The 56,725-nt window shown below is 43.1% G+C and overlaps 3 protein-coding genes and 1 non-coding gene across 6 annotated transcripts in view; 3 read left to right on the top strand and 1 right to left on the bottom strand.

Moving 5' to 3' along the window:
• Positions 1–2,869: 2,869 nt before the first annotated feature.
• Positions 2,870–22,276, bottom strand: alpk3a (alpha-kinase 3a). The gene is made up of 15 exons (XM_036535543.1): positions 22,140–22,276; positions 19,853–19,891; positions 19,106–19,227; positions 17,727–17,844; positions 16,156–17,299; positions 8,534–8,860; positions 6,580–7,891; positions 6,206–6,353; positions 5,508–5,635; positions 5,351–5,386; positions 4,964–5,238; positions 4,196–4,284; positions 3,557–3,774; positions 3,372–3,420; positions 2,870–3,194 (listed from the first exon to the last, which is right to left on the bottom strand). Exons 1-15 carry the CDS (start codon positions 22,274–22,276, stop codon positions 2,870–2,872), a joined length of 4,467 nt encoding a protein of 1,488 aa, XP_036391436.1.
• A 3,280-nt stretch (positions 22,277–25,556) lies between these two features.
• Positions 25,557–46,247, top strand: malt3 (MALT paracaspase 3). 3 transcript variants are annotated; one of them, XM_036535677.1, is made up of 16 exons: positions 25,557–25,734; positions 26,717–26,784; positions 27,289–27,393; positions 27,512–27,633; positions 28,032–28,176; positions 29,616–29,791; positions 30,516–30,612; positions 32,197–32,232; positions 32,949–33,152; positions 37,702–37,879; positions 38,540–38,614; positions 39,012–39,139; positions 41,306–41,455; positions 43,087–43,241; positions 44,425–44,541; positions 44,996–46,247. In XM_036535677.1, exons 3-16 carry the CDS (start codon positions 27,384–27,386, stop codon positions 45,335–45,337), a joined length of 1,935 nt encoding a protein of 644 aa, XP_036391570.1. In that variant the 5' UTR covers positions 25,557–25,734; positions 26,717–26,784; positions 27,289–27,383; the 3' UTR covers positions 45,338–46,247. The 3 variants fall into 3 exon arrangements, with proteins under 3 accessions (XP_036391570.1, XP_036391571.1, XP_036391572.1); XM_036535678.1 differs by lacking the exon at positions 26,717–26,784; XM_036535679.1 differs by lacking the exons at positions 25,557–25,734; positions 26,717–26,784 and adding an exon at positions 26,847–26,869.
• Positions 46,248–46,894: 647 nt separating this feature from the next.
• Positions 46,895–46,966, top strand: trnah-gug. The gene has a single exon. It is a non-coding gene; the product is annotated as a tRNA-His (tRNA).
• Positions 46,967–50,267: 3,301 nt separating this feature from the next.
• Positions 50,268–56,725, top strand: part of LOC118782143 (FERM domain-containing protein 5-like) — a 107,215-nt gene continuing 100,757 nt past the window's right edge. The window contains exons 1-2 of the mRNA XM_036535415.1: positions 50,268–50,302; positions 50,425–50,556. Of these exons, the coding sequence (XP_036391308.1) occupies positions 50,455–50,556 (102 nt within the window). The 5' untranslated portion in view covers positions 50,268–50,302; positions 50,425–50,454. The remainder of the gene's footprint in view (positions 50,303–50,424; positions 50,557–56,725) is intronic.

Below are 56,725 nucleotides of genomic sequence, written 5' to 3'. Positions count from 1 at the left end.
ATGGAATAAGTTTGGTTTCATTTTTAAGCAAGGTAAAAAAAAAAAAAAATCAATCGTAACAATGCTTCCTTTACACTTCATTACTGTGAGGATCCACCAAACTAGTCCCAGCTGCGGTTTGTATTGCAGAACATTGCTCCAAGAACACGGCAAAGGAAATGACGTTTTATAAAGCCCTGACGTAATTGCTCAGAATTTGCATTGTATGTGTATTTACATTATGTGTTATATTTGACGTTAAATCTGATGAAGGTGATAAGTGGGTACTGGTCATGTATATACGAAGAAGTGACGACTAGTTTTAGAAGTTTTAGTAGAACAATAAGCTCTGCATCTAAATTCTATTTTCACAAAGAAAGTGAAAGAAACTCGGTTTCCATTTCAAAAATAACAATTATCACTAAGGTGCAAAAAATCATGAAAAGGATACCATCACGCACATGTATCAAACAATGCACACTCAGATAGCAGTCATTCTGAGAGGATCAGTTGTGATTTGTTATAATTTAATATTCTATCATTCATTGAATTGATAGGCAAAATTTTCTATAATTTAACATTACATAATCATTAGATAAGCTGATATGTACATTTATTTATATGTTACAGAGCTAGTACAATATCCCGAACAACTGTATAACAGTGTAAAGGACCAGAGGGACCCCCCCCCCCCCCCAAAAAAAAAAAAAAACAACAACAAAACACCCCAAATACACATACACGCTGTTATTTTATACATATAAATACCTAGAAAAACTCAGAAAGATTCAAACTAAAGAGCTGCAAACTGACCAGCAAACCAAACTATTTGAATTGACACAGACAAGAATCTCACTGACCTTTTAGACATAACTGAGCGACTTTGAGAGGTTAGCCATTACTTTAAAACCTCTCTGCTATCTGTTGCTGGTCCAATCACTTGGTGCAATGTACAGTACAGAGCCGTTCCTACAGAGAGTAGTTGTATCAGGTGCTGTGTTGCAATACCGAACCATTTATACTGTTCAGCTGGTCCATATGCTAGGAGAACTTCTCAGAGCCATTTCGGCCTTTTATGAGACAGACCCCAGCGGGCCAGGGCAGCTCTGAATGCCCATGTGTCTCGCAAGAAGGACAATCAAACCTGCAGTGCGTGTCTCAGCCAGATAAGGCTCTTGCTCCAAGTACAGGCTGTGCCCTCCAGCCTGGGTTCGAGACCAGTAGCTACATCAGCCGACAGTCATCTGGAGCCCGCAGAGACTGTATACATTGGCTTTGCTGTGCAGGGTTAGGGTTGGGTTTGCTGGTGGGGTTTCCTCGTCTCGGTGCTCTCTGGTGCCCTGTGACTCGCTGTACACCTAGGAGCTCCTCGGATGACATCAGTGGAAACGTGTCTATACTCCAATCAGCATGTGCTTCACAGCTGTGCACTGTGGGACTTGTAGTGTGAAGAATACTCATTGTATAGTGTTGTGAGAAGGAACTGCACTGGATGTGCCCAGCACTCCTAAGCGACTAGAGATGAGTGCAGTTGCGGTGAATTGAGCCTGACATTCAGCTGGTGATTCCAAAGTGGGGGTGCAAAAAGACGGAAAACATAAAAAAAATAAAAAATAAAATAACAACATGCAATAATGCCTTTTACATGGTAAGGAATACTGAGATGGTTGAATACTGGCACATATTTTTACTGCACAAGTGACATCCCCTGAAAATTTAAGGAGGTTGAAGAACAAATCTAGGAAAATGCTCATTAAATGATATTTATGAAATGAACAGCCAACTGCAACACAAAGAGGTTGTGAAAAGGCCTTTTTCACATTTGAAAAAGGTGCAGGAAAGGGGAATTAGACAGCACTAACACCTGACTCCAAGAAAGCTCCTTGGAATGGCTGTCCCTTGTATTTGGAAGATCCTAAACAATCCAGCACAATGTACAGATCAAAAGCAAAAACGTCACGATGGCAGGAAAAGCACAGAGCAATCTGCTGCAGGACTGAGTAGGGCCGGCCTTCTGCTGAATCATAAAATAGATGTGTTATTTATATTTTCAAAAGCCCCTTACTTGCAGAAGTGAGACAGACACACATCCCTCTTAATCTTCAGCTCTGTCTCCTTGCTCTGAGCAGTCGTCAGGGCGGAGCATGTAACAGTGAGGTCATGCTTGTACGACAGCCTGAGCAGACTCTTGTCTTTATGGTCTTTAGTCCATATGTATCCCTTCGCTTCAGTATGAACGAAGCGACAAAGTTCTATGGGCATCTCTTACTCAGCCTCCCACAGCGTCCCTGTGGCTGCTATACCAGATGCTGAAAAACATGTTTTGTCAGCTCCATTGTTCCATCCCATGTACTTCCCTTTTCTGGGAGGTTGTGGTTCATAAAGGCAGCTCCTACTTATTTCCGGTCCCAAAGACAAATGCTGGCTCATCATATGAAGTAATGTCTCACACTCTGGCCTCTGTGGCTAAGGGGTGAAGGGTCGAAGTCCTGGGGAGTAGCTGCTTATACCCTTGTCAAAGTTTTATTACTTCAAACGTTTCAATATAAAAATTCCACTGGGTAAATAGCATACAGAAAGTGTATGACTGTGAGCAGTTTTTTTTTGAGGTGTGCATCTGTTAAGCACATGAATGATAATATATTGCACTGTAACCACTGATGATACAATCAGTCATCCAGTCTCCTTTAGTTCTAAAATACTAAAACCAGAATATCTCCAGGCACTCCTGTGACCTCTGATGGGACTTCAGTCTCTCCATCAAAAAAATTGGCATCAGCTCAGAAAGAAAGGTCCATAATTAGTGGTAGTATAAGTATTATTAACTTCTTTGACTATGAAGAGGTAATAATCATTCGTTTCCATGTCCTCCTTTGAAAGCCTTTTTAACTCATTTTGTCACTGTTTTGGTGGCCTCTGCCGTCTTGTTCTTGGTTGCCTCTGACTTCCTGGCCAGCTTGGGGCTGGGGTTGGTCTTCCTCGGGGACTGGGGGCTCTGTAGCCCTTTCTTCTGCAGCTGCGGGCTGGAGGATCCCGGGCCAGCCCTGCGGCTGAGCAGGGGGCTTCTGGAGGCCTTCAGCTTGCCAGGCTGTTGGAGGGAGTCCGTGGATTTGAGCGTTCGCAGGCCCAGGAGGCCACAGTAGTAGTTGCACTGGTGCTGCGACACAAACTGTTCAAACACCTTGGGCGTGGCACTGTCCGAGAGACCCTGGTACCTGCAACAGACGAAGGAACTTTTTTTATCATACAGGGAGTTAATATACAGGGAGTGCTTTGCCAGATGCTTTTTGTAGAATAAACCTTTTTGTGGAAATTGACTACGTAAATCCTGGACTTCCACAAATATACGTGTGAACACAAGAATGGATGTAATGTTGTGAAGATTTACACACCCCTTTGACTTTGTGGCGACTCCTACGTTGGTGATCTTCATATCAACACCTGCAATGAAAAAAAAAATGAAGATTGGGTTTATTCTTTTTTTTCCAGCAGTTATTCATACAGTGCAGTGCCTTAAGAAACACTCTCTGTGTTCTGTTCATTGACCACAAGATGGTGCTGTAACACAAGGTTGTACCTTCTAGCTGAGTGACCAGTAAGTTTCCATTGGTCCACTGGTGGATCCAGTGCTGGAAGGTGCAACACTTCTGCTCCACCTCAGACCCAGTCCTCATGACCAGCCTGCCAGTGGCGTCCACCAGGCTGTACTTCAGAAAGACCCCCTTCAAGTCAGACTCCACGGTGGCGTACGGGATGGTGTTGGCAGGCCGGTACATTAGATAGAGGGGAATCACTCTGCATTTTCCAGGAGAGAGAGAGAGAGAGAGAGAGAGAGAGAGAGAAGGAGAGAGAGCATTCATTTTCATTTCAGCGGGTGGACTGGACAGAAATGTCTCAGCTGTGGTCTTAACATACAGCATATTTCATCACTGAAACCTACATTTAATAGGGTAGAATATTACAAGAGAATATTACAAAACAAAACTAATAAAAACTTATAGCTGATCCCACAATCAAGCTGTAGCTACAGCAAGAACAACGACAACAATAATGATGATGATCATTGCAAATATGGCCATTATGAATGTAACTACTTGACCTGTAAACAGCGTAAACAATAAACCGCAGTTCTTCAGCAGGTCAGACTGTATGCTGTGTTGGTTCTGTTTTAATTCGCTATAGTAAAATTAGCATGTGGATCACACTGTGCACTCACTCCAGCGCTGGGCCGAAGTTATCCACCACTCTCGTCTCTGCTGCAAAGACTTTGCAGTACTCTCGAATCATGTTCTGCACTTTACAATCCTGTAAGAGAGAAGGATTACAACACCAAAGCCTTTATGGTTCACAACTGGCCAGCTGGTATTTTCATACGCCCAAACCGTGAATGGGGTGAATGCATTCAGAATCATATTCCCCGCATTGTAAAGGGAGTGACTCCTCTGACTCAAATTACATTAGCAACATGAGTATGACTGTTACTACACAGTTGCCATTGACTAAAAGTTAAATATCCACTTTTTATATTATTAATAACACTGTGTCACAGACACTCTCCAGAGCAACTTGCATTTTATTTCATACAGGTGAGTATCTCCGGAATGTATTTTGGGTAAGTATCTCACACAAGGCGCAACAGCAGAATCAAACCAATCACCTTTGAAATAACAGCCCTGCTCCTTACCACTACATCTGCATGCAATTGCTTAAATTAAATGGACAATATTGGTTGTTTACTCTCATTTTACCCATATCTAGGGTGTACTGAGACTGAAAATGTTTTTCAAAGTGCTGAAAACTGGGGGCTGTTTGAGCCTGGACTTTGAGATTTTGACAGTGGCAACTGTGACACAACTTTCTGCCTTCTCCTTTATTTTCCCCGAGCCAAACCAAAGCCTCCTACAGTGTCTGTGGCACTTCCATGGGAAGGCACAGAGAGTCTTTCCCCTCAGGTTGGAGACGAGAGCGAAGAGATGGCACCTACCTGCTTGGTGATCTCCTGGTTTCTCTCCACGAGGTTATTCTCGTCTTTCTTCCCGTACGCGATGGGGTTTCGCACCTTGATGATGCAGGTGCTTCCGGACTCGAATATGGGCTCCAGGCCGTAGATCACCTTCACCCTGCTGGCCTTGTGAGCACAACCCTCCCCTACATGCGACTCCTCAATCATGATCCGCCCAAAAAGTTTGTTTCCCCAGTTCCCCTGGTCTGCCAGGCCTTTGGTGAAGAGCATCGGAGTCATTTCAATCTCCTCTCCCACTGTGCAGGACACAAGACCCGGAGAAATGTCCATCATTATTCACACCAACTTTCCCTGAAAATGCGATCTGTATCAAAACCTGTCAAAATTAGCAAGACAGTTAGCTCTTACCTTCTAATTCTTCTCTCAACAGGAACTCAGAAAGTACTAAAGAAAAAAGAAGAAACGAAAAAAAATTAATCTCTTACATATACATATTACATATATGTCTGAAAGTGTAGCTTTACAAATTTAGTTTTAACCACCAAACAGAGTGGTTAAAACTTACTATCTGCGCTAAGCAGGAAGTCAGTTGAGTCTGTCCCATATTCATTCTTGATTGAGCAACCATAAACACCACAGTCCCTGCTTGATGTCTGGATGATGGCCAGCGATACTTGACTCTCATCTCCCGCACTGGAAAATAAATACGAATTAAGACAATAAGTCACATAATGTGTCATAGCAACATTCTTCCACAAGGGAGCTCCCTAACGCAGACATGTACTCCGGAGAATTCAGCTGACGCAGCAACTTTGGGAACGGATATAGACTGTATTGAGAAGGGCTCGCCTATGATGGTGAAATTAAGAACCATGACTTTACACGGCCCCTGCTTGCACAAAGCTTCACCTCGTCAGGGTCACAGCTGCGGTCTCCATGAGCAAATGGGCCACATAGCTTTGGGGTGAAAAGGCGAGAATGACAGGCCTGGATAATACCCTCTGAGGCAGAATTAAAGCTGTTCATCTCTGACACATTTTCCTTTTATACATAGCGTGCTGTGTCACTTATGTAGTCATGTTGAAAATTAATACATAACGCTTTCATAAATCATATAATAGTACACGGACCTAGAAATAAATAGTATGGAAGTAATAAATAAATCTGAAGGAATATTATATAAATATTATCATGGTTGGCTGCTGTTTTTCTATTGTCAGTTTGGGCCCTTTGGTTTGGTTGGGGGTTACTTCAGGGATTCACCTTCTGTGGACCTCGGCAATCTCAACCTCATCTCTATGCCACTTGATTGTTGAGTCACTGAGCACGTTGAAGAACTGGCACCACAGCTTCAAGTGTCCCGAGGCGTCGGAGAAGGGCTCTCCTCTAATCTTGCGGATAACCCGGGGAGCTGGTCAGAGACAGAGAGGCGCCCGACAGGAACAGCATGTTGAGGACGTACTGTGCACTGTCTGATCTTTCCACTTCCTGTTCAATGTCAATACCTCACCTCAAGCTCTCCGTAATCAGGTCTGGCAAACACGCCTACTTCCTCAACAGCGCAAACGGCAAACCGTCAGTGGAGGATTTTAGATTTAGATAAACATAAATTCAATGAGAGATTTTTTTTGTTTTACCTTTGAAAGGGTCTAGCTTGTCCTTCTCTGGTTTGGATTCAGTCTTGGCGGACTCAACCTCCTCAAGCGTCTTCTCCTGAATTTTGGGTACCTCCAGCGTGCTCTTCTTGCGGCTGAGAAGGGGCGAGCGTCTCTCAGTGGGCGGAGTCTGTTGACCGGTGGGGGGCTGGAGGAAAGACGACCTTCGGGCCTGGCTGGGGGACAGGAAGGGCGCCTCCTGGCTCTGAGAGAGACTCCTCCTCCTCGGCGTCTCCTCTTTCTTTGCCTGGGCTTCCAGCGCTCCCGCCTCCCCTTCCGCTTCTTCTCCTTTTGTTTTGGGGATGAAAATTTTGCGTCTCGCCCCAGAGGCCAGCTCCTCGGGCGTGGCAGAGGGGATGAGGGTCAGGCTGTCGCGTCTCTTCAACTTAGGGCTGCTCTCACGGGACAGGCTGGCCAGCGGGGTGTCCCTCCCGGTCCCCTCCTCGGCCACCTTGTCCTCTCCAGTTGGGGAACTGTCCACTCGAATGGAAGGCACCACCAGCAGTCCCGGTGCCTCCAACCCAGGGACGCCCCTGGGACCAAACCTCTGCATGGCTGTAGGACTCATCGCTGGCATTTCAGGATGAGTCATGCTGAAACTTTCAAGCCCGGCGTTGTCCTTCTGGAGTCGATTGACAAAAGTATCAGTGGTATCTGCCCGAGACTCTTTTAGCCTTTTTTCATCAACTGGTTCAGTGGCAGTGGTAGGTGGGGGAGCTTTTCCCAGCGGGGGATCAGAAATTATTAAAGTCGTTTTCGGTGTTTCCACTGGTTTGGGTATCATGATTTCCACTGGTACATCTATGGCGTTCTCTTTACTGCCAGACAGCTTGCCATCCTTACGATTCTCAGTATCTGGAAGGTTTGAGCTGGTCTCTCTTTCCTTTGCCAAAGAAGAAGAAACACAGCTGCTTTCAAGCTCAATGTCATTCTTGACCCCTCGCAGCAGAGAGACCAATGACTCCACCCCTTTCACCTCATCTTTAGAGGGCTGTACATGCTCAGGTGTGCTTTCTGTGCAGGTGACAGAAATGGGAGGGATCACAAAAGTGGGCACTTTGGGTAAAGCTGCTGATGCTTTCATAGGTCCGGCTGTCAGCCGCACGCTGTTGAGCTCGGGTTCAGGTTTACAAAACTCCCCTTCATCTCCAAATGACACGCTTATTACTGGAGTGGAACTAGCAACCGACTGCCTGTACCTCTCATTGCTGATTTTCTTGCTTTCTGTTTCATTGCTTGTTTTCGCTTGATCTTGTTGCATAACTGTCTGCAATTCTTCATCACTCCTGGAAACCTGTTGGATTGGCATCACTGGAATAAGCTCTGCCCTGCTCTCTGACATCACTAACGCTGTGACTTCCTTTGAATCTTTCTGCACAGAGCCAGGCATATCATTTGTCAAACATGCTGTTGGTGCTACAATGTCCTGAGTTTGAGAATCAAAAATGATTACCTGTGGAACACTTATCCTTTCCTCAATTTGTGGCATTTTGGGAAGACTTAGTTCAAGATTGGGAAGAGCTGGTTTTTGTGTAAGAGTTTCTGTAGAATTTGTGTGTCTGGGTTCCTGAAGTCCAGCCTCAAGAGCATTTTTCAGTGCTTCTCCCTGCTGTGGTACACCTGGATGTTTGATTTGCTTAACTGGCAATGGGTCAACTGACATATCATTGATGGCATTCTCTGAAAGGGCCCCCATTTCATCCATTGGGATTTCTTTTTCTTCTACCTTCGCTTTCTCCTTCACAACAACTGGCATATTGATGACACCTTTGTCTCCCTGTGTCTGTGAAAGGTCCTGGGTCTCGTTTCTCTGAACCATATTCACTGAAGACCCATTTTCCCCTTTCTCATCCTGCCTCTCTGTCATAACAGCACTGTTCTGCTGTTGTCTTAAGTTACCATCCATACTTTCCCCTATATTCACATTACCGCCCACCTCCTTCTCCTCCACAATATCCACGGACACATCAGCCTGGATTAGGTTGACCATAGGCGTAATATGATACTCAGAGGTGTTCAAGGAATCTGACTTCTGGGGATCGGTCTGGCTTTCATCCAGTTCCTCGGTGTGAGACCTGTTCTGTGCAGCTTTGCCGGGGGCAGAGTGGCGGTGATTGTGCAAAGTAACCATTTCAGCAGCATCTGCTGTGACATGCTCCCCTGTTGGCACCAACAGATGTACATCCTGCTTGTGCTGGGCGCGGGCCACGTCCTGAATGACAGTTGCATCGTTCGCCTCCGTCTGCATGCACTCCTCTGCAACCTGCAAGCACAAACACAAACACAGGTTGTCTGTGTCACGCTTCACCAGGTGCCGTGTGTTGAGATCTTCATGACTGCTTTTGATGATGCACGCTTAGCTCCAAACCACAAACCTGTATCACCTGTGCTACCTGTGTTTATTTTCATGTGTCATCACGGTGTTTAGAAATCGCACCCAAGGCACAGGGGAACAGAAAGTCGCTAATACCAACTAAGTGACTGCGTGGCTTTGAATGATTTGTGATGTATTTTGTTATGCAGCACCATGTGACTCTGGGTATTCAGCACGTCAGCCTTTGACAGCACATTCCATGCCTCTTTTAGACGGGAGAAGGTTTTCACCCACTGCAATAAATCAATTCACAACGATACAATATAGAGTACATAATCAGGTCAAACATACATGAACATATGCATCCGTTTTGCCAGATGGCAGCAAAAATGCCTGCTAAGCCGAAACATTTCCCGATATAGAATATCTACCAGGATAGACACTATGTAAGAGGGGATATACACCAACATATATACAGTACCACCAACTGTAATTTGAACCTGAGAGTTGCTTGTGAGAACATAGCTTTCAACAATGTTCCTATATTCCTGACTGCCTCCATGGAAGATGGGGGTCCCAAACCCTTTTTTAAAAACAAAACAAAATTTAAATAACGAAGATGGACAGCTTAGCTTCAGCAAATGTATGTGAAATTTTGATAATGTCATAAACATTGGTTATATGACTTACATTCATCGCCCACATTGAAAGTACTGTAACTGTCAACTCATTAGCATCACAAAAGACAAAGATGAAAAATGAAACCAGCAACATACTAATACACTATTCATTCACGGGTATATTTCAACATTTCACTTTTTCTGTAGCGCTTATAGAGTGTTTAACACCAGAAGTGATTGCAAGATTCTCTGTTCTTAACCCTCAGTGACCAGCTTAGGCTGTTCTTTTGTTTTATACTTACATGCTGTTACGCAGCATGAATCTGATGGTGGTAGAAATTATTTGAAAATGAGCTTGAAAACACAGAGAGGGATACTTGCTTAAATTCCTTTTGTAAGTTAAGGAGAATTTACATTGCAGGTGAATGAATGGAGGCCAGTTTGCTTCTCAAAGGAAGTTGTCAGTTCTGCAGTTATGTGAACTTGACACATCTTTTTTTTTTTTATTGACATTTACGTACTACTGTACTTTGTATGAATGAAAGTGGTTGAGGAACTAGACAGTCGTTCACTAGAAGCAGACAATCCCCGGTGGGACTTTTGTACTCTTGATCAAGATAAGCAAACTGAATTGCTTCAGGAAATGCACAATGAAAAAGTAATACACTTGCCCTAGATGCACATATATAACAACGATGGATGAGATTAAATCTGAAATGCATCGTCTTATCACCACCAATGAGTGATTATTTTATATATCATTATATGATATTATTTAATGAGTCATGACTTCATATTGCAGTTGGGTGGTGCTCATAAATAGCCTCTCACCATGTGTAATTCTGTGCTGTCTGTACTGGTGTAATGGCTAATATTAGCGGATTTGATCATCAACTACTGTATTCTCAGCCTCAAGCGTACAGTTGGGCTGTGGTAAATGAGAGAGAAATGGAACGAGGCAAGAGAAGATGACTATGCACAGTGGGTGGTGTGACTCTCTTTTTCCATCTCAGTCTGTTGAGCACTCGGTGCGCAATCTGACTTGCAGATGATCTCTCAACGCGGTGTGTCTGACGGATTTTTTCCCCCACTTAACGCCTGAGGTGTTTATTGTTCACTGGTATAACCAAATAGCTGTCAGTTGTTTTGGGTTTTTCCCCATTCATCCCAGGGCCTCCTGCTCATCCTGTCCCCTCCCTGTTGCTCAAGCCCCTCCCCTATATCCTCTTCCTCCAATAGCCTCTGTCTCTCTTCCTAGCTCCTCCTCCCATCTCAAAGCCTGTTTCCTTGTATGGTCTTCCTGTCCTACAATGTGACCCAGCCAGCACCACATGATCAAAAGCAGTTTTACAGACCAAAACATCCAGGCGGTTGCGAAATAACTGTTGCCAGCTCAAACATTAGCTTGCACTGTTTTCACTTTCTGTGAGTGATTGTAACTAATGGAGGTGCTGTTGTTGAATTAACACAGGTGACTTTAAAATGCTCATAATTATTAGTATACCACTTAGTATACAAGCTACTGTACCTTTTAATAGCAGCTAACTAGCATGCTAGCATAGCTAATGTAACATTTGCTGTTGATAATTTCAACTAGACAGCTGGGCTAGGTTACCTCCTTAGCATAAAAGTACAGTGGACATGTCATAAGGACATGTTAAATGTGCACAAAGAAAGTAAGAAAGTAAGTAAAGAAAGTAGAAAGTAGTAAAGTAAAGTGTCTATGATTCACAGGGTTGTGAATGGATGCATGGACGCATACAGAGACAAACCCTTAGGAGCACAGGATAATCCTCTCACCTGTATCATGTGCTTCAGACAGCACCTGTGAACATTTTGACCTAAGCGCAACTGACCCGAGGAGGCGTGCCATTAGCAGGACATCACAGCAGTCACGCTATTTAAAGACTGAGGCCAGCTAGACCTCTCGCTTCCCAGTTGAAATAGCATCCCACACTTGCACAAAAGATACAGGCTTGTTCCTGTTTCCCCCGCCATATTAATCTGCCATTCCCCCTTTAGAAAGAGCAGTCAGATATAGCCAGTAGTTGCTACAGAAGCAGACTCTCGGTGGTTGGAGGGGTGTATATATAGCAAAAAGGCCCGACAATTGAAACTACAGGGAGCGTGTTGACAAGCACAGAGGAACGAAAACGCAACAAGGATTTCAACATAATGCACACATGACCGTCAGCTGAGGTGCTCTCCACCGCAAAAACCTTGCAAGAGGACTGTGGTAGCTATAAGCATAACCAGTTAGCAAATTACTCCCAGCTCCATGAAAACACCTCACAGATGCCCTCTCTTGAGCTGTTTGTGTGAACGTTTTCTGCAAAGTGCCTCGTTGCAGGCAGCAATGTGATGTGACTCATTGCGACCGACCAGGCAAAGCTTTTCAACACATTTCTGTGTTGTAATGTAGCCCTCATCCTCAGCTCTCATAAAGACTTAAATGCTGAAACTAGAAATTGAAAAAAATATGTATATATTTAGGAACTTACTTTATGAGAATGAGAATAAAATGAGAATAAAATGAGAATAAAAATCCAGAAATGCAAATGGTTATTATCTTTTTTAGGTGCTTTCTGATTAAGCCAGCTGTACATTGACAATTCACATGGACACTCAGTGTCCAAACTAACATATTTCATGTAACTGTTTTTTCACTTGACTCTCAGGCAGAAATGAAACAGGCACATTTTGCTCAACACCCAGCCCTAGAGCTTGTACAGAGAAAAGAAGAAACAGTTCACAGCTCACTTTCAATATAAGGAAACTGTAACTGCTTTCATTCTAAAAAAAGATACAAGACCTTGCAAAGGCTTCATCCATTTTCATTTTACAGAAGTCAGAAACTCACGTGCAAACTCACGTACTTAAGGACACGTGTTTTGTGTTCCTCCCACAGAAAGGCCACAAGGGCCTAACGTTAACAACCTACAAAAGGGAGACAAGTTGCACTTCCATATTATAGAGAAAAAGAAAAAGAAAAAACACAATTCTGGCCCGGTGCAAAATGTGTGTGAATCTGTTCTAAAGACGTTACTGCAAACGCTTTGATCATTCATGCATGAACACAAACGGCAGCTAGCTGGAGCTAATATGGAATGAACACCGTGCGGGGCTAGCAGAATCACAAAGCATGTGTCATATGCCACTCCAACATTGCAAGAGAGGGGGGAGGCCACGTGTTGCATTACTTAGAACATCCCTGCTTCCTTTCCCTGGGAAAGGAAGTGACTGTATGCGCTGTGAAGCGGCGCATGTGAACGCACAAATATAGACCACAGGGATGATGAACATCCTCCACCCTCACCTAGAGCAACATTTAAAAAAAAAAAAAAACACAAAACTTTGATGTTGCATTCAATGTACTGTGACATCACTTCCAGATTTATTTACCCCTTTTCTGATAAAGAGCGATCTTATTGATATGCCAGGGTTACAGTAAGATTCACACGGGAAAAGGAACTCATTAGAATTAATACCGTGTTGTTCTGCAGTTTGAAGCAGTGCACTTCCTCGTGTGCAGATAGGTGCTGCTAAGTGGGGATTTGTCCTTTGGCCTGGGGTTTGTTCAGCCAGTCAGCCTGACAGAAACTGTACGTGGCTGCAGCCTTGGCTGGGTACAGACCAGCAGGAGGGAGGGCTTTATTTTAAGGCTTTGTGGGGCGTGTGGAATGTGAGCAATGTAAAGAGGTGCTGCAAAGCTCTTTGGGGGCTGTACATTCCCCTGTGCGATCCCTGTGTTCTCCCCACCGCGCCCACAGTGCGGATTTCCACCCACAGATGTCACTGTGTGTTTCCCCCTCTCGCAGAGATCACTCTGTGTCTCCAGCGTGGATTTTCCCCTCGCAGAGATCACTGTGCGAGCATGGTGGATTTCTACTCAGTGAGATCATTCAGTCCCTAGCGTGGATCTCTGCCCACAGAGATTGGTGTCTGCTGTGCAGACCTCGCCTCTGAGAGATCTCAGCATTTTATGTTTGTGCAGCATGAATTTATCACGCCTCTCAGTAATGATGTGTTGGGCCAGAGGGTCCATAAGGTGGCAAATGGATATCAAACGCTGGTGTTTCAGTGCTGCTTCATGGCTCATTGTCTCTCTCACAGAGACATAAAATTACACCACTGTCCTTACTTGCTTGGTATATACACCTATCCAGCAATTTAAACACCTTACGTTTTAAATACTATCTTGTTAAACAATGGTGAAATTTACTTAAGCAATTCTGGTTAACAGGGCTCCCCGGCAGCACGGAATGTCAGTCAGTCAGTCAGTCAGTCAGTCAGCACTGACCTGCTACAGCGCATTTTTATGAGTGAAATTCAAAGTCCTGCACAGAGTGTACTTTCCCGACGGAATTAAAAACAACAACAACAACAACAACCAGAAAACTCAGGACGAACAGGGGGAAAAACGGGAACCATATCCCTAACCCCAGGAAAAGGCAGCTGAGGCTCCTGCCAACACATGAAGGCTGGTGGGTGGGAATATCCACTGCCTGGTGCAGAGGCTGTTGAGGGGCTGGGGGGGATGACTTGGGGGGGATGACTCGGGTGGGCTGTGGGTGGGGGCCTCCCCTTCAGTGGCAGCTGGCTGGAGAAAGCTGAAGGTGCTACTCTAGTTCTGTGCTCAAGTTTCTGTTAGTTTAGTCACACATTATTAACAGTAACATTATTGCAATGTTTTGGACTGAAGGTCTCCAGAAAAAAGACATTATGATGCATTTATCCATTTGGTGTAACTTCCAATTTTTCTACCTACAGTGTCAGATATCAGATTTTTTTCCTATTGCTTAATTGTTCAAATAAGAAACAGCAAAACTGAGGTAAGCTTTCTTTCTAAACGCAGTAGGGGATTTTCCGGGACAGCTAGCACCCGGGAGTTAATTGCTTGGGGTTTGACAAAAATGTGTAAGTTGAAATAACCAATAGGTATTTAAACCTACAACCATCATGTTCCACTTCCACTCCACTTCCCTGACCACTGCGACCAGCCAAAACTACCAACAACACCTCTCCACTGAAAGCCTTGCTCTACCCTGACCACTGTGACCAGCAGAAACTACCAACGACACCTCTCCACTGAAAGCCAAAAACCTGCCCTGCCTCATGCAGTTCCTCGGATTTTATTTTCAGAGCAACGGAACGCCATGTTGTGGTTACGTCATTCAGGCTTTTTTTGTTTAACCCTTTACTGTCTCATTTGCATCATGTGTGAGAGTCCATGACGAGTGTCATCACTGTCTGTATCTGTAACTCCCGATTCTGTTCTGTGGTATGCTTCTTTGTTTCATAGCACTATTGTCAAGTGTGGGTGATGCAATGAAACTCAAGCTCAGGCGAAAGGTCTGTTGAAATGAGAAATGACTCAACGGCTGGCCTCTAGCATCTGTTTGCTGTCTCTGGTCCAAGGGTTTCAACTAATCAATCTTTGCTCTCTCAGAAACAACAAGCTGCAGATGATATTGCACACTCGAAAATAAGTTTCTGGTTGTTTTAAATTTCTTGAGTTTGGTTCATTTGGTATTGCCACATTTGCCAGGTCAAAGTACACGCTGTGGGAAGAGATGTGTGTTCTCTCGGCCATGCCGTGTGTCTCTGAACTCACGTCTCGTCACACAAAAGCATGTCTGTACCCTCTATAAATAGCCCCAAAGCTCCATAGGCCCTTCTGTGTTACACGCCTGGCTGGTGTTCAGAGATGAGAAGCGACCAAAGACTCAAATAGTGTGAGGTACTCACCACAGTCTCTGGCTGTAACTGAGGCAGCGCAGTCTCTGGCAGTAATTGAGTCACAGCAGTCTCTGGCAGCAACTGAGTCACTGCAGTCTCTGGCAGTAATTGAGGCAGTGCAGTCTCTGGCAGTAACTGAGTCACTGTGCTCTCTGGCAGTAATTGAGTCACTGCGCTCTCTGGCAGTAATTGAGGCAGTGCAGTCTCTGGCAGTAATTGAGTTACAGCAGTCTCTGGCAGTAACTGAGTCACTGCGCTCTCTGGCAGTAATTGAGGCAGTGCAGTCTCTGGCAGTAACTGAGTCACAGCAGTATCTGGCAGTAATTGAGGCAGTGCAGTCTCTGGCAGTAACTGAGGCAGTGCATTCTCTGGCAGTAACTGAGTCACTGCGCTCTCTGGCAGTAATTGAGGCAGTGCAGTCTCTGGCAGTAACTGAGTTACAGCAGTCTCTGGCAGTAACTGAGTCACTGTGCTCTCTGGCAGTAATTGAGGCAGTGCAGTCTCTGGCAGTAATTGAGGCAGTGCAGTCTCTGGCAGTAACTGAGTCACAGCAGTCTCTGGCAGTAACTGAGTCACTGTGCTCTCTGGCAGTAATTGAGGCAGTGCAGTCTCTGGCAGTAATTGAGGCAGTGCAGTCTCTGGCAGTAACTGAGTCACTGCGCTCTCTGGCAGTAATTGAGGTAGTGCAGTCTCTGGCAGTAACTGAGGTAAGGAGACAGTGTCCAGGCTAGAATCCACCACAGGCGCGGGAGCCCACCCTAATTCATGCAATTGCTGTGATAAGGCAACCTGGCCTTTCCATGGTTCACCTTCTCCTGGAGCTAAAGACCCCAAATTCATTGTAACTTCCGGTACGAGGCCTTCTGAATCTAGCCTTTCCCTGACCGTGGAGTCCTCTCCACATTCTGGAGGTTGTGTGTTGGGGGAGGGTGTCATTTTCGCCTGGACGTCCACAGAGGGAGGCACATTGTCCACGTCCATGAGCTCTGTGATGGGTGAAGGGGTCCTCTGCTGGACAGGCACCTCTGCTGCGCCACTCGTGTCCTGTTGGAGGGTTTGTGATGGGTCTGGATGTGGCACTGGCTGGACGATAGGAAGTTCCTTCTCCTCCAAATTCGCGGCAATATTGTGCACAACGTCTCTTGAGTTTGCTGCCACGTCCTCGTTCTTATTCTTATTTCGAAAGAACATGTCCCTCAGGGAAAAGAACATGGATGTCAGGGCGTTGGGCGGCTCCGATTCCTTGCGTGGAGCTTCCTGCGTCTGTGACCTTTCCAGCTCCCTGGTTTGCTCCTCACTCTCTGTGGCCGCACGACGGGCGCTGGCGGGTCCCGTCTCCTCTGATGGCGCAGGGCTCCGCTGGTCACTGGATGTTGGCGAATGCAGCGATTCAGTGAGGTACCGGGTGAGGCTCATTGCTCCGTCACTCCCATCCTTCTCTTTCCCGGGCACCGGCCCTGCGCCACTGCTGCCCGGCTCGCTCTCCACCATGCTGGTGATCTTTATCATCTTTTTGGCCAGGCTGTCCTTCGTGGCGGGCTTGGTGGTGACGATCTCCACCGTCTCGCGGATATACATGCGGTCCGGTTTGCTCTTCTCCTTCTCGGCTTCCTGGTGCACCTCCGCGTTGGTCGCCCTGCTGGTTTCAGTGGGGAGCCCGTTGGGGATGTTGGCTGCAGCGGCTGGCTGCTCCGGCGGGTTTAGCCTGGTCTCGGCCTCTGGCAGCTGGGCGTGCGGACTCTGTTCGCCTCTTCCCTCCTGCGAGGAGGGGGTGCTGAGGACGGGCTCACCAAGGGACCTCCGCTTCCGCTGCTGTTCCGGGCTGGCCCTCGCGTTCTCCTTCCCTCTCTTGCGGCTCTGCTCCAGGTCCTTCCGCTTGCTGTCGGCCTTCAGCTTCAGCTTGGCGAAGAAGCGCTGGTGGATCTTGTACTCATTCATGGCGCCCACTTCCAGCACCCCCGAGCAGGAGACGATGCCCTTGCTGTTGCGGGCGGAGGCCTGGTAGATGGCTGCATCCTCCACAGTGCAGCTGTAAAGACAGAGGGACAGTAATGAGTGTGTGTGTGTGTGTGTGTGTCTGTAGGAATGTTTGTATGTTTGTGTGCTTGTGTGTGTGTGTGTGTGGGTGCTTGTGTGTGTGTGTGTGTGTGTGTGGGTATGTTTTTATATTTCTGTGCTTGATTGTGTTTCTGTGTGCATGTGTGTGTATGTGTGTTTATGTGTTCAGATGCCAGTTCAATACATTTTAAGAAACCCCACAAAAGCCTTGGAATTACGATGTCCAAAACTTCACGCTGATCAGTGGAAAGATCTAAAGCCATACAATCCTGGATCAACTTTACAAATACTGTGAGAGAACATCTGAGTGTACAAAAAGCCGCCCAAAAATGTAACAAACCGTGCAATAAAAACCTGAATCAAACATGTCTGATGAGCATGCTATGTGTGTTTCATACTTGTAAATATGAAGCGTGTGGGTTTTTCCATTCCGGAATATTTCATATTTGGGAAGGCCACAGTATCGATCCATCTCCACATCATCTTTGTACCAGGTCAGCTCAGGGGCGGGATTCCCTGTAGGAAGACAGCTATGCTGATTACAACACATATACTTATACTTACACACACACACACCTATAGACATGTATGCATACACATAAACACACACTTACACATGCAGACACAATTTGAATGCAGGGCGCACACAACATTAGCCAGTACCTAAAACATATACTTGTACCTACACAGACACTTACAGCTATGCATACACAGACACTTACATGTACTCATACACATACACATACATATGTATTCATAAGGGATAAGCTTCACTGTGTTTTATTCAGAAAGTTGATTCAATTCGTTATGGGAAAGTTTTAAAAACCTCTGTACTTGTCCTGGTAATTATCTCTTTTTCCAGTAACACACTAGCTCAGCAGAAGATTGTGAGGAACAGTAAGTCCACAGGAATGTGCAAAGGTGAGGCTTGGTCTACCAGCGGGCTCAAAGCATTGTTGTTACAAGATGTTGCATCGCCATATGACGTTCCAGCCAATCAGATTACTTCCAGCCCGCAAAGAATGAGGTGTTAAATTCCAGTGGTCACAAAGGGCTCTTGTACAGTTACAGCTTTGACTTTCCATTGCCATCGTCCTTCATCACCCACGAGTAACTTCACCAACCTGTTTCGTTACCTCTATTTTTCTTTTAATTCGTTAGGTGATTTTTTTGAACCACAACATCATATTGTTTTGCGCTTACTAACTGAATTTGTTGACATTGTCCAGATAAGCAGTATTCTGTATTTTTTGGAAAGGAGACCAGTCAAATTAAAGAATTTTGTTTTCCACATTGCCCTTTGTGTACCGTTTTGTACCCTCTGTTCGCAACGTTAAGTACTGTGATTTTACATTATATCAGCTCTGTAATTATTTATTTTGTAGCCTTCGATTAGCTGCAAGGCATAGTATGTTAGCTGATAAAAAAAGAATAATCGTGATATTTTACCCATTACTGTTTACTCAGATTTATATTCAAATGTAATACAGAGTAATTTCTTAAACTGCCCTGAAGATGGGATGCTAACTCTAGCATGTTTTGCTAACTTTACATGCTTTGTAACTTATATGATATGTACTATAAATTGCTACATGAGTAAAAAGTGAATAATTTGCTATATACAATAAAGATTTTGGTCATTATGAAATATTTCTTCACATATGGCAAACCATATCATAATATGTACAGAGGATTATTGTTTGAAAAGGAATACACACACACACACACACACACACACACATTCAATGCAGAGAAAACACACACCAGCAGCCTGTACCTGAAACCACACAGGTGAACTTCACATTGGAGGATTCTGACACAGCCTTAGATTTTAAGGTTGTCTCAAATGATGGCTGGGTCTCCTCTGCCAGGTGAGACATAACACTACAGAAGGCACTCCTGAAAAACATGTAGGCCACCTTAAAATCTCTCCAGAAGAAAAGGCTCTCACCTGTCAGCTCCCAAACACCTACGTTTCCTGTAAAATATCTGAGTCAGAATATTTGGTCCTTTTCCATATCAATGAACCAATAAAATGTTATCAAGAGCAACATCGACATAGTTGTGCAATCACACGAACAAAAGGATATATTATCATTGTTACTATTTCATTCACGGTCAAATTAGTTCTTCTTCCTGGGAGGGGTGAAGGGTGGTGTTAATTCACTAATTATTTTTTTAGGAAAAGACAAAAATTGACATGACTTTGAAAACCTACCTTCTAAAATGTGGACTGACAAGCTTAAATCTATAAAGTGTCTCCAGCCTCTCTCATCAAAATGGAAAACATGTCAAACAACTGTCTCATTTCAGTGAAATGTCCTACTTACCTTTTATTTCAGTTGACACCATTTGCCAAAAATGGTGTCAACTGGCAAAACATGTTTAAGTTTGTGTTTACTTTTTCAGTTATATCACAGAATTAAAAAGGCTGTCAGTGTGGGGAGGAAACCAAACATTACAGTTGATAGTTTAGTGTGGATCAGAGGTTAGTTTGAACGGATGTTTTAAAAGTTTGGATTACCTCGCTGGCTTGTAATGAGAGAGTCTGACACTCGAGTAGCTATGTGGGGAGAAGGCAGATAGAAGCAGCTTATCAGGCATGGACACACGGAAGCTTTCAACTCAATGAACCTGCATCTTATGAGCCCTAGGGCTCAATGTAATGCTTTATACAAAGCACCTAAATCAGCTGTGTTTCCAAACCAAAGCTGAGAGAAACGCAGGTGACCAGCATTTTGATTTGAACTTAGTGACCATGTAAGACATGAGTGTGGTTGCTTTACAACTTGGTACAATATTAACACAATCTTAAATGTAAAAGCTTTAATGTTACATATGCCTGGGACACTCTTTATTTGGCTATAGACTTTCCATGCTTGTGTGGTCCAAATTTTGATTTTGATTTAAGGGCACACAGGAAGCAATGGAAGTTTTTTTAGAAGTAACACTTTCAGGGTCTTGTATTTATGTGACACATCTTGAAGTACTCTGCAATACATTTCAGGCTTGCAACATTAGTTTTGTATAAGCCAAACAGGACCAAAGAGTATTATATCAGAACGCTTATACTTTTCTACTGCTTTCCAGTCTAATACTGGTATCAATTTTCTGGTATATTAAAAAGAAGGATGGGGTTTCAATTCATAAATTATGTTTATATTAAAGTAATATTTTATCCCATGATAGTTTGAATGATTAACAACCACCAGCAGGGTTTTATGCCACTTGCAGAGAAAAAAAATCAAATCAAGAATTTATTTATTATTACTCATTATTATTATTATTTTATCCCTAGAATTTCCAGGTCATAATGTTCTAAATTAGATGTGCACAGCCGCACCGTTAATCCACACCCTATGAATCATATCATAATCAAATGCAAAATTGCGTGGGCATGTTTGAAGAGACAAGACAATCTTTTAAACCATATGAGGAAATTGCCACTTTACTCCTGCTGTCTGTCCAACCATAATTGCTTTTTACTGAGGGAACATAACCGGCTCAGATTTTAGTTAGGCGTTTATCCGTGAAATACATGATAACCACCGGATATGTGATATAATTACATTGTATGTATACAGTATGTCTATGTCGTCTTACAGTTAAATTATATGGAGTGAAAATTTGTGGTTTTGTGTATTGATAAAGATTTTCTTTAGTAACCCTTTCCTCCTGCCTACTGCTGACCATAATCCAACTTTAGATCTTCCTCTAACCTTAGCTCAAAACCCTTACCCTAACCCAAACCACAAATCAATCACAGCCCTTTATGCAACAATGTGGTTATGCAAGACCATGAAACTGGCACAACAGCACTTGTTGTAGTCAGACAGTACTGACATATTTAACTACATTTCAATTACACTAAAGTTTTAAAACTGCGTTGCAAGTGAATTATTATGTTATACTTTATTTGCTTTGCAGCTGTTCTTTTCCAAAACAGCTTGTATAGATTAAATTTTTGTTATCCATTTATACATTTGGATATTTAGTGAGACAATTCAGGTTAAACACCTTGCCTACATTATATAGCAATGCTCCACTGGGGAACTGAACCAGCAACCTTTGTGTAATGAGTCCTACTCATTACCATTACATCACACCATTGCCAGCCGTTCTGTTGAGTCTCTTACTACAGTGTATGCTTGACCTGTTAAAGTCCTATCTATGCCAATATATGGCCTAATAAAGGCCACTTTCTGCCATTTCCTGGAAGAATGACCGGCAGTGTACCTTTCAGTTATCTTTTAACATGCGGATCCACAAAACGTTACGAGAATATTAAAATGGGCCCCTGTGATTGTATATTTGCATGTAGTGGAAACACATTTACATTTATTCATTTGGCAGACGCTTTTATCCAAAGCGACTTACATAGGTTACAAGTTCTTTACAATGTTATCCATTTATACAGCTGGGTATTTACTGAGGCAACTGTAGGTGAAGTACCTTGCCCAAGGGTACAGCAGCAGTGTCCCAGGGGGGATTGAACCGGCAACCTTTCGGTTACGAGTCCTGCGCCTTAACCACTATGCTACACTACCATCAGTTGCAGTCAGCGATTTTGTGGTGGATTCAGATTGAGGAACAAACAAATAGCATCAATGCGTTTTTTATTTATGGTACACAGGTAACGTAGTTACACTGTGGGAGCTATTGTCCTCCAACAAGTCCTCCAATGCAATTCACGCTCATAGAACTCAACTTCTCACACAGAACTATCCTAGGGCCATTTTAATATGAAAACAACTGAAACCTCTCTCTCTGAGTGCAGTGAGCAAGGTGGTTTTAAGGGGGTGTTGATCTACCTGTTCTCCGGTCTGACGTTGAGCAGGTAGTTGCGGCTGTCACCTCTGCCGCTCGGCACAGAGACCCCCTCTCCATTTAGACTCCCGGACCTCCCGTTTCCGGAGAAAGAACGGGTCAGGGGCCTTCTCGAGCTCATCTCCCCCTGAGCAATAACTCCCAAAAATCGTGGAATCCAACAGAAAGGGGAAGCCCCACCCAAGCCGGTTAGACGCCTTTCCCTCCAGACAAAAGGCCCTTCTTTTCCTCAGTGCAAGTTCCAGCTCAGAAACAGAGACAGTGACCACTGCTACACAGATAGCCTCTGAGAGAGAGAGAGAGAGAGAGAGAGAGAGAGAGAGAGAGAGAGAACACAGCACATTGATAAGGAAATGAATAAATAAAAAAGTAATTTTGTACATACTGAAAAAACAATGAAGTTTCCATTAAAAAAAAAATCTATGCAGGCAGAACCCACTTGTTTTACTTTGAACAGACTGAGCAGCAACATTGAGAAAAGTTGTAAAATAGGTGTTGCCATCAAACAACAGAAGAGATTTCCTCACAATCGGTTTCCATTGAAGCTTTTGTGATTTTATCGTTATTATGTACTGTGAATTGAGGTAGCTGTGTTACAGAAAAATCTCTAAATGTTTCAAAAGGAACTGTGCAATAAGCTTACCATTCATGTGTTTCTGGCTGTCCTTTGGAGATAGGCTACTGTCCAAGTGCAATGCACCACAATTGTCAATCCAACATGAGCATGCGCTGGTGGTTTTTGGGGGGGGCACTATTTATAGCAAATCCACAAATAGGCACAAGTGTACGTTGCATTTTCCAAAACTAGCCTTAGCTACAGCTAGGGAAACCTTAAGGAAACTACAGTAAAGGAAAAATTCTAAACAATAACTGAATAACTCAACTTAATTCCTCAGAGTGTATTTGGAATAAATTAATTAAGGGCCAAATCAGGGACAGGCATTTTGCAGCTAGTAAACCTGAAAATCATTATATCAACAAGTAGATTCAGTGATCAATGCAAGCTGGGAAAGTTCCTGAAATCTGTATACTATGAAGTGTTTACCTGTGCCCTTAAACACCTACCAGCTAGCTTCATGGAGCCAGCTGAGGTTAAACCCCTACCTGAACCCAGCTACCCAAAAAAGCAGGCCCCATTCTTTCTGAAAACAGCACCCCCCCCTCCCCCGAAAGTTCTTACATGTGATCTATAAATTGAGGCATCGAGTTACATTGGTTTATTTTCCAACCTAAAAGAGCATTAGTGACACTGATCCCCTGGAGATAGACTCTCTGAACCCTAAGAAACGAGTGACAAACAAGTAATATTGGGAGAATTTTTGTCACATGATATTTCATCAACCCCTGGGCAGACTGCTGTATACATGGTTGTGACTTACTGATCATTAAAACTCCTATGAGGACTATGATTAATTATCTAAATCATCTTACTGGGGTAAAAACAGGACTGCTCAGATGATTAATCAAAAACCTCAATAAAGACCCAACATGACATCAGGAAAATGGATTTATTAAAAGCTATAAAGATCCCAGGCCCAGACTGCTCAAGTAAACAGCAGGGGAGACGCTTTCAAAAAACAAACAAATGTGAAACAAAGGACAATGAGTCCATCTGACCGCAGCACTGCTGTGGCAGAGGAAGGAGTTAAGCAAGGTTCACTTACAGAACATTAAATTATTTGATGGCCCCTGACATAAACAAATGCATAAACAAGCCATGCAGCACATAACTTCCTTAGCCAGTTGTCTCAGTAAATTGCACTGACACGAGAAAGACTTGTATTTTAGTTCTGATAGAGCTCAGCGCTGTGTTTAGTACCACTGATCACTCCATTTTAACAGACAGCATTTTAAACTGAGGGGGCGTTGCGGACATTGCTCTGAATTGGTATCTCTTGTCTCTCAGATTTCTTGGTTTCGGTTGGTGATTCTGTGCTGTCCTCAGCACTAATTACATGTGGAGTGCCACAGGTACCAGTTTTGTCATATTTATTGTTCTCTATTTATATGCTAACTCTTGTCCAGGTCATATGGAAAGAAACATAATATCACTTTTCACTTTTCTACACATGACACTCTCCTACACGTGTTAGGCTACGTGCCAATCGTTAAACTAGCTGCTCGGCATGACTGACCGATATAACATGTTTGATGTCTAAAAGGTTTCTTCAACTAAATTCATTTATATTTTATGTTCTGATTCTGATAATTGGTCATAAGTATGAAATTGAGACAATCCGTTCAAACCTGGGCTCTCCACTATCAAATATAAAACATTCATCCAGGAACCTTGGTGTTCTCTTCGATCCAGATATGAATTTTGAGCTGCATACAAATAGGTTAGCACAGTCCTCCTACTAACAGCTATGAAACATATCCAGAATTAGCACAATGTTGTCCTTAAATGTCATCCCCGTTTTTCTCCATCTGAAATGTAACGGTTAGACCATTGCATTTCATTTCTTGGTTGTCTCAGTTGCCACGCCTTTTCCCGTCTCCAGCTGGTACAAAGTTCGTCAGGGGGCCACTCAGCTGTAATAGGAGAAAACACAGCCTATCACCCCAACTCCTGACTTCCTCCGGTTACTTTTGGAATAGATTGTACGATTTTACTCGAAATCTTAGGTTCATTTAAAATTACTGCCAAAACCAGGCATGGGTTTGTCGTGGAAAAAACCATACCCACAGCAGACCCCAGTACACTCATGATCTGTTTACCGCTACGTAGTCTACCGGAATGTAAACTCAAATCAGTTAGTAGCCTACAGCTGGTCTCTGAGCGGCAGCCACTACAGCCAAAACCGGCATTCATAAAGGATTAGAGGCGATCGCAGTAAACACTCCAAGTCTCTGGAATTATCTTTCAGAAGTGACAAGGGCAGCAGAACCCGTGTTATCTTTCACATAATAAACTTTTTTCATAAACTGCTATTACGCTACGTTTTATTTGTTTTTACATTCTTCTTCTTATTATTTTTATGCCATGCTCATACTGGTATCTGAAATGCCCCCCCCCCCCCCCCCCAAGCTTTATTTTATTTATCTGATACTTTCATTATACAGTATCTACTATTTTGGAAAACGTGCTGCACGTTCGAAAAGCGGTGTATAAATCAAATTAATATTATTATTTGCGCGGTCAGCCTGTACCTGCTCCCTAATGACAAAGTTCTCCATAATATCAAAGGATATAAGTTAAAGTTCTAGCCCGTTCTTGGCCCAATGAATAATCTTTTCTTTTTTTTAAGTTTTATGAATACATATCAGTAAAAAATAGGACAATTTTGCGTTTGAAGACATTCCTCATACAACGTTAGGAAGGCTACTTATACACCACACAGTACGGTAATGCGGAGGCTAAGTGTTTTCCGGAAAGTGGAATTTCTCGAGCCAAAGAATTCTTTAAGAGAAACGAACAAGAGAGCGTGAGCTCATATTGGTGACTGAGACGGAAATGTTTTGCTAGAAGTTCTCTGTCAGCCACTGAATTTCTTACTGTAAGGTGATAAGTGGTCTCTGGTTCTTGGTGTGAAGTTTACGGCGGCGTTGGTGGCGGGGTTTGCCTCCTGTAATAGCCAGGTAATTTACATTGATCACACTACTCGTAGTTGCATCAGTTATTGATTTAGTTGGTGTTGTTGTACATTAACAAAACATTCTTTGCACATTTTTTTCCAGCAAAGTTTACGAGCTATGCATATTTACTTGTAACTGACCTGGCTCAATCAAAAATGTCAATGAAATGGCATGTTTGCTTTTATCTGATATTGTTGACATAGAGCCTTATGTTTTCGCGAACAGTTTATAAGTTGATTAAAAATGCCCTGCAGCAGGCTACAGCATATTGGACTAACATCTGTGTCTTTCTGAAAGATTTAAATGGTTACTGATTGGTATTTATTTTTTGTAGCTAAAAAAATACCCATGTTTCCTACTTGAGGTGCCAGTAATCCTGTCATTTTGTCGGCGTTCGATTGCAGATACCTTGTATTAGAAGATGTGAGAGGTTGTTATGTATTTACTGGGATTGATAGCTATGGTCAGTTTTACACACTGCTATCTGATGTTAAAAATTGATTTATCATGTCATAAATTATAGTATCAAGAGGCATTCACTCTGTGAACGCACCTGAGCGTTAAGTAGCTATTCGCAGCAATCGCAACCATGCAATAGTGACTTGTAGGATGTACCATAACATTAACGTCATTTTACGTAAGAAAATAAAAAGGTTCGACTGTAGTTTTAATTTTTGTTGTGTTTTTTTTTATATCGTTACTGTTAGTGTTGCATTTCGTTTGACAGACGTCCTCGTCATCCGGGGCAATTTACGGAGAATAATAAACATGTATTTTCAAGGCTTCTTTATGGAGATGTATACTTAAAAAATCCTGACATTGCAAGGGATATGTGCGAAAATAAATCACTAACTTGGGCCATTTGTTTGACCTCACAACGTGAAACTCCCTAACTCTTTGAGGTTAATAATTAATGATTTAGCCACGGGTCCCCCTGCAGTGTGGGAAATGGGAAGTAAACGGGAGCGCAATCTCTTACCTACAGAGTCTGAATCACAGTCATTTGACAACACTTCAGCGTGACACAGGAAGAGAGGAGGGAGAGCAGTTCAGGTGGGTCAGGTGTGATTTGCCTTATTTGTGTCGCATCTCGTTAGCGTTTGTAAATTCGAAGACTTTAGCAGTCAGCACACGTCAGGTAGGTGATAGAGGCATCATTTGTTTCTGGATTGTGCGTATGTTTTGCAATAGTGGAGTATAACGATCTACGAATCGTGAAAAATATGCACAGCCGAGGAATTTCCTTACCTCTTTATGTTTTATTAATCACATTTAACAGTATTGTGAGTAAAACAACAACGCATTTTATGACAAAGTACAGTTTTTAAAATTAAAATACAGGATAAAAAACACATTAATCCTGCTATCTCCACATTATTGTTTTTAAGGAAACCAGGTCGAGTCTTGGATATCTCTGCATGAAGTTCAGCAATGTTTTTCAGTGTTTCTTGGGTGCTCTAGCCTCTTGCTTTGGATAAAAGTGTCTACGAAATGAATAAATGTAAATATAAATGTGATATTTATGTCCATGTTTTGTCTGTTTTTGTCTCTTGGCAGCCTCTGTAGCGACATGCAGTAATGACCGACCCTCTGGGCAGAGGGGTGTTTTTGTGGTCTAACTGCTCGGCCTCCATAGACAAGCAGTGAAAATCATGATCAGTGGTGAGCTATTCCATGCATGTTCGGTCATGTCAGATATCCGTTTGAATCTTTTGTTTCGGTTTCCAGCATTAGCGTTCTTTTAGATAATTGCTGATTGTGTCCCGTGCTGGCCCTTCAGAAATCGTCATCGTACAGCATCCAGTGTCAGTGTGTGTCCCGCAAAGCTACTCCGTTACTCTGAGCGTCCGGGCCGTGGGGACGGGGTCGCTGAAGTACCAGTGGTTCCAGTCAGAGGAAGAGGTACGATGCAGAGGAACAACAGCAGCAATTACATTGTTACATTATATTTTATATTTAGCAGATGCTCTTATCCAGAGTGACTTACATCGGTTACAGTTTTTTTTGCAATGTTATCCATTTATACAGCTGGATATTTACTGATGCAATTGTGGGATAAGTACCCTGCGCAAGGGTACAGCAGCAGTGCTCCAGTGGGGATTCAACCCGGCAACCTTTAGGTTACGATTCCTGCTAGTTACCACTATGCTACACTACCATCAGTTGCAGTCAGTGATTTTGTGGTGGATTCAGATTGAGGAACAAACAAATAGCATCAATGCGTTTTTTTATTTATGGTACACAGGTAACGTAGTTACACTGTGGGAGCTGAATGTTCTTGCTGTGAATTTTATTTGAAGGTTCCTGGTGCAACTGGAGCAGATTTGGTCATCAGCGTGCAGAAGACCGAGCTTTACATATGCAGAGTGAATGACCAGAAAGGCAACTTTGTCTTCAGTGAATGGGCTAAAGTGAAGGTCTGGGACATTGCAAAGCCTGTGACAAGTAAGAGCCTCCTCTACATATGCTGCCTACATAGGTCATCGTGAGAATCAACAGTGCAGTTCAGTTCAGTTCAAGTTTATTTAATCCATCTTGCACAAAGCACGAAATGAATTTACATTCTCAACTACACAAATTTTACATCATCAAGTTCATAAAAAAATCTGTAAATCTGTATTTAGTTTTTACGGTGTCTCTTATATCTGGAGTGACTAAATCTTAGGCACTTACATGCACAGGCACTTAGATCTTAACCAATAAGCCGGGTTTAGTTCTTCTTTACTCTTGTGAGAGGATGCAACCAATCAATCAAGCAATCAATCAATCATTTTACATTGATTCTCTCATGCAAAGAAGAGCAAAGGCATTTGAAAATATCATGAATGTTTAAGATGTTAAAAAACCATACAGCTATACCAGCAATAGCAGTGTCTGCCTGTCTGTAGATACTGTTAATGTCCATTTCAATAGTAGTACCATAAGACTCACACAGTTTCTTGGGAAGAAAAGGGATTAAAGAGAAAATCTTTCTATGACACTGATTTAGTTCTTTATTTTGGTGAGATCTACCCTTACCTGTACCATAATCAGCTGTTTTGGCTTTTGCACCCTGAGGAAATTGGTAAATATATTTTACTGAGGTGAGCATCATCATCTATGAACTGCATTATGCTTTGAAAATGTTTCAAAGGTATTCTTCATTCTGAATGAAAGAGAAGAGTATACTCCATGCAGTGTTTATGATGCATGTTTAGTTCACCCCTTCTGTCTGCTGGGTGGGATTTTCAGACAATGGCCTGCTTATTCCAGATGAAATTTGAAAACACTTTTAATGTTTCATTTCGTGGAGAGTTATTAAATTTCTCTTCCTGAAACAGCACAGCGTGATGCTCTTTGTGTTTTTGTAAGTTGAATAAATCTGTATTTATTTTTTAATCTGTCTCTTATGCGGTGCCTAAAGCTTGCAGTGTGGTGTAGTGGTGAGGAGCAGGGCTTGTAACCGGTAGCTATCTGGTTCGATTCCCCTGCTGCGGCACTGCTGTTGTACCCTTGGGCAAGGTACCTAACCCACAACTGCCTCAGTAAATATCCAGCTGTAGAAATTGATAAACTTGTAACCTACTGTACGCTAGTTGCTCTGGATAAGAGTGTCAGCTAAATGTGCTGTTATTTTTTTTTTTTTTAAAGCTGAAAAATACTGCTACAAGAAGAGCATGCAACAGTGAAAACATACTGTGGTGTGGTGTTATTTTCACTAATCAGAGCACTACTACCACCACTGTTATAGTAACAGTAGCACTCATTTACCACTGCATTGTAAATACAGTTCATAAGAATCAACCCTCCAGTGATCCACCCCCAGTCAGCTGCATGGACAGGAGTTGGCTTTGGTAGGTTTCCGTGGCGTTGGGTTTTGTCTGATGGTCTCTGTACGCGCGCAGGGCTTCCCGGCACATGGCAGGGGGAGCCCCACATCGCGGTGCACCCCACCTCTCAGGCCGTCCGACGCGGGGAGAAGGTGACACTCCGGTGCTTCGCCTTTGGGATCCCCGCACCCCAGTATCAGTGGTACCGAAACGGAAACCCTCTGCAGGGCAAGACGAAGGAAATGCTGCAGGTGAGGCTGCCAGAGGCCATGGAGCACACATTAGCAAAGCCCACCACCGGCACCCTCATCCACGCTGTGAGCTCAACCTTGTGCGCTCTCACTTTAAGTGACGCACTGACCGGAGTGATTGATCAGCCTGTCCTGTCTGAACACTCCAAGGCGGTCGGGAGTATATTGGGTTAATGTTTGACACAGAGGTGGCCCTGGTAAAATTCATAACCACTTTTAGGAAACTGTTCCCACTGAGTATTATTGAAGTCGGGTGACTGAAGCCTACTCAGCACATATTTGAAACCTATTTCTTGATGTTGCATCTGTTTTATTTGTGTGTTTTGTTGTTTTTTCTCCTCTTTCTTTGCGATTGATTTTCAAGTCCTTTTGTTGTATTGTATGAGAATGACTGCAAATAGAAAGCCTATTAAAATAACCCAACAATAATCATTGTTGTCATTAGCAGGAGTATTAGTAATGATGGTACTAGTAGAGGTAGTAACAACAGAAGTGTTAGCGGTAGTGGTGATAGTAATAATAAAAGTATTAGCGATGGTAGTAACAGCTGTAGTAGTATTAGCATCAGTATTGTTTATCTCTTAAAAGTTTGTCTCGGTCAGTATACTTAACAACAGACATTTTTGCTATCTATGTGGAGGATTACAGTGCAGTTCACGAGCGCAGCTGACCAGCTGTCGTCCATTTGAAAAATAAAATAGTTGTATGTTTGTGCTGCTTATAGATTGAAAAGTTTGATCGAGAGCATGAGGGTGCCTATCTGTGTGCCGTGTCCAACGTGCTGGAGGAGAAATGGACTGAGCCAGCGGACGTTAGTATAGGTAAGATACCTGTCTGCAACCTGAGACACCGGGGTGCTTCGCTCGGTCTGACTCCTGCTGAAGACAAGACACAGAATGAATAAGGGTTATAAACTGACTTCTTAGAATATTATTACAGGTTGTCCTTAATGTGACAAACATGAGTGGGTGAGGCCCACCTTTGGGCATAGAAACCCCACTCCTTCACAGATTAAGGAGAGTATGCTTGAATGGGATTTTCCACCATAGCGAATGATGAAAGGTACTTTCCCTGTCATCTATGCTCTTGCAAGATCAGGAAGTTGTTGGAGTTATTTATCCAGGCCAGTGTTTGTGTGTGCAGCAGCTAATAATGACTTAAAGTGAAACCAGCATGTTGAATCCAAGGTTCCCCTCTCTCCCTTCTGTCTTTTACAGTAGGAGCGTGCTCATATCTCAGACAGATTGCTATAAAACTGTCATCGTTTGTCACTCCTAGTTGAAATTGATGCGATAGCAATTCATGACTAACAGCCAGACACATGACTACCCGGTTAACTTCTGCTTATTGCACTGTTGAGGCGTGGTCTTGTGGCCAGAGGGACAGTGAAAAGCCCAGACCCGGGGGGGTTGGGGGGGGGGGGGGGGGGTGGGGGCAGCAGGGAGATGCACTGGTGTGGTAACCATGAAGTTACAGAGGTGTGTCATGGGTGGGGCTACTGCCGTTGTAGCTTTGAGTTAGGTGCTTAACTATAACTAACAATAAATACCTTGCTGCATTAAAGGATAACATGTCAAGTCATAGACATATTGGATGGATAAGTGTGTCCACCTAGCAGATTCGGACTGTGATGTAGTTCGGCATCATACTGAGAGAGTCTGTGAGCCATGGAGTGGTGTCAGCATTTTCTTATCCTTTTACCATCTTGGCCTTTTCACGCTTGGTACGGCTTTATGGAGAGATAAACGTGGGCAGGAAATTTACGCTGCAGACACACAGAGCTTTGATCACTGGGAGGGGGAAACACACACTGTGGTCAGTGTGCAATGAAATGCAGCCCTGCATTTAAGCTAATCCATCCATTAGGTTATGACATGCATGCAGAACGTCTTGCACATCGGTGTGCATCGTCAGGCTGAGTTCAGGTGATTTCAGATGTTTGATAAATAATTACTTTTCTGAACAATTTTTATTATCCATAATCATTCACAAAATTGTACTAGACGCAGGTATAGTTTTAGGCTGTTTTCCTTGTTTTGCGTGCATTAGAATTTATTGACAAACTTTTGATCTAGATTATTTGAAAATGAGTTTTTAGGCTCAGCAGAGCTTAAACAGTAATGTTTAACCAGTAAATGTTAAATTTTGTTTGTGTATTGAAGAGAGTGATGGTGTGTTTTGAAATCCTACAGTGGTTTTTACAGCACATGTCTTTTGCCTACATTCCAGATTGGATCTTTCACTGCATTGATTTTGGTCTTAAAGTATCTCACAATCTCTCATCCAACTACAAACCCCAGCAAGTTACTTTATGCCCTTTTGACTCTCTGGAAGAAGTAGGAATTTGGCATAAATCTTTAATATATCACGTTTTTTTCACTTTTTCTCCTCTCCCGTCCCCACAGTGGTGCCAGAAACACTCCCAGCAAAGAGACTCACAGGTAAGTCTGACCTGCTACCTGTCACTAAAGAAAACTGTGCCAGATATGCTCTGAACTGGAGCCCTGTTCAACAAGGTCTGAATTCCTCTCATGGAGTACTTACATCATTGTTGTCAAAGGTCAAAATTAGCATTCCTGTGAAAGTGCTAGTGTTGTCTATGAATATGACGTCATGTCACATGGACTTAAATACCTGTAGCACAGTTGCATGGGAATGCGGTATGTTGTGATATCAGTTGGTATGTGACAGACCTACAGCTGCTTCTTTAGGAAATTATGACTTGGTCACACATTTTAAGGACCTGTTTATACAGTTAGAAAACAGTTATTGAAAATGTTCATACATATTTTTTTATTGTTGGTGAACAGATGGTAAGTGGGTAGCACATAGGTAATAGTAATATTACCATAAAAGAACTACATTTTTGTAAACAGTTATTTTTACATAATTTAACACTTTGAATATCTGAATGTAATTTTGTACCTGATCTTTGTAAGTTTTCTACATAGTCATCTCACTGGCTACTTTAAAATTAATACTTAAATAACACTTAATTTGTCAACAATATTCTAAGTGTAAACAGATCTACTGTACTGTAAGGATTTCTGACTTCTGATTGGCTTGATGTATTGATTGATAAATTAATTGTTTAACTGATTTATGATTTGACTGAGTAACCACTTGATTGACTGATTAATTAATTCTCCACATTTAGCGACGGACAAAGTGGCACTTCTGATTGGGAATTTGAACTACTCCCACCACCCCCCACTCATGGCACCCATGAGAGATGTTCACGAGCTGGCCAACCTTCTGCAGCAGCTGGGCTTTAGAGTGGTGTCCCTGCTGGACCTCACCAAGGCCGAGATGCTGGCTGCCATCGACAAATTTCTGCAGCTGTTGGACAGGGGTGTTTACGGTGAGTTCTGCGACCATGGCGGCAAAGGTCACGGGCTCTGTGTCAGGGCCGTCCAGTAGAGATCCACGTGGTTTATCGCCAGGTTCCAGGTCAGGTCCAGCTTAATTTGCCACTGTTTATTGGCTGGAAAACTATGACATGCATGGCTCCAGGTATCATTCACCTGCAGGTTGAAAGGCATTCCTAAAACCTTGGGAGGTCCAGGGCCAGGAATATATGTTGCCCTGTCATATTATTCCTGAAAGGAGTACAGATTCTTATCAAATTCATATTCATCTTAAGGACAGTGGCAAATCGAAGAGGTTGTGCTGAGAAAGGGCTCAGTTTTTTAAGGAGAGTTTTTAATGGGAACAAAGGTGATGCAATGAATTGCTAATCATTTTCTGTAACAAAAAAATAAAAGGTTAGACTAAGGATAAGACAAAATTTTTCTTTTGATGACCACAAAATTTGACCACAAAATCAATCACTGATGACTCAACAGTACTGAACTTTAATTAGGAAACGATTAAGTAATCATCCACATCCATCCATTTCTAATCAAAATCCAGGGAGGAGATCCCAAAAACCCTGTGGAAACAGTAGCTGATTCACTGGTTTTACTCATTTCCCTAAAAACAAGAGTGAAGACAGACGCACGCTGTCATGATTTACACACCAATTTTGGTGGAAAACGTTCCATTGTTTGGTTATTCGATCTTAGGAGCCACAAAACGTTAAAGTAATGAATCATTTGAAACTCACATCCCAGAAGTACAGTTTTTGCCCTTTTCAGAGTCCTTGGGGAAATATTTGGAATTTCTGTTGGTTTACAGTTCATCTTTCCCTGTTGTTTTGCAATGAGTGCAGTGGATTCTGATCTGGGGTGTGATGTTTGTGTGTGTGTGTGTGTGTGTGTGTGTGTGTGTGTGGAGCAGGGGGGGGATAACTTTCCATTCTGAAAAGGCATATTAAGTAAAAATAATTGTAAAAAAACAACTCCTCAGTTATAACAACAACCACGCAGTTATACATGAAATCCCCTGTCCTAACCCACGGACGGAGGTATTTGATTTCAAAGGGTGATTTCACGAAGGTGAATCCACTCTGCTTCCTTTTGAATGGAAATCGGGTTGAGATGAAGGTTTCTTTAGTTGTAATTTCATTTCTTTCCTTTTATGAGTAAGCTGAGAGGCAGGGCTGAAGAGTTGGAAACCTGTGGTAGATTTCAGATGTGTTGTTTTGGAGGCGGTTTTGTGGTTTAGATGACGGAGAAATAGCGGAAAGACAGGGAAGCTTCATGCTTTGCTATGTAGAGCAGCATTTAAACCCCTGTAGCCTTGCTGCTAGACAGGTTGATGAAGCGCCTGTAGAGGATGTTTACCTACACCTGTGGTTCACACCGTTTTTCTGACTTCCTGCGTATTTAGTTATCACTTACTCTTAAATACCTTGCTGAAGGATGTGACGCCAGTAGCTTACCTGAAATTTAGATCAGCAACCTGACTTTCCCTGACCATTACTTAATTATTCAAATTACTTCCTAACAAGCAAAAATAATTACCTGAACAATTATATATATATATATATTTTGTATATAGTAGTATTGAAGATGTACAGTTTATCAGCAACATTTCATATCAAAAGCCACAAAATAACCACACCCTCATTTGTACACAGGAAAAAGCTTCCTGTGATAATTATTGCAAGACATGCTTGCACATGCATAAACTGCAACAAATTTGATTTGGAATCATGTTTTCCAGCCTTGCCAAGTAGTATTTACAGTAGAGTCATCAGATATTAAATCTCCATTTTTTCGGAAACGGAAATAGGAAAGGGGGGATTCCGTTCACAGCTGCGGGGGACTGTGTCACATTATTTCACACTGAGACTAGCCTGTATCAGTTAGGCTGCCAGGCTGCGTGTAGGCTGGTATTATCTGTGCTGGCGGTGGTGTGGGGAGGGGAAGTTGATACAGGCTGGGACTTAAGCCACTCCTCGTGCATGTTAAGCTGCCAGTGCCGCTTCCCTACTCCTCAGTCACTGCTTCGAGCAACCTGGAACATCCTGACCTTTTATTTCTCAGGCTGACCTCTTCACCTATCGCCCTTCATCCTCCTACTCTGCTTGGGCGTAAATCTGGGGCATTTGATTGGTTGTGATGGCAGGAAGTGAAACCGCATGGCAAAGGCAAAGGCTCGGATTGTCTGTAACCGCGGCATGGTTTATTTCACACAAACCAATGAAATTAAGCACTACACTTAAACTAATTATGTGTAGAGCTTTATTGTTCAGGGTCTAATAATTTTTAATAATGTGGCTCAGAGACTGCCAGACCATTGTGGTGAAAGTAAAGCAAAAGACAGCTGGTAACTCAGGGTCTTTTTCCTGGAAGCAGAACCCCCCCTTTTCATGTGTTGTGCTTAGATTATAGAAATTTGAAGTTTATGACAAAAACAAGAAATAAAATAAGAGTTCCATTTTAAAATTATAAAGTATTATTCAACACAATAATCAGCATTGGTCTAACTGCTACAAGACTTGTGCTATTAATAACTGTACTTATAGCTACTAATTATAGCTATAGCTATAGTAAACCTCTGGCCTACAGTGCAATACAGCAAAATATCTCACTGATAGTGTTATTATGTGTTTCTTATTTTTCCTTAGTGTTCTTTATTTTAATGAACTTTCACCACTGTTTCCTGGACAGATATTGGTCTATATAGGATCGCCTTAGGATGTTTTTCTTAACTTAATTATCCACTTAACTGGATAAAGTTCCCCCTACATCACCCTTATTTGTCACTGTGACAGCAATAGCAGCTTCCAGATGATCTCTGTATCATATCTGTCACGTTGTTAGTATGTCGTGTAGAATTACTGTAGACTATAAATCCAACAAGTTTATTTGGAAGGTAAGTACTTGGCTTGGTAGATGGTCATACTATTAGCAAGAAATGTTACATAAACTACTTGCTGTTTAATGATGCTTATATAGACCAATGACAACTGGCAAAAACATAAAGATCATCAACTACAGTGCATTTATTTTTATAACTTGTTTACTTTGAGCCTGTGCAACAGTAGCTATTCAGTTCTTATAATCACTGAGGCAAGAAACGAGAGTTTACATCTTCTTTTAATTTTCTTTTAGCTGGAAGATGTTTTTGGCACTCTGTACAACAGTTGCTGTTTAGACAAAAGTGTAAAATTAATCAATCGCCTGTCTGTTTGTCTTTCACTGAAAGGTGTCACAGATCTGAATCTTGCGTCAGGGAGTGTGACAGTATCATGTTACTGTTGCGGGGTGGGTCCTTTTCTGCAGTGTGTGAGTCTGCATGAATCTGTCTGCAGTGGTAGAATGAGTATGTGTTCCCGTCCAACCCCCCCCCGAATCGCAGAGGGGTGTGCTGGCTTGGAGGCGCCCCTCCCCTGTTGGCTGGACAGATGAGGTGGCCTTGGAGCATGGAGAGAGGACAGTACGTCCCCTCCTGCGAGGACACAGAGGTTTTTGTTGTCTCTGCCTCAGCCTGTCTCTGTTGTGCTTTTTGGTGGAAATGTACTCTTGGGACTGGTGTGTCACCACTGACCCAGCCCCCCCTCCCGTTACTGGCCTTGTCCTCTGGCAGGAGGAGGGAGCTGGAACAACTGAGCTGAGTGTTAAGCCTGGAAAATGTCCTGGCAGGGAAAAGCAGCCGTTTACTGTAACTAGCGCAAAGCAGCACCAAAGCCATTATAAGAGAGGGATACATACACTTTTTGTCTCACAAATCTTGGTTCAGTAGAGGTGATCCCTGGTAATGACCCCGTTGCTGTGCAGCCTTTGATGTGTATTTGTATTATGTGTCATGTATCATGTATTACATGATATGTACAAGTGTGATGTATGATGTTTTTTAGAGGTAGTGGGCAGTGTGTCCTACTGTTTAGTTTAGTTTCAGATGTTTTTCTGTTCGTTAAAGAGCGCCATTTGGAGTTTTATGTTAAAATAAAATAATCCTGTGCACACTCCCTCATTATTTCAGACATTGCTGAAAGTGCTGTGAAATTCCTCCGAACAGCTTCTGCTTTGTGAGAGGAGGACAGAAAAGAAACGTCTTGCCATGTGGCTCATAAACACATTGACCACAACAGTAAGGTCACCTTTCCAGCTTGATGTTGCAGCAGGGGTGACAACATGAGCTAAGCCGCAGCATGTGACTGGGCGGAGTGCAGTCACCTAAGATAACGGAACGTGATGAGTGGTTGTTTTGTTTCACTGCAATGCAATACTTCACTATTTCCTTAAGCAATTCCCTTTTTAATGGCTGACAAATATTGATGCCGTTGGGTACTGACATCATGTCAAACCCAGAAAGCGTTTCCCCTGCCAACCTTAATTTTTTTACTGTCACACTTTTCCACTTTTCTGATTCATACAGCCACAACATCCAATGAACTTGGCCGTCTTCACCTTCAGAGGCGTGGCTGTGTGTGTGGGTGTGTTGCAGGCAGATCGCCGAGTAGGGACACACGCTCACCCCCCCCCCCCCCCCCCCCCCCTCTCTCTCTCACCCTCCCTTAGCTCTCTTCTACTACGCGGGTCACGGGTACGAGTGTGCTGGGAGGAACTACCTGGTGGCCATTGATGCGCCACAGCCATATCGCCCGGAGAACTGCGTCAGCGTGCAGCGGGTGATGCAGAACATGCAGGAGAGACGCACGGCTCTCAATGTCATCCTGCTGGACACCTGCCGAAAATGGTACGCCCCCCCCCGTGACACCTGCCGAAAATGGTACGCCCCCCCGTGACACCCTGCGGGAACGCAAGACGCACCGCTGCACGGCGTCCCTGTGCTGTTTACCAGCTGCAGCGGCTGGATTGCAGTTGACATGACTTTTTTGAAAAAGAAAACAGTTCCCTCTGAAAAACAAGCCTCTGTGTTTAAAATGTGCCCCTAGACCAAGCTTGGTGCCAGGAGAAAATACAGAGGGGTGCAATTGCAATCCATGGGGGTGCACAAAAAGTCATAAAGGCTATGTAGACATCGGAGTATAAGGAGACAACTGGGGGTGCAGTGCACCCCTACTAGATGGGCAAATCACTTGCAAATTAGAGTCCTAATGCCCAGTGATGTAGTGTGTGTTGCTTATGTCCATCTTAGTAGTTTCCTGATGAGGGTTTCGTTTTTAAACGCTCAAACACTTGAACACTTTCCATAAAACCAGTTTCAGTTTCCTCTTGGCTGTACATGTTAAATGACAACTCTAAAATAAGCTGTGAATAACCGGGCTGAGAACAACCCCTGGCTTTTTTCAAGTTCTATTTTTAGATTTATTTTCACTGCTAAGTCACAACCTTTGACTTGGCAGCAAAAGTCAGCTTGTGTGCATTACTTTGTCTTTAATGTGACACTTTGCAGGTACAACCAGCACTGTGCCATATCAGAAATAAGGTCACTGGCCCCCTTGGGGAACACTGTATATGGATATGCCACGTAAGTGTCACACCACAATCTGCTCTGTCATACAGTAACTTGGGGGGTCGACTCTGTGGTTTGTATTTTTTTGTTCTTACCAAACTTTGCCATTCATAGCTGTTCAACAGCAGGTTACTCTAACATGGCTTCTCCATGTTTATAAAATCAGCATAATTAAATGTATATTTTCTGTTTTGTTAGTATTGCTCTAGACTAATTGTGCTCAGGTTGTGTTGTCATTTTATTAGTACTTCTTTTCTACTGTTAATTTGTGTTGCTTGTCTGTGACAGGCTCAGCTACCTACCCTTTGTTAAGAACACTAATTTAATTTATTGATAGTTTTATTGATTTATATATTTATTGGTTTTATTTATTGCTTGATTCGATTGATTGGTGTATCAATCGTGGATGCAGGTGTGAAGACGCGGAGGCCTTCGAGGTGCAGGATGGTGAGAGGAGTTCTGGAATCTTCACTAAGTACCTGAACAAGCACATCCTGCAGCCGGAGAAGGTGACCCACGTCCTGGAGCAGGTGTCTGAAGGTCAGTGTCCGGCTTAGCCGGCTGGCCTGCCTCTAGCTATGCGGATCAGTGGTCACACAGCACTGAGGCTGAGCTTACAGCCTCACAGATGGACCGTTTCCCCATTCCATAGCACACTGTTGCTGCATCCACATGATCTGCTGATGCTACATATGTGCGTTTTATATGTTGCTAGAATGGGTATAAGAGCTTCACATAACCAACAAACAGATACATGGAAACTATATATATATATAACTATATATAAATTATATATATATATAGTTATGTTTTTGTTTATTTTTTTATTATATAATTTTAGAATTATTGTATGTCAGAAGGCACCATGAGAGATTACACCACTGAAAAGGGAAAAGTTTATTTAGCGGATTAATGAAATAAGCAGTTAGATCGAGGAGCTGACGAGTTCAGCTTGGTCTTTTGCGTAAAGCCTAAACACGCTGGTGCAGGAGGCTTGGGGTCGTGAGGGTCGGGAGTGGTCGGGAGTGGTGCCTCTCAGTCTCCAGCGAATTAATCGGGGGTTGCAACTGAATGCTATCGAGTCCGGGCATGTGGCAGTCACTACCACCTCCCTTATCACTGGCACACACCCTTCCCACCCCCCACCCCCCCCCCCCCCCCCCCCCAGCAAGGGGTGCCAGGTAGACGTGTTTACTGTCCTTGGCTGGACAGCCCCTCGCGTGGCGGGCGGTTGTGTTGCCCGTCGTGTTGCCGCGGTAACATGACTTGGGGGTATGAGAAAGGGCTGTGTAATCGGTGAGCTCATTCTGTGGAAATTCACGTCAGCCCTGGCCTCCGGGGTGGCAGATACCAGAGAGGAGGAAGGTGGCTGACGTACAGGCTATACTCTGGCCATGTGCTCCGAACGCTGCACGCACGCACACCCATACACACACACACACACACACACACACACACACACACACACACAAACAGCCCATACCAGAGCCACTCGGCCGCACACAGTGGGGTGCAGACCGCAGGCGGTGGCAGTGATTTCTCAAAGCTTAACACACATGGCCCCCAGAGTGATGTGGACTGTGTGATAGGCTGTGACATGCAGGACCCAGGTCACACAGCACTGTGGCGTTCGGAGGCTTACAAAAGTGACCTGTGCCAAGACCACTCTGCTCTCACTCTCTCTGCTTCGTGAGCCAAAAGTATTAGTAGCTATTAATAACTGCAAGGCTGCGCTCCTCCGCTAATGCCTTTTGCAGGACTTCCTTGTTCACTGAACTCAATGGCATCAATGGCAACTCAGTGGTAAAACAGACCCCTACCAAGATGTCAGTTGGAGGTTGTTATGATGCAAGAAGCTAAGCTTGCTTCTTCTGTCCAGTCTGTGGTCCACGTACTGTTAATTCACCAGATTATGCCCCCACAGTCAAAGGGAAAATAAAAATAACTGTTTCCTTTTCAAACTGTTCCCTTGCTCTTTATTTGGGTTTCCTGTGACCTGCATTTAAGCAGTTAACTTCCTCCCTGGGGTTCCTTATCTTCACTCGCACAGAGGACGCACGCGAAGACATCTGTGCCCAGCTTGTCTCGTAACTGATTTATAATTAGAAAAAGCACTGTCGATGAACTGCTGTTTGCTGTCTCAATGAGAAGATGAGTGCAGACAGCTTGTTTAAAATATTACCCCGAGTTCGCACTGCTACCGTGGAACCCATGTTAACGACCTGTAGTTAGCTGCCGCCTTGTCCTCAGTTAATCCCGGCTGTGTCACTCATTTTTATCGAGCCGGGAGTAGATAAAGTTAAAGGGAGATGGCCAGAACTTTTCTGTTACACAGCAACAGAGAAAGGTTCATGGTCACTGGCCTTTGGAGGGATATCAGAATGAATCCAGCTCTTGTAGGCTGGGGGTTTTGAGAAAGGAATTCCGGCTGTATGTGTCTGTTCTAAAAAACAGCAAGAGGTTGGATAAGATTGTTAGCAAAATGAATGTCTCTGTGTCATATGAAGCAGATTCAGAGGAGAGGCTTTAGAGACTTCTGAATTTCTGTTCTTATGTGAAATAACTGTCACAGTGCTCATCTTTCTGGTCATTCTGTGAAGCGTGGGGGACGATTCCCTCAGAAGCCTGGATCTGTGTCTTTAATATTTGCTCAAGCGGCTGTGGGCTCAATGCAGCTTGATTTTAAGCATCTCACCTTTCTCTCAGATTTGGGCCGGGACCCTCTGGTGACGGGGAGACAGGTTGTGGAGATCCGGCACACGCTGAAGGACCCGCGGGCCCTCAGTGACCCGATCCAGAGCACCGGACATACCAGGGAGCTGAGGCTGAGGGACGTATGCTGGAGAAACGCCAACGGTGAGTCGTCAGAGAGGAGGGAGGGAGGGAGCTGCTGAGCCAAATCCACAGGGTCCTGCTGTGACCAGAAACCTTCACAACTCTTACAGATACGCAATCAGAGGAGTGTCCGGCTGCGGTCTGTCGCAGCAGTGTAGCGTAGTGGTAAGGAGCAGGGATTATAACTGAGAAGGTTGCTGGTTCGATTTTCCGCTGGGGAGCTGCTGCTGTAACCTTGGGCAAGGTACTTAACCCACAGTTGCCTTTGTATATATAGCTGTTTAAGTGATAAAAAAGTCGCTTTGGGTGGGAGCGTCTGCTAAATGACAGTAATGTAGTAATTTAATGTAAAGACAGTCTCATCCAGACATGACATCCCCGACACTAACCTTGGTCCTAGCTGAGGCTGTGGAGACAGGCCATAAGGTTTCGTCTTTTTGGACAGATCTCCCTGTTAATTGGTGCAAAATTTGGAAAATGAAGGGATGTCTCCCAGGCCACACTTGCATCTCACTGACCTCTCTCAAATTCTTATTTGAAAGTACGGTCAAAATGAACACATTCAGTCAGACTCCCATGGGCTTTCAGTCTAATTTCTATAGTGCTCGGCCCTTTCCGATTTTAGTAGTACGCAAAGTAAAGGGGAAAAAAGCACTACTGAACATCCGCTGGCCGTGCCAGGTTCTGTGTCGTGGTGTTTCGTGATGGATAGAAAGGGTGTAGCAGTGTTTGCACAGGAGAGGATGGTCTCTGGTGTGTTCCTATACTGCCTCACCAGGGCAAAAAATAGAAAGTGGGGAACAGAAGAAGTGAAGTGAAAAAGCACGAAAAGCAGAAACGGAGCCCTGGCATCTTTTGTTCTTGTCAGGAAGTGCGGTGCTCTCTGTGTTTGTCGAAAGGAGAGGGGGAGTGTAAGGAGCTGTTATGTGGAAGTGGCCTGAGAGGACCTGAATGGCAGCGACTGTCATCAGCAGAACACATGCAGAATTAGAGGAAGTGAACATTCTGGCAGGCAGCTCATCAAGGACCCGAGTGTTCCGCTGCTCAAGATAACTCGCGCGTAGGTCTTGCACACGGAAGGCCAGGTTAGGTTCCACTGATAAAGAAATATGCATGGCAGGCAGTTGTCATTCCAGCACCGGAGAGTCCCAGATACGTATTTAGCATGGATTGAACTGAATGGAAATTGTTTTTAAAAACAAAAAAATAAATACATGGATGGCACAGAATGTTGTAACATTCACTAAGCTTGTCATGTTTTGTTATATCAACATGATGTGTTACTCTGATGTAATAGGTGGTGTTACAAAACAAAACCAAAAAGAAAACAGCTCCTCCAGCCACATCTGTATTTAAGTTCTGTTCATTGGGCTGGTGGTGCCAGTTAAGGAGGTACTGATACAAAATACACAGACAGGCAATTACAAATTAACAAGTAACCTGTTAGGATGAAATTGACATGAGCTCAGTTATTGACAAATTAGCCAATTGGAAGACACAAAGATCCTTCAGTAATAGTTCTAGGAGAAAGGTCAGGGTTCCTCTGCACAGACATCACCCACATCACATCGTAACAGAGACTGAAATGCCTCATGGCTTGTCGTGTGTTGTGATGGTGTTGTTGTGTGCGTTTGCCGTGTTTCCCGGGACAGAGTTGCCAGAACGACGGACCCTGGCGTTTCCGTGCGGCGCGGAGGTGGAGCTCAGCTTCTCGGCCTTGTTCTCCAACGTTGTCATCGTCTTTGCCGTGGTGAAGGCCACCGGCTGCCAAGTCCTTGACTGCAGCGTCCTCCTGAGGACAAACCCTGTGAGTTAGCCCCAGTGTCCTTTTGGCTTCTGCCAGCTCCTCGACTGACTACAAATGTGGTGACCTTTGTATCGGAAACTCATGGCCGAGGAAGTGACGCTTGCCTTGAGATTTGATAGAGAGCCGGCAAAACCCAAGAAAGTTTATTTTTTATTCAGAAAGTCTCGACGAAGGCGGGTCTGACTGTTTCCTCTCTGCGGTCACAGCTGTGTGAAACAGCTATTCTGGTCAGTCTGAGATTATCTCGCCCCAAACTGAAGCTTTATTTAGTGAAATGGAATAGAACATTCTTGTACGCAAAGGCCAAGTGTTGAACACAACCAGCTTCGCTTCTCATAAACAAGTATATATTCAGAAGAATGGCTCTAGTGCGTTAACCACAGGAAACTTTCATCTTCAAAAGCAAATTTATTTGGAGTCCTCCCCACCCCCTCTCCTGCCTGGTACTCTTCCCCACACGTCCTAAATTGAACTCCCTCACTCTGCTAGAAACACACACTCCTGGCACCATTGTGATATATATTTTTCCTCATTTAATCGGAATATCAAGTTTGTCTATGCAAATTTTTTAAAAAAAGGCTGCCCATGTATCGATTTCCGCTGTGGCTACGGCGAATCTCATAATGCAGGATGTTGCGCAAGTCTGTCTAACCTAACTGTAGTATGAGGTGCTCAGTGGATGCCTTCATTACTTAGCACATGCTGACCTCTAGAGGTGGAAAAAATAAAGCAAAGGGGGAGTTTTAGAAAAAAAAAATTCAATACAGGTATTAGGGGGAAAGGTCTGCTCACACTTCAGTACCTGAACTGAACATGGCTGGAAGATGATACCTTTATTTAGTTACCCCACTTGGCCTGCACCCTACTTGCTAGAGAGTGGCACTAATGCAAAAACAGTATTAATTATCAAAGAATGTAAAACGATTGTTATTATCATCTGTCATTACCGAACTGGATGCTGGTAATAATGAAATCAGATCAACAAATAAACATGGTAAAATTCAGCTCAACAGTTCCAAAAAAAAAAAAACAGTTCTTTTTCAGAAGAACAGAGTGCATTTAGGCAAAATATGCTTTTTCTATACAAATAAGTGTGTAAATAAATTAATGTTGTGCACTTTGAAATAAGAGGAAATTGTATGTAGGACTCATGGGCTGTTCTGTTTGGGGTTTTCCTGTGCAGGTAATGGAAGATGTTTTCTCAAACGAAGGCTGTTCAGATAGAATGGACTCTCTGCTGCTAAAGGGTGCTAATAATCCTGACTGCAGTCTCCGACTGTGCGGACTTCAGAAACTCCAGGTGAGTTCCCCAGTGTACGTGATGCCACCTGTGCATTTCCTTCTGATAATGTTTCATGGATTTCTGCATGACTCCGATGGGACTTGCAGATAGCGGTTTTGTAGTCACTTATGGCTAGACTTTGGTGCATTTCGGCTTTTCCGTTGTGACTACTGCTATTGCTATTACTGTTATTTCCATTATATAACCATTATCACTAGAGTTGACAGCGCTGAATCTCTTTGGACTTGTGTTGACTCTGCAGACTCTGTGCACTGGTCTTCCTTGACTTCTGTGCCCATTTCACAATAACTAGTGTAGGCCTATTTCTGTCCTACATTACTTTCTTGTTGTTGTAAAAATCTATGAATTCCTAACCCAAATTCCTAAGCTTGTGCATTGACCCTGTTGCCTTATATGTCGACTCTTTTATTTGTGTATTGACTCATATGTGCGTGTTTCCGCCGTTCTGCAGAAATCTGTAGTAATAGAGGTGGATCTGCACTACACCCATACGGACAGTAAGCTAAGGTTGACGGAAACCAGGCGGCACGACATCGGGAGGCCGTTGATGGCCCGTTGTGAGCTGCACGCGAGAAAGCAGGGGGAGGGAGCCGAGGGGCGCGCGGGCGCCCCCTTCCGGACCATAGACCACATGCCCGTGCGCAAGCAGCCACCTCGGCAGCCTCTCGGACAGCCGTGCCGCCCGTCAACCCGTAAGGCAGAAAACGCTTGGAAGTTTGCCGAGAAACAGCCGCCTGGGAGGAGCAATGAACCGGAGGAGAACGACGAGAACGAACTGCTGGGACGAGTCTAATGAACTTCTTAAAAGCACCGCTCTTCCAGTTGTTCCCCTCTCCGGCACGTGCAGAACTGCACTGACTGCCTAAGACGAAAGTGATAGAAAACATACCGCTGATACTGCAAGTGATACTGCAAGGTTTTCAAACACAGACACTGTATTAATGATCAGAATAAGTGCGGGTGCAGATGTTTGGTATACGTGTATATATATGGAAATGTGTGCGTGTGTGTGGGGGATCAGTGAGGGGTATGGTGATTGAAGGGGAATTTTGTTTCACCAATCATTTACCGGTTTACATGACACTTAAATATTTTAATGAGCATTATTTATTTTGCAAGGTAAAGAAATATACTCAACTGCAAGACAACTGGCAGAAGACGTTTCAGGATTGTATTAATTTATATTTATCAATCACTTGTAATTTTTTAATATATTTAAAGTGTTTTCTGTCTTTAGAAACGGATTAATTCAATGACATGAGTAATTTTAATTATCGTTTCGATTTTTTTCCTTTTCTCGTACGCATTGTCGCAGTGTATGTACTACACCGACTATGTTCAAAATCAAACGGGATATTTCATGTTAAAAATTGCGTTTTCGTTGAGTTTTCCACATGGCTCTTCATTGTCTTTCTCACTGTAAGTTGATAGAATAGCTGATTTTTATTGTTAAACATATAATTGATCCCGAACTCTTCATTTTTTTAAACCCATTTTCCAGTGTGCTGTTAGCTGGCGGTGGCGGAGGAAAGTGTTCTCATTGCATGCTTGTATAAAAAATTATTTGATGTTTCTTCCCTGTTGCACTTGGAGGACCTACAAAAATACAGATGAATTAGTATCTATAAACCACGTTTTAAACGAACAAAACCAGTGATTAGCCTACTTGCTAGGTGGTGTGTTTCTTAATAAATCTTGAAAAACTAATCTCTTTTTGCCTTTCTTGCTTGGGAGTTTGACTGTGAATGTGTTCATTTTGACCATACTTTCAAGTCGTATAAAATAACATAACATATTTTGACACATAGCAAACGATTCCCCAAGTTTATTGCCTAAACCTTATGCTGAAAATAGGAATTCACAGCTACACCTGTGTTCGGTAATTATTTAGCCCCTTTTATAAGTTTATTAAATTCCTTTTAAGTATAAGTTCCTTTTGCAAAACTTGGGTCTGTCTTCTTTAACTATTGACCCTACTGGCTACTGTCAAAAGGAGAAATTGCAAAATGAGGACGCCTTTAGTTGTACCGAGAAACGGATTCGGATAGTAAATGCAGCCACAGTTAATTCAGAGAATCGCGGAAATCGTGGAAATTTCGTCACAAAAGCGTCATTATGTGTGTTCTAGTTTGCCTAGTTTGCGCGCGTATGTTTCCAGTGAGCTACTGTACCACTGGGTATAGTTATGTGAAACATTTACTGCATTATTATGATACAAATTAGCCAGCTATAGAAATTCATTAAAAACGTAACAAGAACTACCAAGTCTGTATGACCAGCTTCAACAGGGACCTACCTCATGTTGAAAAGAGTTCTTGCTACGCAAAAAATGCATGAGCCCATGTAGCTCGCCGTGATCGTATAGTGGTTAGTACTCTGCGTTGTGGCCGCAGCAACCTCGGTTCGAATCCGAGTCACGGCATTGTGGAACAATGTCACGGCAATGGGCTCACTTTTGTTTGGGGCAAAATAAGCTTTCCGAAATGTTTTCCATGTAACGAAAGGAGGGCTGATTAACATTTTATACAGGTGATTACATATAATACTACCAAGAGCCACTATGACACCCATACAGCAAGATATATTTTATCTTATTTTTATTTTCCAGTTCTTTTTTGTTGAAAGGAATAGGAAGTATAGTGGTAGACATTCGTACAGTTGCCCTGTAAAATGACAAATTGAACTATGAAATAAATCATTCTCGTTTGTCTTCTCCTTGTTCACCAGGAGGTGTACCGGTGCTTAGAAAGCGTTTTTGTAATTACACTTTAGAGTTGCTCTTGTATTTTAAACTCAGTTAAAGGTGTTTCACCGTACTATTCGGTATGACATGGTATGGAAGTGTATTACAGTATGTAAGAGCTAAAAGAGTTAGATTTGTTGGAAAGAGTATATCAGGAGCAGTGTTTTTGACACCCAAGTCATGCATTTATCTGATTAACAGACGCGTTCGTTGGCTTCATCTAAATTACATCAGTGTTTGCGCGCTTGGAAACTGAAGGTTTTTGACGAAAAGGTTGATGTGAAATGGCAGTTTCCACAATGGCAGGCAATTAAATTGAACAACTTGACACCACTTGACCCCCCCGCCCATCATCAAAATAATGGTCATGACATTGTGTCCTTTAGACTCGAGGCGTACCGGCACTTCACGTGTGCAATGCCAATGTTGCATGGTCAGAAAATAAGTCATTGGAAGCTAATGAATAATATCACATATAAATCGGTGTGTGTGTGTGTGTGTGTGTGTGTGTGTGTGTGTGTGTGTGTGTGTGTGTGTGTGTGTGTGTGTGTGTGTGTGTGTGTGTGTGTGTGTGTGTGTGTGTGTGTACGCAGTGCATTCTGAAGCAGCATGTTCTCGTTCAGCCGAACAAACAGGGGCTGCTCCAGTGTATTGTTCAGATCCCACTCCACAGTCGGTTTCAGCAGCCTGTGGGAGCAGCACAGCTGGCTGTGTTTACCGGTCCAGTTCAAACTCAGGACTCACACCAAGCACAAATCTCTGCCGTGTCATGTTTACACAACCATGACAAGAATATTAAAGTCTTGAATACTGCAAGCAAAAGATCAGGCATTCTAGACACATGCGATGCAATTAGAACAGAGCAAAAGGAAAAACGTTTTTTCGTGCGTGTTTTGTTATCGACTTGGACACTTCAGCGTAACTTACTTTTGGTCACCTGCATCCGAAGAAGGTGTCGAATCAGAATGTCACTGGTTTTGGAACAAGCTCTCGCTTATGTTGAGGGTCACACTCCAATCTTACATCACACATATTACTTCTCTACCTAATTTGTATTATTTCTACAATGCAGCATACGTAATGGTCTTGGCGTTGATTTGCTGCAAAATAACCAGCAGAGGACGCCATTTCATTTTTAATTGGTGGGAGAAGTTTTCAGACTCGTGTGTGTGTGGGACACATTGCATGAGACGGAAATGGCATAGCACTGTAAATATGTAATATTTTAATTTTACATCCCACATTATTGCTTACATGTTGCTTAATTTAAAAAAAATCAATTGTATTGTCACACAAAGCTGTCCACCTTTCCCTCATAATTAGGACTGAATATTACCATTAACTCTATTCCAAAAGACATGAAGAATTGCTGGGGAGATTTCCTTTGGCCTTTTAGTAAAGCTCTTCTGTTCAGTTTACTTCCAATTAAAGATGATATATATTCCATTTTACATCTCGTAGGTTCTCACCAGCGCCGCGCTTACATGCATGCGTATTTCCTTCTGGTTCATTTATGATGTGTTCATAGTCTTTATCATTTACCTTTTATTTTGTAAACACACACACACAGATACACACACACACACACACACACACACACACACACACACACACACACACACACACACACACACACACACACCAGAGAGAGAGAGAGGGGGGAGCATCTGTCAATTTAATAATACAACATTTCCCCTTAGAATTACACCTGTTCCACCCCTTCCACCAATAGGAAGACGTTTCTGTATTGTTCTGTATTACATCGTCATGGAGGTAAACCCAGACATTCTGTAGACTAATCGGACAACGAACACAAGCAAATGTGTGACCCTGGCAGCTAGTACCAACAGAGTGGGACTAATCATTATCCTTATAAGCGGCAACAAACATTCCTGACACAAATTGCCACACAGTTTACAGGTGTAGAAGGCTGCCGTTCCTGTTAGTACTTTACATTACCTTAGTGGCAGACGCTCTTATTCAGAGTGATTTACATAGTTTACAATTTTACATATAATCCGTTTATACAGCTGGATATATAAAGGCAATTTCCTGGGCTAAGTACTTTGCCCAAGGGTACAACTCACTTACGAGTAATAATCAATACATGATTATTACTGCTGCATGTTATGCGCTATTACATCTAATATGTAGTAACTATTATAGGCACAACAGCTACGGTTATGAGGTATTACACAACATTCCAATAATTATACATTATATAATAAACACGTTTCAAGGGAAACTATAATCAAAATTGAAATAATTATTTTAAAATGCTGGCCAATAAAACTCGATAATTCCTGATAGAATCGGTTGAATATCAACAAGTTTGCCACATTATCTAAAGCCACATTTACATCTGAACTCGAATAATTTCTGAATAATTCCTGTTGGATCAGTGCGGGTATGTGGCTTTATCAGCTGTAGGCTTGGGTAATTAAGCACAGCTGACGTTAGGTGCTCCACTCCACACCTGGTTCAGAAACGATCGATGGAGCAATTCATCCCTTGACAAGCAACACCCATTTTAATTAAGCCTTTCTGTCACGTATTTTTTTTTAAATTGTGCATGTGACAGAAAGTAAGACGACCATGTAAATAAATTTAAACTGACGACTGTATCCCTGCGTAGAAGCGGCTCCGCACAGTAAATACCGCAACACCACAGTGTTCAACAGAGGGTTTTCCAAAAATTGGGTGACGAGGGGGGACTCCCAAAACCCCCCTTCGCTATTCGCGCTTTCTCTTATTGGGCAAACTAACACTCGAAACGAGCGCTGTTCGATTTTTTTATTGTTGGTTTTAAGTGTCATTTACCAAGCCCCACCCTCGTTGGTTTGCCGGAACGTCAGTCTTCGCTCCTTGACCCGCCCTACCTCTCAAGTATCAAGAACTGACTAGTGAATGGTTCACAGTTCGGGTATTGCTCATTGGATTGCTTTCGCGTCAGAACTGCCGGTCTTATATGGCTGTAGACAGTCGCCCAGCAAGCAGCGTGTTCACCTCTAGCGGGTAACGATGCTTAAACCTTGCGTACTGACTCCCAACTCTTCTGCTGCTATTCGGCCGGGTGACCGAAAAGGCTAATGTGACATTACTTCTATGCTCTGCTTAGTCTATTGTTCTGGTCCCAGACAGACGCGGAGGAGAAATTGTGTAAGAAGATGTTGAGTCGACTGATGAGCGGCAGCATCAGGAATCTGGAGAGAGAATACAATTGTACCGTCAGGCTTCTGGACGATACGGAATATACCTGCACGATTCAGGTCAGTCCTAACACAAACAGCAGCAAACATCGTTACCACTATTTCCACCAATTATGTACCCACCGCAGCGCCCACCACCGCCGCTGCAATAATAAACCTTTGTTCCGTGTGGAGAGAGAAACGTGCTGCTTCTGTTTACGAGCCAAAACACCTGAATCCCGCAGGTCCCTCTTACCTCCTATGATAGCCGTTCACGTGCCAAACTCAGGCATGCATTTTTAGCTGCATTGCGTACTGCCGTGTCATTTTCAGATGTGTTTAAATCCAGTGACTTCTGTGTGGCATTGGTGGAGGGCAATCATCTAGAGAGACGGGTGAATATCAGTCCGTTCGTGACAGGAGGATGCGAGCGCTTTTTTTTTCCCAAGTGGTGGTGTAGTCGTGCGCATTTCTGGACATCTCGCGCAAGGTTGACAGTGGCTGGGTTGAGTACGACGTATTTCCCAATCAGATACACTGCTGTCACCACTGTAGCAACGCGGATAACTTTTACAGACTGACGAGTTACTGTAAGTTACAGTTACCATAACATGTTGTGGAATTAGAGCCGAGAGCTTGGTTCATTCATATAAATTCTCAGGTGGGACGAAGTGTGAAGTGCTTGTGTCTGTCTGGTCTGTATTTCACCGGCTAGACAACATTGCCCATAATATGACCATCATAATTTGTAAACGTTAAAAGAATAGATACATACATTGATTACGAAAACATTATGGCGCAGATTACTGCTTTTCGGTATCTTTCCGAATACGAGTAGAGGGTCAACTAGGCAATGTGGTCATTTTTTAACGTTCCTTTGTGTAGCTGTTTAATTTGCAGATGTCTCACACACACACACAGATTGCCAAACTCATACGTCGTTGAATGGGGATTCTCCATTCCATGATCACGATTGTGCGGCAAAATGCATTGTTGACGTGGAAAACCTCTGTTCTATTGTGTTCCGGCTGCTCAGAATTCGAATTCCTAAACAGCTTCATTATAATAGGCGTTAGACAAACCTGAAAAGTTACATTGTGCTCTATGGACATTACGTGGTTTCACTGGCTTCTTTAATATTCAGCAGACATTCCACAGTGCTGTAAAAAGAGCGATTATTTTAAAAGCAAGACTTTGTGTGGGAATCGCTATAAATTGCGTTTCAGTGCATTGCGGAGACACGGTGTTTCTTACCTGTGGTAACCACACACACGATCAGTTTGTGAATGAGTATACGCGTCAGCAGGACACGAATCTGAATTCTAGCCTGTTGCATTTTACATCACATTGTCCGTAAGTTGTCTGACTCGCATGCCATTAATTTCACTCATTATATTGCTGCATATTTACATATGGATTTCTAATGCAGTTCGGGTGACGTGCATTGCTCAGGGGTGTGATTCCGGATTCAATCCTGCAAGCTCTTTGTTACAAGTCCAGGTTCTTTAGTACTGTTGTGCACAGCTGATCAGGAACTGGTTTGTGCAGACCAGCTCAACTTCACAGTCGCTGTTTAATCAGGAGAGCACAATTCTGTGAATCGAGCCCTTCTTAATTAACTGCAGCAACCTGCATGTAGAAGGAACCATGTATGTGTTACATGTAGTGTTATAGTGACGTTGTATAACATTAATTATGCTTAGTTTTGTTTTAAATGTTTGCGAGACAATAGACAATTCCAAAACAATATGCCAAATGTTACTTCACTGTGCATTAAGTGTTGTGTTGTTTTTCGCAAAAGCCATATTTGCAACAAAAGCCCATTTATTTTTTCTTTAATTGTGTATGAAAGTATGTGTACAAACAGTGCAGTCAAATTATGCATATTACTCTGAATAAAGCATCAAAGCTGCATGTCTTCACAAACATAATAATGCTGCTCTACTGCCGAAGTAGTTGTTGATAATTCAGTTGTTTTCACAAATGAATTTTATCCCCTTAATCAGCTGCGGTGGGCCATCCAACTGAAGAGCCCGGCAGCTTGGCAGGCTGTTTGATTGTGAAGGACTCATCACCTATAGATGCTACTCAGGAGAATGAACTGGTGAACAGAGGGAAAGGATTCATCTGAGACAAAGTCCACTCAGCGGAAGAGCTGCATTCTCAACGACAAAAGAATGCCGAATATATGAGAGAGAGGGAGACAGAGGAAGAGCGAAAGAGGGAGAGACTGAGTGAAAGAGAGCAAGAGAGAGAGAGAGAGAGAGAGACAGAGAGAGAGACAGAGACAGAGAGAGAGAGGGAGAGAGAGAGGGAGAGAGACAAAGAGAGGGAGAGAGAGAAAAGGACAGAGAGAAAGAAAAAATTCTGAGCATTTAACCAGCAAAAATTTTACGTTCATTGTGAGAGCAGTTATACATCCTGTTTGTAATGCAGTAAATACTTATGATTTAGAAGGGAATTCAGGAGAGCAGCAAGCGGGGAGGTATGCAGAAACGGATCGATGGGCTTTGATTGCGGGTTGCAGTTTGCCCTGTGGGATATGGGGGAGTTGTAATGCAACTTCCAGAAAGGGGAGTCACGCCTGTGCAACTGACAGACAGTGTGCTATGGCACAGCTATCCCCTCATGACCACTAGCAAAATGCTGCTGATGCTTATAATTGCTGGAATTTAATTTACACACTTCTTGCCTGACTGTGAGGATGAAGATGAAGACCACTTTCAGTGGTTCAAATAACATGTTAGCGTGGATAAAACTTAATAATCTTCTCCAGTCAAAGACCCGCAGAACTGTGCTGCAGTGAAATCCTAATTTAGTGCATTAGGTTCTACGGCCTCTTAAGGGAAGTGACATTCCTAACAGAAGCACTAATGAATGAGGCCATTGCGAATAGCCTTTGCTCAACATGCTTTGAGATGAATGGCCTGGAGTGTGCCTGTCTCACAGTTCACGGCCTCTGGACTTGACGCCTCCATGTCTCTAATTCTCGAAAATAAATCAAGAGCTTTTGCTTTCAACCGCATAATTCTTTCCTTCATACTGTGAGTGCATTTGTGTGTAAGCATGTGTGTGTGCATGTGGGTGTGCGTGTGTGTGCGCATGTGTGTCTGTGCGGGTGCGCCCATGTGTGTATGTGTGCATGTGTGTACGTGTGTATGTGAGGCTGGCGCATGTACTTACACACAGGTCAGATCTATAACTCTCATAGTACTAATGGCCCTTGACAGATGTATAAAGACTACCGAACACAAACTGAGACTGTGTTTTTTGTCATCTTGTTAAAATGCCGTGCTGACAAGGCTGTCAGTACAGGTGAAGGGTGACACTAGGATGACGGCCTGTGAGTTGGAGTTGTCTCTTAAATCTCACAAGCATTTGAAAGGTTGTGGCACAACAACTTTCAGATGAATTTACCTGTAATGTTCATTTTCATCGAACATCCACCCTTGTCCCTTCTCAGAACATGGGCGTGTGATAGCAATGGTTGCTGACAGCTTTATATTGATCACAGTAACCCAGGGTAGCTGTATAATTACAGATTACAGCAAATATAAATGTTGGTAAAGGGGATGCTATTTTTTTGTAACAGCAACTGCTCAGGTGTGTGGTAGCCCTGCAAGTCTCCTAGAGATCAAATTTGTGTGATGTTGTGTATAATACCCTGGGCATCACAGTAAACCACCAAGTGAGGGTGTCATAGTTTGGGCAGGTCTCAGCTTGTTTTAGTGGAAATGTGGCAGTTGCTTCCCTATGGTGTGCGACCAATTAATGCAAATTTAAATCTTTTTGTTCTTAGGATTTTTTTTTTTTAATTATCATGGTTTAAGGTTTAAGAATGTATGAACGTCTGGGAATGAAGAGTTGTGAGAAGATAAACGTCTTTTTAAAGGTCGTTCCACCAGTGAAGTCTAGTATTGGACATCAGTGTCAGCATGCAGAAGAAAAGCCTGTGTTTGTGCGGCACTCTACAGGTTTCCGGCTGTGAATTTAAAAGAAGCAGCAGGTATGAAAAGACAGCGGTAGCGTGTTTTGTTTAAAGAATGAGGTGAGATGAGATTGATTTCCGTGAACGGGAGCTGTAGGAGGGAGCCCAAGGCTACTGATATCTCGTCTTTTTTCTTCCCTTCTCTACAGGTCCTGCTTTGAGAGTTGGGTTTGTTTTAAGTTCAGCTTGAAAAGAATGTGAGGAAAAACGCTGATCTGAATCAATTAGAATCTGTGTGTGTGTGTGGGTGTGTGTATGTGTGTGTGTGCGTGCGTATATGTGTGTGTGAGTGTGTGTGAGTGCTTGTGTGTGTGTGTGTGCGTTTGTGTGTGTGTGTGTGTGTGTGTGTGTATGTATGTGTGTGTGCGTGTGTATAAATATGCGTGTGTGTGTGTATAAATATGTGTGTGTGTGTGCATGCGCATGTGTATAAATATGTGTGTGTGTATAAATATGTGTGTGTGTATATGTGTATGTATGTGTGTGTGTGTGTGTGTGCGTGTGTGCGTGTGTATAAATGTGTGTGTGTGTGTGTGTGCGTGTGTGTGTGTGTGTATAAATGTGTGTGTGTGTGTGTGTGTGCGTACACCTGGATGCACTCATGCTGTGAGACTGCTCATTGGACTGCTGGTCCCGCTGGACTGCTCTTTGAGTGTCTTCTGCAGTTTCCAGCCGGATGTTAAAAATCTCAGTACCCCTAGGATTTAGCAGCACAGATACGGACATCCTTTATGACAGACTGCTAAATAAAAGACTGCTAAATGGCTAAATCTGCACACATTGTTCCCTGAGAGAACAATAGCAGAACATATTCAGGCTAATATTTTCCTTCTCTTTGAATGCCTTGAAAGCAGTACATTTTTCTACAAGCAGTAGCAAGGGATCAAAACATTATACAAGCTTAACATTTGCTGTTGGAAATGGACTAGATGTAAAATAAGACTAGATGTAAATAAATGTAAATAATAACAAGAATAAAAGTCCTACAAAAATAAAAATGCTTTAAAATAACTTTGCTGCCTGGATTTCATTAAAGTTGATCGCAAGGCATTGTGGGAGGCCAGCAGGGGTCCTGTGCATAGCGCAGGTGGGATGTCATCACACGATAACGATGACGTCATATTATGTTTGTGGTGATGTAATAGTGGGCGATGATGTCATAGTGAGAGAAGGATGGTTTCATTGTGAGTGAAGAGAAAATTGTGTCCCACGGATCGGACTCTGACCAAGAGACCCTGGTGCTGTCAATTTGTTGCACCCTGCAAAAAATCCAAATCTCACCGAGCATATTTGTCTCTTTTCAAGTCACAATATCTCTTTACACTTAATATAAGACACAGTCACCAAACAAGCAAAATTTCCTTGAGCTACAAGGACTTGTTTTTAGATGGTGCATCTTGAATACCTGTGTATTTCCACTAGTTCCATTGGCAGATTTTTTCACTTATTACTAGCAAAAAACACCTTGTATTAATTATTTTATTTCTTATTTTTGAAGGGCTATTTTTTGCAGTGCAGGGGCATCCATGCCCGTAACCAGCTATGAGGTCACCGGACCTCGCTAATTTTTTAGAGCTAAGAATAAAATTTGAAGCTAAATACAACTGGATAAAAAAAATCAGTGGTTGAGAACTTCTCCTCCGAGACGAGTGCATGCTTAATTCAGTTTAGAATTGTTAGTGTTGTCTGTGTGAGAGTTGTGAGAGAGGGCGTGAGCGCAGCCCCTTGCATCATCAGCACTTCCACTGACAGCAGCAATTGAAAGTTACGCATGTTGGCAGCAGCAGGTGGCTTGTGTGTGAACTGGCAGCATACCATCCAGTAAGACAAAGCAATGATCGTTATGCCATTATCTGTAAGAAACGTTCAAAACAGTAACCTGATACAACATCTGGAGTAAAGGCAATTGTATGAAACATGTTAAATATGCGTACTCTGGCCATGACGAAGGCTAGGCTATTTCTTTCATATTAGTAGGCTAGCTAACGTTTCACACAACACCATTGATTTAAAAAAAACCGCTTATGCAGGCGACGGTATCAATAATAGTAGGGCTACGAAAGCCAAATTTGGAAATGATTATAAGTGAATTTGTTTTTTTGTAAATAGCAACAGGTCTCTTTCTATGTATGTAATGTTTATATGTGTAATTTTGACAAAACCTAACCCGCCCCCCCCCACCAGACAACAACGTTGACAAACCTAAACACCAACGCCGCTGCGCCCCCCCGCCACCCCCCCGACCTCCCTACTGGTTACGGC

This window comes from Megalops cyprinoides, chromosome 8 (genome assembly GCF_013368585.1).
Source record: "Megalops cyprinoides isolate fMegCyp1 chromosome 8, fMegCyp1.pri, whole genome shotgun sequence".
Taxonomy (NCBI): domain Eukaryota; kingdom Metazoa; phylum Chordata; class Actinopteri; order Elopiformes; family Megalopidae; genus Megalops; species Megalops cyprinoides.
The sequence above is the reverse complement of the archived record's forward strand: the minus strand, read 5'-3'. Positions and strand labels throughout refer to the sequence as shown.

Bases quoted from the DNA above. Each gene is read 5' to 3' on its own strand.
- alpk3a (XM_036535543.1), bottom strand. From the start codon at position 22,276: ATGAGCTCGAGAAGGCCCCTGACCCGTTCTTTCTCCGGAAACGGGAGG. The intron at 17,300-17,726 runs GTATGAAACACA...CTGTCTTTACAG, and splicing joins CACACGCTTCATATTTACAA to CTGCACTGTGGAGGATGCAG. The intron at 4,285-4,963 runs GTAGGTGCCATC...TCTCTCTTACAG, and splicing joins ACCAGGAGATCACCAAGCAG to GATTGTAAAGTGCAGAACAT.
- malt3 (XM_036535678.1), top strand. The intron at 28,177-29,615 runs GTAAGAGCCTCC...GTACGCGCGCAG, and splicing joins CATTGCAAAGCCTGTGACAA to GGCTTCCCGGCACATGGCAG. The intron at 29,792-30,515 runs GTGAGGCTGCCA...TGCTGCTTATAG, and splicing joins AGACGAAGGAAATGCTGCAG to ATTGAAAAGTTTGATCGAGA.